At 45.0% G+C, this 72089-nt stretch overlaps 1 protein-coding gene across 1 annotated transcript; it reads right to left on the reverse strand.

The window, feature by feature from the left end:
* Window positions 1-19529: 19529 nt before the first annotated feature.
* FZD10 (frizzled class receptor 10) lies at window positions 19530-22418 on the reverse strand. Its single transcript, XM_036393291.2, has one exon. The coding sequence runs from the start codon at window positions 22416-22418 to the stop codon at window positions 20670-20672; it is 1749 nt and encodes a 582-aa protein (XP_036249184.1). The 3' UTR covers window positions 19530-20669.
* Between the last annotated feature and the right edge of the window lie 49671 nt (window positions 22419-72089).

Consider the following 72089-nt stretch of genomic DNA (forward strand, 5'->3'; position numbering starts at 1 on the left):
TTGGTTGCTCTGACTCTTCACATTTTTCCTCTTGCACCAAAATAGACTATTTGTTTATTACAGCAGGAACTAATATTTTCCCTGTAGCCAGTTAAAAGAAATACATCCTCTTTGTGGCTTTGAAAATCCCTACAGGATTATGAATGAATACTTCAAGAGTGTATTATAAATTCAGACATGTCTATTGGGCTTTCAAGTATCACAGCGGGAGCTTCTTACTGAGGCAACCTGAGGGTAAAGGCTTTCCCACCTTTCCAAAGTGACTCCTCCCACAAAATTTTCTTGGGCTGAAGTTAAAAAAACCACCACCCTACCTAGTTCAGCTTCTTAGAGCTGCTCCATTCTAAGCAGAAGTGAATATAGATATAATTTAGTACAATCACACCCCCAGACGTGCCTCTGGAGCCTGCTTGCTCTTCCTCAGCACCATGCACACTCTTTAATGCAGGTTGTGGCTCGAAACCAATGCAGTTTCCACGTGAAAGCCTGAGCAGGCTGGGTGAGGAGCTGGTTTAGCATCCCGTGCTGTCCTGGATGAGCTCTGAGCACCTGCCATTATCTCCCCCGATTCCAGCTGGCAGCTCCCGGGGCTGTGGCAGGAGCACAGAGTGGGATTAGACACAGCCCATTTCTGCATCCCCTGCTGCGAGTGCTGAACCAGCAACTTTGCCATGTTTTGATCAGATGCACTCAGCGCTGACACATAAATCAGGGACAGTGCTAAAGGGAGCGGGGAGGAATCAGCAACAAAGAGGCAAAATCAAGGGCAACTTGGAAGGGAAGAATGGGACTAAAGAGAGTTTTAAAAGCACATGGCTTTGAATCTATATGTACTTACTTCTAAGGAAGATGAGGGGTGTTGCTGCTTTCAAAAGAATTCACTTTTTTCAGGCTTTTGAATGCACATCGCCCCCAGAAAAAACCTCCAGTGGGCTGAGCTACGAGATGAAAATGAGTTCTAGCTGGAAACTGAAGGGCAGTTGATAAGAAGTCCTGTCAGGCAGTCTTTGAAATTTAAGAACAACCTACAGCAAGTGGTGTAGGTGGTTCTTGTACCACTGTGCATGCTGCTGACTTAATGGCTCAGCAGATGTGCTCGGGTGCAGCTCCCTCAGACAGAGGGAAGGGCTCAGAGACACGAACACAGCGGCCTCACGGTGTCAGCTCAAAGGACAGGACCTTGCTGAGAAAAGGCCGAAGAGGATGGGGATCTCCCAAGGGTTCAGCTGATCTCTGGAGTGCCAGAGGACAGCAGCTGGCGCACGGTGCTGCAGGGCTGCGGCAATGGAGAAAGACCCGGGGCTGGCCACTGTTCCCAGGACACACCGGGCACAGAGCAGGAACACGGGGACACTGCTGCCACTGCTCCTGCCCAGTGCCCAGACACGGGGACACTGCTGCCACTGCTCCTGCCCAGTGCCCAGCTGGGCATTCCCAGCACTCGGCAGCACCTCTGAGGAAGTCGCAGCCATTAAGGAAATCGTCTTTCAAAGAAAGCTTTGGAGCAAGAGGAATGAAGGAAACCTCCTAACAAGACATGCCTGTTCCTGCATTATGCTGCCACGCCATTTGCCACGCTGCAATTACAGCTGAATCCGAGGGTCCGTAGAATTCTGGCTGTCTAAACTCTCACTTTAAAACATAAAATCCCTTGGGTGCAGAAAAAAACCTTCATATGACAATACACAGACACACACACTTCCAAATTCTTGCACGTGTACTCAATTTTAAACATGTACAGAATTCTCTCAAGTCTCTTGAAGTACTAATTAAATATTAAATAAATAATGTACACAGGCACTTTTGCAGGACAGTGGTCTGAGACACAGCACTCCTCAATCACTGCAGAGCACAATCAAGCACTTCTCAGAGCAATTTGAGGCTGAACTTTGGGAAGGTGTAAGACCTGCAAATCAATGACACGAGTCTATGTGATTTAAAATCAGCACAACAAATGACAAGAAAACCCTGCAATTTCATCCAAGCTTGACTAGAAGGCGAAAGCCTACTCTTAGTTATTCCATTTTGCAGTGAACTTCTTGGTCTGAGTCCAAGATTTCCACATTTCCAGTGATAAAACTGAAGACCAGTTTTGTCTGATGCTCTCTGTCTGGCTTATTAAACCTGCTAATTTGTATTTATAACTATAAATATAGAGATCATAACCCAGGTCGAGCACTTTCTAAAATTCCCTGGTGTAGACTCACACAGCACAATATAACCCCTAGTTTTAGTTGGCAGAAACAAGGATGGAAGCAATAAGATCTTAAGCACTTGAAAAAACAAGATTGTTATCTCGGTTTTTCAATGCTATTAGGAGAAAAGTAGCCAGCAATATGTAGGTCATCGTCAGTAGCTGCTTTGGTAGCCTGTGAACAATTTAAAGGAAGGAAGAGGTTTCCCTTTGTGGTTGAATAAGTTACTCTATATCCATGAAGGAGCTGTGGCTCACCCCAGAGGGAGCAGCATTATCAGCAAATGAATGAACAGGGCATTCTGTGTTATGCCAGGAGCACTGTCTTTGAAAACAAGGGAGACAAGGAGAGTGGATTCAGTGTGGCTTTTATTTTCCTGTCTGCCATTGTAACGGAGCTCCTCCATTAACTCATTCTTGTCAGGCTGAATTGAAAGTGACACTTAATAACTTGCACAGCATCTGCTCCCACTCCTGCAGCAGCCACGGGGCCCTGTGGGCAGAGCTGGTGGGTGGGAGAGGCTGGAACTGGCCCTGCTGAAGCACTCGGGACAGCTGGGGGCAAGCAAGGGTGTGCTGGGGCCACCCTGCTCCTCTTCAGGTCCCCTGGAATCTCCAGGTCCCACCGATGCACTGGTGAAAATCTGCTGGGTATAAACACTCTGCTTCAGCTGAGTTCCCAGAGCTTCATTCCTCACCGACAGCACCCACTCACTTCCCCGGGCTGCACTGGGGCTGCTTCCCAGCAGAGCAGGGCTGGAGCTGAGCTGGAGGAGAAGCAAATGCTGATATTTGACAGGCGTGCACAATGACTGAGCCAGGAGTGCAGCAGCCACTGCCAGGGGAGCCCCAGGCAGCCCGGGCAGGGTGGCCGTGCCAGGCAGTGACCAGCTGGGCACTGGGGCCACTCTGCCACCCTGGGCAGGGCTGGGCTGGGCTGGCAGCTCTGGATGCTCCTGCCATCCCCTGGCCACTCCAGACTGCCACTCTGTGCCTGCTGTGCGGCACGGGATGGCACGGGATGGCACGGGATGGCACGGGATGGCACGGGACATGTCACAGCAGCTGCCATGCTCTCCTTGCACTCCTGCAGCCCAGAGCCACCCCCAGCTCTGCTTGGATGAGCTGAGCTCTGCCTGAGCAAACCAAACTGCACCACGCAAACACTTGCACTGGGGCTCTCCCCGGAGCCCTCCTGTGCCCAGGTGCCAGCAGCAGGGCCAGGGCTGATCCCTGGGTGCCCAGGTGCCAGCAGCAGGGCCAGGGCTGATCCCTGGGTGCCCAGGTGCCAGCAGCAGGGCCTGGGCGGATCCCTGGGTGCCCAGGTGCCAGCAGCAGGGCCAGGGCTGATCTCAGCTCCCTGGGTGAGCAGGTGCCAGCAGCAGGGCCAGGGCTGATCCCTGGGTGCCCAGGTGCCAGCAGCAGGGCCAGGGCTGCTCCCTGGCTGAGCTCCCTCTCGGTCCCTGCCTGAGGGGCTCTGTCACAGCCCTCAGCCCCATGGGTCAGGCTGTGTTTGCTCCCACCATCACACCTCTGTAACTCACACAGCAGAGGCTGCTGCTGCTGCCAGATGCTGTTTTGTGCTGCCCTCAGTGAGCAGGACAGCAGGTTTTGGTGCACTCACTTTGCTCCCTCTGCCAGGCAGGACAAGCTCTGCCTTCCATCTCCCCGAATGCCAGTGAACACTTCTGTCTGCAGCACTGCCACAGTGCTGGCACAGCACTGCCACACTGATGCTCTCACAAACCTTTGGCTGAGGCTTCTCATGCTATCCTGGTGCCATTTTTTGTGCTGTGGCTCATCCTCACCTGTGCCCTTTTCTGAGTGGAGTACAAGGAAGAAAACCCTCAAAAGTGGGACATATTTTCCCAGTGATAATCTTGTTTCCCTTTCCTTCCTTTTCCATCCCTCCTCTTATTTCACTGGGTTCTTTTGCAGTGGCCTAGATTTAGCATCCTTTTACAGCTGATTCTTGTGGCTGCAAAGCCCTGCTAATATCACATTGTACTAGTCAGAAAAAATTATTTAGGGCAGGGAGAGTCTTTTTGGTCTGTGTTAGCACACAGATGTCTTGAGACAGAACTGAAACTCAGAGGTGCTGCTACAATGTGAATGGTAGCAGGAGATTAAACATATTTATATCCATATCCCTGTATAGATAGCTGGAATGTGAAGGGAAACTGTTTCTTTACTCCCTTTATTTCTGATCCATAATCACCCTACTCGCTTTTATTTTTTCAGACATCACCTATTTCTTCACCTTCCCTTCTACAACCCTTTCCTCAGCCTTTCTACACCCTTAAATTCTTACTGCTGAGTTATTGGAGTATTGTTCACAGCTACTGCCTGTAGCAGAAGTACCAATGGTAATGATCCACTTGAAACAATTCTTAAAATCATTAGTGAAAAACTCTGATGCCCCAAAGCAGCCCAAAGAGGGCAATTCTCAAACATGGCAGCACAAGGCCATGCATGCATCTGCATTTCTGCTCCACCAGCCCAGCAGAAGAGGTTCCTGCTTTCCCTTGCAGCAGCCACAATTCCTGTGTTCATCACAGATCACCATCTGTGCCCTTCTGCTGATTCAGTGTTTGCATGGCTGTGCTCTCCACCAGACCTTGCAGCAATTTTGAAAGCAAAACCAATGAAAAACAAACCTTGCTTGTACCTTTTTTTCCCCTCAGTTGCTATTTTTAAACCAGAAAATGTCACAGTTCTGCTCTGGGACACAATCAAAATAAAGCAGTGATTCAGAGGAAAATAATAAAGGGGCCAAGAATAAGGGAATGAGAATTTCTGCAATCTGCTCTAACAGGACACAGAACCACAGGGTAACAGGGTGTGGAGGCCAAAAAAAAAAAAAAGAAAAAAAGAAAAAAAGCTTTGTTTGAAGAACTTGCAAGTGACTCAAGAGCTGCAGTTCCCTTCCCTCAGTGCAGGGACTGTATCATCAAAGGGCTGTTTGCATGCACAGCATTCAACAAACCAGCTTGAGAGTCTCAGGAATTTAGATAGCATCCTCTTCTGGGCTTTGAATGGGCCTGCTGGATGTGATCCTGAGCTCTGCTCCTGGTGAGCTCGAGATCCTTTCTCTGTTAGAGCAGCCTAAGTGTGAGCCTGAGTGCCTGTGTCAGGATGGATGATCTCAGCTCCTTGAGTGGCCTCCATTGTATGGGCTGATTGCATCGATTCTGTCCTGACACAGGAGCCCTGTGCAGCACTAACAAAACCAGAAGAAATAAGCACAAATATTCATCATTCCTGGCCTGGGGAGGGTTGCAGGGGACCTGTGTGAAAATGCTGAGCAGCAATGCAGAGGGGCTGGAAAGAGGCATTTGTCTGCACTGGTATCACTTCTCTGTGCTCATGATTTTGGACAAAGGAGCATTGAATCCTCAGAGCTTGAATATCTGAACACATCTGATCTGTGCCTGAAGTGGGGGCACAGGATGGGTGCTCAGCACTTTCAGAATGCTCTCAAGGAGAGAATTATTCTGTCCCCGTTCCAGAGTGTGATCAGAAAACCTCAGATAATCCCCCTGGGGACTCAGGCTGTACCAGAGGGGGTCAGTCCTGAATCACTTTCCAAGTTCTTTGCAGTGTTACAAGGAGAAAACCCTTTAAAGCCCTGGTCTCAGAAGGGCCCTGCGCTTTTCTCCCCCTGCTGCATGTGTGAAATCCATGTTTGTGCACACGGCTTTGGCAGGGTATCCCACCCGTAAGGTTCATCGTGTGTACCTTGCTGACCCTTACCAGAGGCATCTAGGAAACAGATTAATCAAAGCCATTTAAAGTGGTGGTTGCCAGCAAGGATCAGCAGCCCGTTAAGCACCCAGAACATCCAAACAGGCACTTGGAGCCTCTGCCATGTCCCGTGTGACTCCATCCCAATCTCATGGCTCAAAGGCAGCCCAGGAAGTGCCCTGCTCCCTGCACACACTGCAGGAATGGCACAGCTCCTGCCACAAACAAACCTGCTCTGCCTGGGAACAGCTGGAGCTGCCCAGAAGTGAGGCTGAGCAGTTCACAGGTCCTGCTGTGGTAACGCCAGGATTTGCTGACTTTTTCTGATTGGAACTCAGAGGCTGAACCAGTGAGGTATCTTTGCATTAATAACCTCATTTTAACTATAGGGAAAAAATGAAGTGAAGTTGGAAGTCACATGTGCTAAGCCAGGCAGTAAAAGAAGCAGTTCTTACCTATAGGAGTTGAGAAAGGGCTTGTTTCAACAGAGCTTGACTCAGAGCCTTCCAGTGCGCATCTGTGGCTCCCCAAAGGCAGGAGAAGTTTCCTCTGAATTGTCTCCTTGAATTGTTTTCTGCTCCCAGTGAATCACTGGCTCTCCCTTGCCTATGGAGCTCCTTATTTGGGGTGCTTATCCTGCCACCTTGGAGGCTGCACTGAGCACTCTCTGTCCAATTTTATACCTTGATAAATAAATTGCACCTGACTGTTCGTGCAGATCTGGGTAAGTAAACAAAATATCTTTCCTCTGCTGAAGAGGTTTGGCTGTGCAATCAGAAGTAATTCAGTACCTGTTTAGCCTCAGTGCTGGCTAACAAAAGGCAGATTCCACGCCCTCATGGAAGAAAGATCAAAGCCTTTTTTGGCATTAATGAATGTTAAGCAAAAACCCCAAATATTTAATCAAGAGGGAGCAAAACCTTAAGACTCACACAGCTGTGAGCATTTTTACAGGTTTTTGTAGTTCATATTTGAATCATATCGAAGGGTTTGTTTCCCTATACATGAGCAGGATTAAAGTCCCATGGCAAAGGGTGGGATTTTCAAAGTGTTTTTAAAACTCACAGATTCAAATGGGGCCCAGGGTGGGACAATAGGGGAACAGCTATTAGAGGCTGTCACTTCTGAAAAAGCATTTAATGTGATGGAGTGTGGCTATGACTCAGAAACACAACGAATACTTTAGAGGGAGCCAGAAAGGAAAGGATGCACCTGACTGGTTTTGTAAAGCTGGGTACAAGTGATACAATAATTCTTTCACAACCAAAGGGCAGTCAGCTGATATCCTGAACCTGAAGATTTGATTGCCCAGCTTAAAAAACACAATGCACTTGTCACACAGTCACCCTGAACAATTATAATGATGCATTATTTTCACTGCAGTTGTGCTCATGAGCCTTGGTGATGGATCAGAACCCACTTAGCAGTGACCCAGCACATAAGAAACCCTGGGGGTTCTCTGCCCAGGGAATTTATGGAAGAAGATGGGCAGGAAAACCACAAGAAAGCTGGCCACTGACACTGGCCCTCACACAAGAGGCAATCCCACTCCCCCAGGTGTCCAACTAACCCTGCTTTTGTACAGACAGCAGGGCACAACAGAGGCTTTCAGGGTATGACAGGGATTACAATGCAATCACTTAGGAGATGTCTCAGAGATGCTCCACCTGCTCACAGAGGCAATGCAAACAAAGCCAAAAGGGCTTAGCTGGAAAATAATAATTAAGTGATAAAGGTGCCATCCAAAGGAGCAGCTGTGGATATGACACCCAGCTGGTGAGTGAAGGGTGTGGGTAGCACAATCCACAGAGAGCTGGGGAGTGTTTGGAGTGGTGCAGAGGGGGCACCTTGCAAAGGGAGGACAAAGCACACGGTGCCACAACACCATCCAGGCCAGACAGGGGGAGATGTTCCCTGCAGGAACAAACTGCATGAGCAAACTGAGATAAGGTGGAATCCGCTGGTGTGGCACAAAGAGGTTCTACCTACCCAGACATACCATGAGGAACCTGCAGTTTACCCATGACAGGGCAGAAAAGAAGGATTGTAGCTGTGCTCTGTGAGCAGAAGGGGAAGCCATCACATGCAACTTGGATGTGATGGTCCGTGGAGGAAGAACAAGGCAAAAATAAAATTCAGGTTGTTCACCCAAAGGTTGGTAAGGATGAAAGAAAAAGAAGAAGTAACAAAGTTTCTAGGCAATCATCAGAAAGCAATGTGGACATTGCAACTTGGATATGAGGGGACCTTCCTTTGTAAGAGCTAAAAAGAAAAACCAACTGAAAAATTAACATTCTGGTTAAAGAAAGAAAAGATGGAAATGGAGCCAGGTGATGATTTCTGTCACCCAGCTTTAGCAAAGCAGAGCTGCATCTTCCTGTCCATCACAGGACAATTATTGATGCTGATGCAAAATCATTAATTGCAAAAGAACCTTCCATCTGCTGATGAGATGCAGTAACACAGGGCTGTGACTGAAGGCAGAGCCTTGCACTGAGCTTTAATTACAGCAGTGATGCACCAAGGGGAGACAATCATCCTGCTCACCTCTCTCAGCCCCAGCTGCATGGAGGACTGGCAGTTAAAAACCCATTCTTCATTTAACTGTGCAACTGATGCATTCAATGTGGAAATCAGTGAGCTAGGGGGAGAAAAAAGCAGAAGATTCTGTGCAATTTGTGTCTACTTTCAAAGTAAACCACATGAGAAATTCATTTAAATGTTTTGGAGTGAAATGTTCAGGTGATGAAATAGGGGAATCTCCTACAAAGCCCATGAAGCTTTTCACCAGTTGAATATGCTTTACTGTTCTCTTTACCGTTCTCTTTTTTTTTCCTCAATACAGTTGAAACCCAGTATTATTCATGTGGGCTGCATAATGCCCCATTAATTGAGAAATCACCTGGCAAATGAAATATTAATGTAGATAAAACCAACAAAAAATTACCTGCTAGAAAAATCTTGTTTAACAAATACTTGTGTGAAGTGCTCAGCTTCTTAGAACATAGATGATGTTGAGAATTTTTATTATTCATTATGAAGAATGATGAAAAGAAGAGATATTGCTCTCTTAATCCATCAAAGCCCAAAAGAAATCTATGTTTTACAGAAAAGGAATAGAAAAACATAAGTTATATTCCCTAGAATGAGGTCAATGTTCATTCTTGGAGGCCCAGAAAATGCACTTTGAAGCACAAAATGATGGGTGGGAAATGAAGCCCATTGGGGAGAGCTGTAAATCCTAAACCACCAGGTGAAAAACCCACCTCAAGGTCCTGTCCTGAGCCATGGTCTCTTCCTCACCCTCACTGAACTGGTTTCATTTTACCTCTTCTTTGGCTTCAGGATGGAAAACACCCTCTGCTTCTGCCAGCACCCCCACTCAGCACAGCTGGCCCCGGGTCCCTCACTGCAAACATGCCCAGCTCCTTTGGGTTTGCTCACCTTGCATGATGCACTTGGGGCCTGCCCTTTATCCTCCCTGCGTGGTCAGCTGGTAACAGATCAGAATATTGATTAGAGCTGGTGCTGATTAATTCAGTCATTATGTACAGAGCAGTCATTACTGGGAGGAAAGGCAGCAGAAGGTGGGAGGCTCTCTGAGCCACCATGGAAAGGCAGCACAGAAGCAGTGAGGGGGTGAAGGAAACCCAAGCTTGGGTGGAGCAGAAGGAGGGGAAGGGTGTGAGCTGAGATGATGCTGAAGCTGCAGGCAAGGGTGGCACATCCTGCACAGTTATTACAGTGCTTTAATTACCCCTCATGACTGACATTGCTCCAGCACTGCTGCCGTGGGTGGGGTGACGGGTGCAGAGGGGCATCGCTGCCCTCCTGCCCTTGTGCAATTCCATCTCAGCAATAACTGGCAAATCCTGGTGCGTCCAAAGCTGTGCTCTATCCCAAAGCTGTGCTGCATCCCAAAGCTGTGCTGTATCCCAAAGCTGTGCTGTATCCAAAGCTGTGCTGCATCCCAAAGCTGTGCTGCATCCCAAAGCTGTGCTCTATCCCAAAGCTGTGCTGCATCCCAAAGCTGTGCTGTATCCAAAGCTGTGCTCTATCCCAAAGCTGTGCTGCATCCCAAAGCTGTGCTGTATCCAAAGCTGTGGTGTATCCCAAAGCTGTGGTGTATCCAAAGCTGTGCTCTATCCCAAAGCTGTGCTGTATCCAAAGCTGTGCTGTATCCAAAGCTGTGCTCTATCCCAAACCTGTGCTGCATCCCAAAGCTGTGCTGTATCCAAAGCTGTGCTCTATCCCAAAGCTGTGCTCTATCCCAAAGCTGTGCTGTATCCAAAGCTGTGCTGTATCCAAAGCTGTGCTGTATCCAAAGCTGTGCTGTATCCAAAGCTGTGCTCTATCCCAAAGCTGTGCTCTATCCCAAAGCTGTGCTACATCCCAAAGCTGTGCTGTATCCAAAGCTGTGCTGTATCCAAAGCTGTGCTCTATCCAAATCTGTGGTGTATCCAAATCTGTGGTGTATCCAAAGCTGTGGCGTATCCAAAGCTGTGCTGTATCCAAAGCTGTGCTCTATCCCAAATCTGTGCTCTATCTGTCTATCCCAAAGCTGTGCTCCATCCCAGGCTGTGGTGTATCCCAAAGCTGTGCTCTATCCCAGGCTGTGGTCTATCCCAAAGCTGTGCTCCATCCCAAGCTGTGGTGTATCCCAAAGCTGTGCTCCATCCCAAGCTGTGCTCTATCCCAGAGCTGTGCTTTATCTACACCTTCCTGCCCCACCAGCTGGGAACAGTTCTCCCCACCCTGGTGCCTTTCAGGTCACCGTCTGTGACAAACCCCATGTTAACAAACCCCATGGTTTGAGGGGATCAGATATTACACTAACAGGAACCATATCGAGGTCTAGGGTAGCAGACTCAAACCCATGGAATTGTGAGCATTTATTTTAGTTACTGATCCGTGGTTCTGTTCTGCACCAGAGTGCCACAATGCATTTTAAGGGATTACTGTACTGACACTTTCACTGTACTCAGTTTCTTTTCCATCAGAGGTCTGGGATACACCACTAACACATTAATCATGTGTCGCTCGTCCCACGGGAACACACAAAACAAATAGAAAGCAGCCATTCCTTTCCTAACACCAACAGCTCTAATTAACATGGGGATTTGTTTTGCTGGTTGCTTTTGTTGTCTTCAAACATTACTTCTGTAAATTATCAAAATGAAAAGGAGAGATCTCCCTCCTTAAAAAAACCCAAAAACAACACCACAAAAATCCAAAACCCACCTGACTACACAGGTTCTTGAAGTGCTGCTTGTACATTTAAAGCACAAGTCTAAAAGATTAAGCCTGCCTTGATATATGATTTACTGGCTTGAAATATCAACATGCTCAATATTCACATGGTGAGAGTTTTATGCATTGCCAGATTGTGATGATAGGAAAGGATACTTCACCATTTACATTTACGACACTACTCACAGACTACAACTATTTGAGTCCTGTGTGGTTTTGAATAGATAAAATGAGAAAACAAGCCATGAAGCCCTCACTGCAGTGACCCAGGGTTACTGTGAGGCTGTGGTGTGAATTGTACACTTCTACATCAGTCACAAGCAGATTCTGTACTTGTTAAAATCAGCTGCAAAGCAGGCACTAGTGCTTCAAAAAGACTACTTTAGGGAAAATAGATAAGAGTGGAGCCCCTGCAGCTTCGGGTTTGGTTTTGGTCTGGTTGTTTAAACGTTGTGGAAGGAAGAGGTCTCATTTACTGAAAAGTTGCCTTTTGGTGCGTGCATGGAACAAGAGGTTGAGCTCCAGAGCAGGCAGGTCCTCTCTGTCAGTGCCAGAAACAATCGCACATTTCAAAGGAACCTCCTGCAAGGCCAAGGAGCTTTTTGTTATGTAAACGAGCCCAACTTGTTTGTTTTGGTTGCTGTTTTTAAATGCCAAGTTGTAGATATGTCTGCAGTGTTAAACACATCAAACAGGGGAGCAGAACATCAGTCTCCTGCATCCCGAGTTCTGCTGCAGACACGGAGAGTTTGCTTAGGGCTGCATTTCAAACAGCAGCTCTTTGATGCTCGAAACGGGGCCGAGGAGCCCCAGCAGCACAGGGAGGTGGGAACAGCAACAGAGGGGGGTCCCTTGTAGGACAGGGCCATTGACAGGGCTGCCAAACCCAGACCTGAGCTTCTGCCTCCAGGGTCACTTCCCACTGGTCCCAAAACACAGACAAACCCCAAAACTGTCACTGCCACCACTGGTATTTAAACCCTCCCTGCTCCTGGGAGCCAGTCCGTGTGAAGCTGAATTTGGAAGTTAAAAAAAGGAGTAAAGGATGTGCCTCCTTCTGCCTTAAACTTGGTTTTATCATATCCTGCAAATGAAGGCCTTTGAGGAGTTTTCAAAACTGATCAAAGAGCTATGCAATACACCCCTTCACCGTCCAGACTCTGTGGGCTCTAAGGGTGGAATTGTCAAAGAAATATGCAGAAGAACCTGTTGCCCCAGATAAGTTAATTAACAAAACCAGTAATGGCTGGAATTCTGAATTTGATTATTCTTCAGACCTTCTCTTGCCACTGCACTGTGATTTGTTTCAAAAACCATACATTGGTAACTTCAGTTTACCGAAAGTTGTCACACTGTGATACTCTTCTAATTGTGTGAGATATGTGCATAGAGCTACACAATGATTCCACTCCAAATACTGATGCAGTTACCCAGGATAACCAGGGAAGCGTGGAATCAAAACCCTGAATGCCTTTCTGTGTCTGTGAGAGCAGGGGATCAGAGCAGTGCAACGGAACCCAAACTCCTGGGCACCAGATTAGATTAATGGGCAAAAATAAATAGTTGAGTTTGTGCATCTCTAGCCTCAGAACTTAAACAATGCCAACTCCCTTGAGGCATTTTCTCCTTCCTCCTCTCCTGTGGCTCTGTTCTCAGGATCTTTAGCCTGTTTACTGCCTGTGCTCAGTTTTCCTTCTCCTCTCTTTTCTGGAGGAGCTCACAGATTGCAGTTTTGCCTCCCTCCATACAGACACAGTCAGTGTTTACTTTCTTGTGAAACTCGCTATCAAAGACAACCCTACAGCACTCAGGACTCAGAAGTCTCTTTCCCACAGTTCTCCTTGTTAGATATGCAAAGGAGGTCCTTGAAGAGCTATTACAGAGTGTGAAAAGAAACGTAAAATTTGGTGCACTCTTGATGTTCCTATCTCAGCACACAACTGCTCCCTACAGCACAAGAGCTGCAGCACAGGAGCCTCTGTTTGGTCAGAGACCTCCCAAATTCCGAGCAGCACAGTTTGCACTGTCCCTGGCTGATGGGGGGCACTCACTGCACTTGGGAATTCCTATTTGTGTGTTTCAGTGAAGATTTCAACATCTCAAGAGCAGCTCCAGAGTAGCTAAGCTGAAAGTCAGCTGAAGCCCAGCTGAAACACCCTTCCTAATGAAATCAACTGGATGATTCTTTGCTTGTGACTGATCTGCTGGTCTGCTCCATGGCCCCTGGAATGCAGAGCTCAGCTCTGGATGGCTTCACATAAAGATGTAAAAGAGACAGGGGAAAGAGCAAGCCACGTTTCAGAGAGCTCCCAAAAATCCCTGAGCTGGGAATGAAAATCCCAAATCCTCAGCACAAGGGCTGTTCCATAAACTGGCTGCACCTCTTTCTTGTCTGGAATTGCTGTGAGGACACACAATGGTGCTACTGCACCCTGCTCATGGGGCTGCATCATCCTGCAACTCAGCTGCAGAATTGCTGACAGGGAAATGGCTAAAAGCACCTAAAAGGATTTGTGTGCACAAAACAATCTAGAGTGATACTTGATCTTCCAAATCCCACAATTCAGATTTATTTGGTGCAGTGTTCTGACCTTAAACTTGCCTATACACCATGCCTATACTTGATTAAATAGCATTTTTTACCTGGTTTCAAATTGAATCCATTAATTCCAAAATAAAAAGTGTATGTAGACATGTAGCTTGGTTTTTATTCTCTCCTAGTTGTCAAAGAATAACTTATAAAAATATTACTAACATGTCTTATGTCAAACAAGAAAGGCTTATTGAAGAAACAAAAAAGGCTGCTTTAAGATTGTTGCAAAAGGATGAGAAGTCTAAGGGAACTGTCATATCTCATTGTTAAAATCAGGATCCTGAAGAACAAGGTTCTTTAATGTAATTTTAAAAAGAAAAAAAGATTACATGATTAAAACCACCCCCAACACCTGCAGTAATTAAAGGTGTTAAACCCCAACAGAAATCTGTTCTTTAAAAATCCATTTGCAAGACAAAATGTTGTCAATATCAAACAAAAATATTTTGACCACTAAAATCTGAAAAGGAAGAAATGGCGTAACTGAAAGAGTGTCAAAGGTCCAGATGTCAATGCCATGACTCTCATGTTATCAAACTAGTGCAGTGACCAGGGCCAGGTCTGGAATTTGTTTCTAGAGCACAGGGAGTCACAGTCGCTGTCGTTGTGATGCAGCTGTCAGAGCAGCGCTGCTGGAGCTGGGAGCAGCTCAGGAGATGAGGAGCCAGGCTGAGGGCAGCTGCAATGCTCCTGCCGGGGCAGCTGGGTCTAGCTGGGAAAAGCCAACTCTGAGGCACACAAAGCTCTCCTCAGGCTCAGAGCTTCGGAGTCAAAGGTGGGGGGTGTTTTCCCCCTGTGTTATCAACTGGTCAATGTTCTTTGTCCCTTTCCTGTTTTTCACTTCACACAGACATTAGTCTCAGATAAAGAAGCTATAAAATAACAAATATACAAGACAGAAGCAAACAATGTCTCTGTTCCACAAAAGAGTATTTTCAAGTTTAAGGCACCTGCTCAGAACTGGCAGTCCCTTCTTGACAGTCTCCTGTGTTCATCAGCACCTTTGGTAGCCCAGAACTTTGAATCTCTGCTTCTTTCCACAGTCTTTACCCAAAAAAGAAAGATAAAACACAAGTTTTGAAATCTCTTTTCGTTTGTGTGGAACAAAAAAAGCTCAAAGCAGCGGCAGGTCCTGGCCAGTAGCACAGAGAGCTGTGTGTGGGCAGATTAGAGACTGAGGGAGGCATCACTCGAGAGGAGGGGAAGGGGAGCAGGCTCATGCAGATGATGAAAGCCTGCTCAGCACCGGGGGAGAGGGGAAGGGGGACGGAGGTGCCGCTCAGGGAGGGGAGGAGGAGCGAGGGGCACTGCACACCCAGCTCCTCGTTAGCTCTGTGCCTGCTGCAGCTCTGAGCCCCTGAGAGAGGCACAGGCAGAGCAAGGATGGGAACTGGCTGGAGAGTCTCTGGGGAGCTGCCTCACCAGCAGGAAATGCAGATTTATTAATACTGAGCATCTTGCAAGAGCTATGTGTTCTCAAAAAGCCAAAATATGCTAAAAGAAAATACAAAAATAAGCCTTCATTCCAACATTATCGACATCCAGTATTTCTGAATTTCATTTTGAAGGGACAGGTGCTTTTGCAACATACTGGGCTTTGTCCATTCTAACACAGCAGCACATTTTGAAAATATAACTGAATTTGTTTTGTTCACTGATACCTTTTCCTATATCATGAATTTATGTCACATCAGGACTTTCAAAAGATGCTCTGAGGTGGGAAAAACAAAATCAAAATAACGACTTTTCCTGTAGGTCATGCCTTCCCTGAGATAGGAAGTTTGATTCAAAGCCTACACTGAATTTAGCTGGACACCCATTGACTTCAGCAGAGCAGATCTGTGAGAAGATCTTGAAGAATGGAAGGAAAAAACTAGTGACAACAAACTGAAGGAATTCCTCTTTAAACAATGCCCTACAAACACACACAAGGGTTGCCCCGTCCTGCCTTTGATGTACAGCTCCCCAAAGCTTCAGCTTTGCACCACAGGAAAGGCAGAGCTGGCCCCAGGAGCCACATCTGTTCTCAGAGCACTGGGACTGCCTGATCCCACCCTGCTGCCTGGCCAGGAATTCACATCTGCCCGTCCCAAATCCTGCTCCACAACCGGCAGTGACCATGGGCACTCATCTGGGATTTGTACAGCCCCTGGTGGATCAAAGCCCTCTTGTGCTGCTTCTGGAAATATCCATTCCACTTCCCACGCAGGACTTAAAGCTGTTTGAGCAGTATTTACTGCTGAAATGGGATCTACCAAAGCAGGACCTGTTTGTTTCGCTGAGCTGATCCTGTGTTTCTGCTGGATAAACGTGTGAAGGTACAGCAGGCCAGAGAACAGACACGGAACAGATCCAAGGGCAGCATGTACCATTGTCTGGACCAAAAAAACATGGAAACCAGGTTAATATTAGCACTCAGACTGATTGGAACTTGTGGCTTCCTGAAAATAAAGCTCCTGTAATGGGGATGCTGATACCTCCTGACCTGTTACAGCACAAACACTGCCACTGAAGTACAGTTCAGAGGCAGCTCCATCAAGGAGTGTTTTGTAAATGAATAATGACTTTGCTTAAAGCTAATCAACATCAAGTGTGTTAAAAAAGATGAAATAGTGCTGGAAGGCAGTGGGAGGTAGAGGAGCCTCAAAGTGCAAACAGGTGCTGATCTCCCTTCAGGGGGGATTGAGTGGCACAGACCTTACAGGGCTGTCACTTCTGATCAAAGCAAGCTCCAAGACCACATAATCACCATCACCCACCTTTTAAAGGATGCCCTGATTTATCATCTGTCACTGTTAATAACTTGGTTACTCTGTCTGCAATACTTAAAAACATTACACGAGGATAACGTTTCAATTTTTTTTTTAAGAAATGTGAAAATGTTTTAAACTGAAACACACTGGAGCTCGTCCATCTGTTGCTGGAGACCACCTGCCATCACAAGGCCACCTGAGCAGGAATGTGCCACCAGTGCAGAGCCATCCCCTGGCAGGCAGGGGTGCTCAGGGCTGGGGAGCAGGGTGTGTGTCAGACACGGCTGTTCCCGGGCTGCTCCTGCTCTCTGCAGCCAGGGATGACAGCCAGATGTGAATAATGGCTGCATAATAACAGACACATGAAATGCTGTTTGGGCAGAGCCTGATAAGGGATCTGAACATTCCTGGGCTGAGCCCCTCACATCCTCTCAGCCGCGGTGCCTGCACTCTACAGCTCCGAGTGTCCCAACATGTCAGGTCTAAACCTGCAAATGCTCAGCTTAATTGTTTTTCTGGTTATGAGAAGCATCAGCATTGCACTGAGAAACAAGAGTTTTACCATCTTAATTAGAAGTTTGTGGGGTTTTGCCCTGAATCCCATTTTCCCCCGCTGATCTCATACTCTTGCCTCATTAATCTCTCCCCAGTAAATCACACTGTTGTACCAAGCTACCTTTGCCAGAAAAAGGAACTTTCTGCCTTTCCTCTGCCTGCTCACAAGCCTGTGGCAAACATCTGGTTCTTGAATTGGTGTATGCACACACCAACAGAATGCATTTCTTTTATAACTTTTATCTGATAAATGCCACTGGACATTTCTTCCTCAACAAGTTTCCCATGGAGTGACTGGATTGTTAAAATAACCACATGCAGACACTTTTCCTAAAAGTCTGAGATAAGCAAATACCTATTGGCCCTTGGCAGTAAAGAAAAATTCTATAAAATTCAACAAATAAAAATTCAAACACGATTTCACTAAAAGATAAAATTACTGTGAAAAATAAAGAAGTTTAATATTTTTGAGATGTTGCCTTAATGACTTTTAGTATTATTATCATGTAACTAATATGCAGCCTTCTAAGACAAGAATACAAATTTGTGTTGATTATTAATAACTGTATTAAATTAATTGTTTTGAAAATAAGTAAATCACTTTCCTTTAACAGGAATAAGCTTCCAATTCCTTAAATAGCAACTTCAGTATTAAACTGTTAAGACTGTTAGGAGCTATGGGACAGCAAGAAGTGCAATTTCTGAATGAATTAATTCTTAAGATGCCATCAAAGCCAATCATTACATTCTGCTGCATTTACAGTGCACTAGTCCTGATGTAAAGGATCACCATCATTATGTACTTGAGGAATCTCATTTGCTTACCAGTAACCTCCCTAAATAACTCCTGAATAACTGCAAGAATAAATAAAATCTGAACACTTGGTTTACAGTTTAGCAAGGATCTATTTGTTACACAATGCCTCCAGCCAAGCACCATTTGTCATTCTCAGAGGAAAAGGTGCAGCTCTGCCCTGGTGGCAATGAAGGGCCCGAGCTGACAATTGAACAAACTCAGAATGGCAGCAGGAGCTCAGCCACAGCTCAACATCTATCTGCACTTCTTTCTCTTCAGAATCCTGACAGCAGGCTGTAGGAATTCATCATCAACAATGAAGCAAATAATATTCTGTGGCCCACAGAAGAGTGAGGTGTTTATTGCAGTGACTGATGCAGGCTGGAGAGAAGCCTGGGACATTCCCTGAACAAACCTGTCCTGCTGAAGCCAGCACTGGCCTTGTCAGGTGTGAACTCCCTCAGGTGACACACACCTGAAGGCTTCCTGCAACACACAGGTGATTTCAAAACTCTGTATTTCTCAGGATCTAGTGCCATTGCTCTAGCTGGAGCGTACACAGCTGCATGGGCATTAATTCAGTAGTTTCACAAGTGGATTTGTTTAGTGCAATGTCCTACTTTGGCTGCAGCACAGTGTCCTCTGATAGGATTAACTTCCAGGCCATCTCAAAGCCCTGTGTCAAACAGTGGCACAAAAGAGAAAAAAGATCTTTTCTCTTCCTCAAAAGATGAATTCTGTATCAAAACTGCTTTATCTATGTGCACTTTAGACATGAAGATTATTGATAATAGCTGCAAGATCATTTCTGCCACTCAAGTTCCTCATCACTGCTGGGAACACTTCAAATGAGTACAAAAAGGCAAGAATTTATCTGTCACACTGCACAGATAAGTTGAAAAACCAAACCACTACTAAAGAACCTTTTGTGGGCAAATTCCCAGCCACAACATGACTGTCACAAGGATCCCCACTCTCCCATTAAGATCTGTTCTCTCTGTGATGAGATCCCAGACAAAGGGATCTTTTCTGGAGCAGCTGGGTGAGAAAGGGAGGTTCTACCCCTGCTTCACCAGCTGATCACCCAGCCTGGCATCACCCGGAAAACCGCAGGGAAAACTTCAGCCTCACACTACAACACACGCCACTAAAAACTTCTTGAAAATGTCTTCACAGTCTGAGCTTCAGCAGGTAACTTCCCTCAAGCAGCATTCAAATCCTGCATTTGTATGTCCCGGTGTCCCCTAAGTCCTTCCACAGATGGCGATACTTCCAGCGGTGTTGGAAAGGGGGCAATCCCCGCAGGGTAGGGACTGAGCTGTGTTCCAGCTGGGTGAGGTGAGGCAGCGATCTTTAACATGCTGAACGTAGCCTATGCAAATTTTAAAGGGCTGTTAAGCGAGGATCACTGCTGTAATCTCAGCGCTTTGTAAACACGCTCCTGCTCTACGCGCTGCAGCTTTTTACAGCACTAAAGCCCAGTCTGTTTTCTCAGTTGCAGAGGCTCACAGAAACATGCACCTTCAAAATCCATTTATTTCATTCCACCTTGCAATTTCTTTCGAGTAAATTACTGTTCTCTCTATTTATACTTGCAGGCAAGTATAACAACAATTATTATATTCAAAGTGTGCTTTTACCAAATGATCCAGGAAACAAGTTTATTAACTGCAAAGCACATCAGAGAAAGTTTAGAACACACAAAATTATCAAACTAAAGAACATATTTTATTTTTAATAAAATAGTGGAGCATGAAAAATAATTGTATATTACAAATATATACAGCAGAGAACTGTGCACCCCCAGCACAGTAAAGAGCATCACTCTATACAAAGCTTCCCTTTGCAGAATCTAGTGCTTCTTGATCTATTCATAGTGAGAATTTGTTTAACAATAGAAAGAGTCAATAAGCCCTTTGGGTCTCTTTGAATTGATCCCCCCCTTTTTTTTTGCACAAATCAGTCCAAACGTGTATAACATTGGCTTGATTTCCATTAAAAAGCCACAAAATGTAACACTAAAGGGTTTCTGAGGACTAGACCTCTTAGTTCTTTTGTTAAGAGATTTCTTTTGTTGTCTTTATGTACAGCAAAATACTTGTTTCTCTTTTCATGTCATGGTAAGAAAAAAAAATGTATTGCACATTATTCTTATTCACAAAGTTTGTGTCTGGTGCAGGAAGTTTCTCTTTTGGTGAAAGAATATTGGTGAGCATTATAGATCGAGCCTATTTTTAGGCACTCGAAGCCCAGTGGGCTGAGAGGAGCTGAGAAGGGTTTAAGGTTAGCACGGAGGTTGTTTTCCCAGAGAGCATCCTCGCCCAGGATAGGCCTCCTCCTTCCCTGCAGGGACAATGCTCACTTGGGCACTTCTAAAATCAAAGCACTGCTCCCTAAAACTTGGCTATACCTTGTTACTCAGAGAGCTGGAGAAAATCCAGCCCAGCTACATGAAGAAGTTAAATAAGTGTTGGTTGTTGTGTTTGGTTTTGTTTTTATGTTGCTGTTTTGTTTTTAATCTGAGGGATGGATGTGATTCTTAACTACAAATTAGTAACAGAACAGACTGTTTTAATTCACAATATTTCTTTCACATAAAACCTTTCCATGAGTACATTTACCTTCAGTTTTTCACCAGGTCCTGAATTCAGCATGATACATTTTTGTGCCTTGAGATATTAAAATGTTCTGACAAAAAAAGCACCATTCATTTTTAAATTTCTGACTGCTACTGTGGACATTTGTAAGTCTGTGAGGTGAGATACAGTCTTTTCTAAAACCTGGTCACACACAGGTGGGCGGCTGTAATGTTGATTCATATTTTGCAAGGTGAGTTTTCTGTGGATGTTGAGGTTTTTTGTAGATCCCACTACTCGTAATAACACTTGCGGGTTTTCTCCTACTTCTCTTCTTCAATCTCCGACTACAAACATTTTGCCAGGATTGAAGAGTCTTGGAAGTCCAGATCCACATGCCACTAGTAATGCCCACAACTAACAACATAAAAATTTTGACCATAAAAATTTCTACTGCTGGGATAGAGTTATTCATCATGCAGTCTAAATTTTTAGTCTGATTGTTCATCTTGCATTTCTGTTGAGTTGCCACAATTTTCCAGTAATCCATGTTCAATCTCTCATAAAAATAGCAAGCTATCACGCAAGTTGCAGGCACTGTATACAAGACTGAGAAGACACCAATCCTGACCATAAGCTTCTCCAACTTGTCGGTGTTTTCTCCACCTGTTTTCATCACCCTCCTGATATGAAAAAGGGCCACGAAGCCAGAAAGAATAAAAGAAGTGCCAATGATTAGATAACAAGCCAAAGGAATGAGCACAAAGCCCGTCAAGGCGTTCACATCCATGCTGCCAACATAGCAGAGCCCTGTCAGCTCGTCCCCAGCCACCCTCCTCATCACCAGGATCATGATGGTCTTCACAGCCGGGATGGCCCAGGCTGCCAGGTGGAAGTAGCTGCTGTTGGCTTCGATTGCCTCGTGCCCCCACTTCTTCCCAGCCGCCAGAAACCAAGTCAGGGTCAGGATCACCCACCACAAGGAGCTGGCCATGCCAAAGTAATAGAGAACCAGGAACACAATGGTGCAGCCGGTGCTCTCCAGCCCCTCCTGGATGACATAGAGCTGGCCGCTGTCCCTGTCACAGGCAATGCTTTCAGCACCTGAGAAGAGGCGGATGATGTACCCCACCGAGTAGACGCAGTAGCACATGGACAGGAAGATAATGGGCCTCTCGGGGTACTTGAAACGCTGAGGATCTATGAGAAAAGTGAGCACAGTGAAAGCGCTGGAGAAGAAGCACAGAATGGACCAGATGGCAATCCAAATGACAGCAAACTGTTTGTCATCCCGGCTCCAGTAGACATCAACCCCCGGCGTGCAGAGCGGCGCGCAGGAAGCGCTCTTTTCCACATGGTGGAACTTGCCGGGGTTTTCGCAGGACGCTCTGCTCAGGCTGTCCTTGTGCTGCTGCAGATCGTGGCCGCTGCTGGGTCGCTGGGGACGAAACATGGGTGGCAGCATGCTGGAGCCCCTGGGCGGCTCATCCGACCCGTTGTTGGGGGCTTCCATGCACAGGTAATTGGGGTCGTTCTTTTTGGGCAGCTTGCTGCAGTCCAAGGAGTCCGGCCACTTAAAATTGAACTGCTCCATGATCGGGGAGCACTTCAGCCTCGCCTGCTCGCACATCACCCTGCAGGCTGGGATCGGGGTGGAAACCTGCTCCGTGCACATCGGGGCGTAGAGGGAGCACAGGAAAAATTTCAGATGGCTGTGGCACCCGTACTCCACCAAGGGGGCAAACTCGTGCAGCTGAATGGCAGCTTCCCTTTGGTTTTCGTGCCCCATCAGGTTGGGCATCCTCGTCATGTTGTAGCCGATATCCTTGCACATGGGGATCTCTATGGGCTGGCAGCGGCCGTCGCCGGGCCGCTCGATGTCCATGGAGCTGATGGCCGCGCAGCAGCCGCTGAGCCAGCAGAGCAGCAGCGCGGTGCTGCCGGCCGCCGGCCCCATCGTGGCGGCTGCGGGGCGGCCGGAGCGCGGGCCGGGGGCCGCGGGGCTCAGAGCAGCGGCCGGCCGGGCCCTGCCCGCCGCAGCATCGGCCCCGAGCGCGGCGGGGCCGCGGCGCCGGCGGAGCGGGGCAGCATCGCCCGGGCCGCCGCGGCCCCGCGGGGAGCGCCCGGGCGGCGGCCGGCGGAAGGGAAAGCGCCCCCGCTCCGCAGAAGCGCCCAACTTACTGCGGGCAGCGCGGCAACTTTCCGCTCGCCGGGCTTCCACTTTCGCGATCCGCCTGCCCGCCTCCCTTTGCTCCGCTCCTTCCTGCGGCCCGCCGCCGCCGCCCGGCCGAGCGACGTCCGCGCAGTTCGGTGCGGGCACGGCCGGGCGATCACCGCGTCCCCTCGCACATGTCCCGGGCGGCTCTGCTGCCGCCGCTGTCTCCGGGGATTCTCCGCTCCTCCGACGGGTCGCGGCTCCTCGCTCTCTTGCCGAGAGGTGGAGATTGGTTTATCCGAGCGCGGAATAAAGGAGGAGGAGGGGGAGGAAATATCTAAGCCATTGAAGAGGGGGGCCTGAGAAATCCCCCCCTGCTCGCCGCCCTCTGGTCCCGGTTTGCAATAGGTCGGCTCCGCCGCGCCGTGCCGAGCGGGGCTGGAGTGTGCGTGGTGTCTGTGCCGGCTCCGCTCCCCCGCCTCGCTGCTCCTGCGGCCGCGGCAGCTGGGGCTTGGGGGAGGCTCAATCCGAGGGGAAAATAAAGTAAAAAAAAAAAAAAAAAAAAAAAGCTAAACCCAAGAAGAAGAAAAAAAACCTGTGCAGGATCCGCCTCGCATACGACATCCACTTTGCATGAGAAAGGTGAAGCTGACACGGTGATTACTTTCCAATCACTCGGAACGCCTTGAAACCTCCTTAAGGACCCCTACAGGTTCTCCTTGATCGGCACAGATTAGAAAAAGCCCCATTTGTTTCTCTCTCCTTCTCTCTTTCCTTCCTTTCTGCTTTCCCTCCCGTTGCCCTCTGTTGAAAGTTTAACAAGATCTTTTCTGTAGAAGGCGTCAGCCTGCCCTCCCTCGCTCAGGTAGGAAGCCAGGGAGAGCGAAGGCTTCAGACTTCGTGTCTCCTAATAAGAGGGTTGAAGGTGGTGCCTCCTTGACTGCCTTTATTGGAGGGGGGGCAAAGCTTTAGCAGGGAGGATGTGGGGAGGAGGATGCATTTTATGGCGAGTGCTATAAACTCTTCGCTGCCAGGGTCATAAAATATGGTTGCTTTCAGCCTGGAGACTCAGCTTTTTTCAAATGTCGTGCTTTGTCTCGAATTCCTAAGTGAACAGGACAGGCAGGATTGCTGGAAAAGTACCTGATTATGGTTTTAATCACAGTATGGCATCACTCGAAAAGTAGCTTGCTTTTTTTTTTTTTTTTTCTTTTTTCCCCTTTCCTTAAATAAGAAATGCTAAAAGGACAGGAGACATACCCTTGGGGAAGTTACTTCATCCACTATAGAAAAGATACTTTCAGATTTTTGGAGACGGGAATCGTTCTAAAGTGAGTTGCGTTTACTCTTAAAGTTAAGCTTTGAGATTTATTTTGCTTATTGGTCTCTCCGAGCTAGAGAAGGAGGAAGTTAAATCCCCAGCCAAACTCCAGCTCGCAGTTTTACAGACGGAAAGGAGCACAGTGAGCAGAAGTCAAAGATTAGCTCTGCTCAGCTCCCCCTTCCCCGCCCCCCCTGCCCCCTTTGAGCTCGGTTTTAGCGAACATATTAATGAAGAAGGGAAATCTCTCTTTCATTTCATTCATGCTCACCCACACAAACCGGGCTCCTCTCCATCAGTGCCTGTTTCTTATCGAAAAGAACACGGATTCTCCTGGAAACTCCCAAATCCCGCAGGGTCAGAGTTAATACCCCAGCAGCTCTAGAAAGGAAACCCTTGGCTTCCTCACTTGTGATAAGGGTGAAATGGATCCAAGCAAGGACAACAAACCGGGGCTAATGTTTGTCTCTGAAAGCCCCGAAGATGTGGCCAGCTCTTGCCAAGGACTAAAAGCCATCACAAAAATGTGCCCTGAGAAGCGAGGCCCTTTCTGTGGCTTTTCAGGGCACCGGCGAGATGAGGGTTAGAAAGTACCGCTCTGAGGGACCGGCCTTTCCTCGGGCACTCGCAGATTCCTCGGGGAATGCTTCAAAAGCAGGCAGGGCTATGAGCAGAAAAAGAGCTTTATTTATTTTAGTGTGTCTGTGTGAGAGAGAGAGAGAGGGTGTGCTGGGGCATTTCCATTCTTCATTAATCTAAGCCTGTTTTCTTAGTATTTGTATTCATCCTGATTCCTCTTCTAGAGAGCTCAGCTGGGGGTAGCAGGGATGTGTGGGGAAAGCTTTTTCAAGGGACAAGTAAATTCTGCTTTAAAAAGTAGAATTTAAATAATAATAAAAAAGTAGAATTTAAATAATGCATAACAGGCACATATTCAATGTTTGTTTTATCCAACTGGATTGTTTGGGAGCTTGTTTTTCTTTCTTTTTTTTCCCCAACAAGTATTTTTGTAGAGCATATTCTATCAGCACTGACATTAACGTAATCTAGAAAAAACACATGATATAAAACATGGCCTTTTTTCTTCTGTAACACTGATAGCAACCTTTTTCTCCTAAGAGGGAGAAAAGAAACACAAATGAAAGTGAGAAAAAAGAAGGGGGGAACCTCCAACCTTTGTAGTTGTGTCTCCCTTAATTGATCTTTCATGTGCCAATTTAAATCAGCCTTGTTTCTCTAGCCATTGCTTTAGCCAGAGCATCCTGCTTTAGATCATTTATTTTACTTTCTATATTTTTAAGGACTATCTACATGTATCAGCCATTCAACGAGGCTGAGTCAGTGAGAGTAACAAACAGAACATTATTAGAGAAAAATGAGAGCGCTGAGAAATCAGCAACTGGAAGATACCTCTGTAACTAATAAATGAAAAGAACCTTTTGAAGGCTCCAGCTGAAAAGATATTTTATTTTATTTTTTTCTCCTGTGTGTGGGATTTGAGATGTGTGATTCTATGGAGCAGCCAGGCACCCCTGCTGCTAGGCCCTGGCTAGGAGTTGGCCCCCCTCTGGCAAATGTTATGGAGAATTGGGAGGAATTTTATGGCTGTCTTTTCCCTCAGCTCTTTTTTCTTTTGTCTTCTTTGAAGAATGACTTTAGACATTTTATTTACATATTTAACCATGGATGAAAGAGGAAAAAGAAAGCATTTGGGCCGTTGTGGGAATAGTGATATGTTTAAATTAATGGAAATCTTATTAGGCTTCTAAAATTTTAAGCAAAAGATTTTTAATGAAACTTTATAATTAAACATGATTTCAAATAATGTGCCAACTCACAGGAAGGATGCATTTCTCCCTCTAGCTATCCATCTCCCCACCTCCCAAAAATGTGCAGAGGAATAATCTCTATCTTAAATTCCAGCTCTTCTTCTGTCCCGTAAGGAAAAGATTTTAAAACTTGAATATTTAATAAGGCATGCGATAATTCAAACCATAACTAAATATTTTGTAGGTAAAGCAAACCATAAACGAGCCAGGAAAATAAAAAGCCCTCGTCCCTGCAATGGCAAAGTTTCATGCTGGATAATCTATTACAGTGGCAGTGGAATAAAACACTTTGATATGGCTGATGGTGAAAATCAAAGTTGCATCCATCCAATCCATGTTAGAGTCATTGGAAATTACAGAGCCAGGCAAGGTTTTCTAAAATGGGATTAAAGAAGACCCAAATAATCCATTTGAAAGAAAATGTTCTGACACTTCAGCAGAAAAGAGAAATGAAATGAGCAGCTCGGGGAGTTGAAGAGTTAATTAGTGCACTAAAGATTGTTAGTGAAATAGTCTCAATTACTTACGAAGAACAATGCTGTGTCATGATGGAACGTGCACTGATATTGACAATCCTATATTTAAGAAGTCTGTAGCTATAACTGATTTCAAGTTTAATATTTCTGACCAGCCATTTTATTACACAAAAAAGAGAGATCAGTTTAATGTTAATCCTATTCAATAATGCTATTCTCATCTATATTTTTACACATTCATTCGCTTTTTAACTCACACATTTTATTTCAGTAATGAGTTCTATTTATATATTAAAAACACAGGTATTAAGCCACATATTTTAAAAAATGTTAGCCATACAGATAACAACTGTGAAAGAAAAGGATCACACACATGAAAAGAAAGCTGATAGCTATTCCAGCAATGTTATAAGCCTGCATTTCTTACTGAATTTCCACTAGATATTAATAAAATTAAATGGCATGCAGAGAAATGTTTATTTTCTAAACCAAATGGGTTTATTTTTTCCTAGCTACAGATTCTTTGTAGCAGTTTTCCTCCAAAATTTAAGTAAACACGTCTGCCTAATAGGACAGGCACACTGAGAAATATTCCCATGCAAGTGCGAATCTGCACAAAGCACAAAAGTTTTAATTGCCTTAGAAAGCCACCACCACCACGAGTTAAAAGAATTAAAACCAAAAACAAATCATAAATGGATGAGTGGGTTGTATAGTATTGCTCTAATACAATTTAGCTGGCTATTTTAAGGGCACTTCCCTTGAAATGTGGTTTGAAATATTACCAAAGGTTCGACGGGGTGCATTAGTGTGAATTGCAAATCAGAACATTTCTTTAATCCCCTTTTCATGGCCTGGCTTCGGATCAGTGGCATCTAAGGGACTCCCCACTGCTTCTGGCTCAGGAGGAACCATTCACTGGGGCAGCTTCCCTCCTCTATTCCCACAGTCCAGAAAACAACACCACAGACAGACACCCTCCAACTAAATTAGATTAAACTCCTTCTCTTCCACAGCACATTAGCCTTTTCACTGCCCAAGATTCATTATTCAGCTACTCCTAATTTAAAGATACAGTATTTTTCTGCTCTTAGGAACAAAAACAACAGACAAAACTAAAGCCAAAGCAGAAAAAAAAGAAAATTCCTGGTCAGAAATAAACCTGATAATGCTAAAATTACATAAAGGCAGGATGAAAACAACCTTTTCACTTATACTCTAATATTACAGGAATATTATAATTTTAAAGCCCAGGTTGGAGCAGAAAGTTCCACAGACACTAAAAACAAGACCAGACTCAGTAGAAAAAGAAAATGCACTCAGATTTTCTTTTCTTATAAACACCATTTGATAACCTTCATTCACCAGCCTTTCTGCACACACTGTTTGCATATCTTGCAGCCAAATCTGGGCTTGTAAAGGCATAAACAGTGGAAAGTGCAGATGATAGCAAGGATCAATTAGTTCTCTTGTTGTCATTTCCTCCCTTATTTCCATCCATAACTTCTCCACTCCTCCTTTCCAAGGTAAAACCAGTCTTTTAAGCCCTGTGTCATGTGGGTCTGCCCCTGCACCTTGCACACAAATACAAATTCAAGCAGCCAGCCATCTCCAGGAGCAGCCAGACCCCAGCCAGCTGTCCCTGGGATGGCAGGGCTCTGCATTACTGCACTGCTGGGCACTGCTGGGCACTGCTGGGCACTGCTGTCCCTGCCCGTGGTGCCTGTGTACCCCTGGAGGTGCAGAGTCCCTCCCTGGGACCTCAGGGCTCTGCATTACTGCACTGCTGGGCACTGCTGGGCACTGCTGTCCCTGCCCGTGGTGCCTGTGTACCCCTGGAGGTGCAGAGTCCCTCCCTGGGATGCCAGGGCTCTGCATTGCTGCACTGCTGGGCACTCCTGTCCCTGCCTGTGGTGCCTGTGTACCCTCCCTGGGACCTCAGGGCTCTGCATTACTGCACTGCTGGGCACTGCTGGGCACTGCTGGGCACTCCTGTCCCTGCCCGTGGTGCCTCTGTACCCCTGGAGGTGCTGTTTTAAGGTAATTTTGATGGATTAATAATAGTATCAAATTTAACCTTTAAGAATCCTTGACACAGTTCAGATCTGAACCAAAATTCAGCAGTTGAAAGATTCCCAAATGTATATGATATTCCCCACAGGAATATGTCGTTCCCCCATTATTTACTATGATTTATTGAGGAAGTAGCAATCCCAGCACAGCTTTATGTTCTACCCCTCTGCTAGAGGGCACTGGCAGAGACAGGATATCCTGCTGGAAGGGCTCCTGGCCCGACCTGCTGATCCCTTGTACATTCTCAGGTAGCAGGAATTCCTGATACGGGTTTAATCACTGCTGTAAGTTGCCCTTGCACATTCTCCATCTGGCATTTGAATTTGAAGAGTGTGATGGCAATCACACATTCTCTGAAGGAAGCATGAAGAGTGAGAAATTGAAATGCCATAGTTTGGAATGCTATTTATTATTTCCAGATCAGGAGAAAGAGGTGCTCTGTGTATGTTGCAAGCAAGAGGCACAGGAGGGACTGAGCCAGCAGTGAAGGCAGCCATGTCACATTTCTCAAAATCAGCACAAAGGTCACAGATAAAAGTTGATTCTACCCAAAAGTGGCTGGTGTGTTTCTAGCCCAGTCTTTCCCTCACCTGATGGCACTAAACCTGAATTGTAGCTGGAGGCAGCACCCGTAATTTCAATGTCAGGCTGCAGGACAAGGGAGACAGCTCAGGCTGAGCTGGGGCCAGAGGGGCTGTTGGCTGTTTGAGCCCCACATCCACTCACAGCCTACACCCATCCCAATGGCACCAAATACAATTTCCTCTTTTACCCTCATCATACAGGACGTGACCAGGCTGTGCAGAGCAGGAGTTGGATAGAAATGTTAAAGCATTTGTCAGAGAATCCATCTGGCTCAAACCCACAAACTGCCAGTGTGGCACAGAGTGAGGCACAGAAAACTTTCCTGTACAGTGGAGTTACACCAGTAGGAAATATGGGGAGGAAGTGGTACATCTAGATCAGTCTTAGATGTTCTGAGGTCTTTTCTCCTATTTAACTTATTATTATATGGAAGTGATTAAAACACAGTGGGAGGAAAGACCTGCTCAGTCTGAAACACTTGTACCAGACAGGGAATGCACAGACAACAGCACGGTAAAGTATGATGAGATATTAGCGTTGGAAATGTCTCTGCGTCCTCCAGCCCCCTGTCTAACTTTGTGTTTTCCCTGTCTTTAAATGAGAAATATTCTGCTTGATGAAGGTGAACAGAAGAGCTGGGACACAGCTGGAATGCCCCATAGTCCATGAGAGTGATCAGAAAACTCAGACATTTGGGAAGGCACTGCCAGATTCACTGCCAGTTCAGCACACATACATTTGAGTTTGGCGATCTCCTGTTCAAGAGCACAGAACACTGTGACATGCTGCACACATTAGGCAACCATGTATACAAAATCAATTCAAAGCAGCTGTTGGAGACCAGAGATTTTAGGGGAGCTATAGGGTGAATTCCTCCATCTATACATCTTTTTTTTTGAAAGTGGGAATGCAAAGGAGGAGGGAATGAAAAATTGATACTGCTCTGTGCTCCAGATGAAAGAACAAACATAATTTTATTTTCTTTAATGACTCTACTGGATTCTGAAATTAAACCCAGCGGGTAAAAAGATCCTGTGCAGATTTCAAAAGAGATCATGTAGTCTGTCCATGTGCTAAGGCAGGCACATTTTTAAGCCCTGCCATGTTCTGTAAAACTGAAAAAGGGTTATCCCTGTAAGCATTCTGCTTTTCAAAGCCATCTCTCTCCCTCCACCTACCCCAAGACAGTGGATATTCCAAATAAATGTCATCCTAACTTTAAATGTCATTTTGTGGTTCCTCCCTCTAAGTTTAGAAGGAGAATTGCCGTATACTCTGCATTAAATATTATTAGACCTCAACATACAGACAGCACGCCCTTTTTTTTTTATCCTCTCAGCAGAACCAGACAGAAAAAGAAGCCAAAAAACCAAACAAAAAACCCCCAGCCATACAAATAACTGAATATAATCCCCAGTACAGATTTCAAACCAATTGAACTGAGAATAGCTAACCTTGGCTCTGAACTCTCTCCAGCTGCAGGTTAATGCAGTTAATTGCAGAGCACCTGGTCTAAGCCTCAGGTGTATGAATCATCCCCACACACACCTTTCAACCCTTCATTCTCCCGGGATGGCCCGGGGCAGCTGACGGGCTGCTGCAGCTTTGTTCCCACTGGTGGGAGTGCCAGCCTGCTCTCAGAGCTCCCTGCTAGAGCCAGGGTGAGGTTCTGTACACATGGGTACCTGCTGGGGGGAGTGCCAGCCTGCTCTCAGAGCTCCCTGCTAGAGCCAGGGCGAGGTTCTGTACACATGGGTACCTGCTGGGGGGAGTGCCAGCCTGCTCTCAGAGCTCCCTGCTAGAGCCAGGGCAAGGCTGTTCTGTACACATGGGTACCTGCTGGGGGGAGTGCCAGCCTGCTCTCAGAGCTCCCTGCTAGAGCCAGGGCAAGGTTCTGTACGCATGGGTACCTGCTGGGCTGGGGGAGCCTCCTCCGTCTGCCCAGCTGGGCCAGGCTGGGCCAGGCTGTGCTCAGCTGTGCCAGGCTGTGTTAGGCTATGCCAGGCTGGGCCAGACTATGCCAGGCTGTGTTAGGCTGGGCCAGGCTGTGCTCAGCTGTGCTGGGCTGGGCCAGGCCGTGCCCTCTCCCTCAGCTCTCCGGGCTCCTGCAGCCGCTGGACAATCAATGCCCAGGACAATCCCCTGGACAATCCCCTGGACAATCAATCCCCTGGACAATCCCCTGGACAATCAATCCCCTGGACAATCAATCCCCTGGACAGTCCCCTGGACAATCCCCTGGACAATCAATGCCCTGGACAGTCCCCTGGACAATCCCCTGGACAATCAATCCCCTGGACAATCCCCTGGACAATCCCCTGGACAATCAATGCCCAGGACAATCCCCTGGACAATCAATGCCCTGGACAGTCCCCTGGACAATCCCCTGGACAATCCCCTGGACAATCCCCAGGACAATCAATGCCCAGGACAATCCCCTGGACAATCAATCCCCTGGAAGTCCCCTGGACAATCCCCTGGACAATCCCCAGGACAATCAATGCCCCGGACAATCCCCTGGACAATCAATGCCCAGGAAGTCCCCTGGACAATCCCCTGGCCAATCCCCTACACTGCTTGCACAGCCCCAGCACCCAGGGGCACAGCAGCACTGCTGCCTCTCCTGGAACGGTGCCAGTGTGGATGCTCAGGGCAGCGTGTGTCCCACCTGTACAGGTGCTCTGTTTGGAGCACTGCAGCATCCCCCTGTCTGTGTACACACACTGGACATCCCTTCAAACCCAAGGCCAGCCCTCTCCAGCTCTTTTTTAACTCCCCAAGTGAGCTGCTCAGCCCTTGTCCATGGAAAGCCTGTTCTTGGATGCAGATTTGTTTATACATCAACAGCAAAAAGGCTAACTGCATTAAATGTTTACCTAAACACTGTAACATAAATGCCTAGAACATATGTCCAGCCATGTGTGTTTTATAAATAAATACCTATGTGCACATGTGTCAGGCACCAAAATGCCTACAGGGTCTTTTGGTAAGGGTGAGCTACTTGTAGATACTTGAAGTTCTTGCTAGTCTGGGATTGATTATGTCGTGCTTATTAAAGTGGTTTGCAGCTTTGGACTGGTAAATATAATTTTAAAAGGGCAGGACAGTGTTTTGAAAATAGTTGGTCACTACTTTGCACAGACAGAGCTCTGAAAGTGCAGTTTCATTTATCTCACCAAGAATTTACTGAACTACATCTCTTTACAAGGGTGTAATAAATTGTGTCACATGGCATCCGTCAACTACTGGTGATACACAGATAAAGAACATGAAACTAATGGATATACAGAAGGCTGGTGGAGAAAAGTCCTGAAGAGAAGACAAATGAGCTGTATTGAACCTGTACTTTATCCACAGAGTGAATGGCTGTTTGTACAGAAATTGTACTGTAAGGACAGTCTGGAAATTATAAAGCTGCCCTCTTTGGCAATACTGATTCCTTGTTTTTTGATGTGTGTTAGCACAGAAGATTAGGTTACTCCTTCAATTACACACAAATAGCAATCAGACATTGTGACAACAATCTTGATGTAATCTTTTCCATTGTAACATTCCATTGTACTGGTTGGCAAACTAATATCAAAGTACTCACTCCCAATGATTATTATTTCAAGCTACTTATTTTCAGTCTGCCTGATACTTTTGCTTTCTGCCTCTTGCTTCATTAAGTGCTCCCACATATAATGAGAATGTTAAAGTGTAAAATACTAAATCTCTGACTTCATAGCATTTGACATTTTCTTTGTCCAAGCACAATAAAGGAGCAGACCCAAGGGAAGTGTGAACCAAGGCCTGCAAGCCCCAGGAGCAGGAGTCTTCTGAGGAGCTGGGATGCCTTTCAGACAAAAAAGGCCAAGTCTGCTGCCATGGAAGTCACCATCAGAACTCTTGCTGCCTTACACAGAGTCAGCACTTTGTAGCTGGAGAGGCGATGTTCAAATGCGGCTTTGGAGCCCACAGCTCAAGGGTGAGTGGCAGAGCCAGAAAAGCAGGGCATGCAGCTCCCCTCCCAGGCCACAGGGGAGCTCTTAGGCACACACAAACACCTCTGTCGGTGATGCTTGGCTTAGGACAGATGCTTATCTCTGATAACCTCTAGGAAAAGTGGTGTCTCTGCCCTAATCTATGGATGAGACTTAAGGAATCAAAATAGTTTCCATGGTTACCATCAGTCACTGATGGGATCAATATTTAGACCAATACCTGAGGTCATTACCGTGGACCTTCCTCCTGTGTAACCAGCATTGGCTCATTCACTGGGTGGGACAGTTCACCCTCTGGGCAGTGACAGATGTGCATCCACGCTGATGTGACAGGAGACCCCAAGCCATGCAATTCATTACCCAAAATTGTCTACTGGAGGTCAGGCACAACTCCCCTACTGAAAATTCCCATCATCTCTGCAGGGGCCTGAACGAGGCCTGGGCACCCCTGAAGCTTTTTGAGTAATGCCAAAGTGATGCACAGTGGAGAATTTCACCATGAGAAAAAGGGTCCCTCTTAAATTCTGTCTGAAAAACAGAATCTATTAAAAAGCAACCATTCAAAGTCCATGACATAAATGAGAAGTTGCTTCAGCAATCCTAATTTTGTTCAGTTATGGGCTCTAGAATTTGCTTTTAATTTTTTAACTGTCCTTGGCTTTGGGTTTATTAAAAATTCAACTTGAAGTTCAGTTAGATGGTAGTTTATGTTATTGGAGTAAATACACATTTATCATCAGATTGGTTACTTAATTTCAGTTTTACTTTACCATTTCAAAGCAATGAAATAATACAGTTGCCATCACCTCCCCATTTCTACTTGCCCCAGGTACTCCTGCAGAATCTCTCTTTCAATTCTAGAACAAATGTTTATAAAATGCTCTGTCAAAGGTAAAGCAGAGGACAGACACATCCCTTCTTTCCTCTTATGATGAATGTTTGCTGACATAGGTCATAAACTTTATAGCATTCATTCCAAACAAAAGCCTGCTATTAAGTAGTGGGGGATATCTGTAACAGGGGAAAGAGGAATACTTGCTCTTGTTTCTATAGTTCAGTTTGATTTTATTACTATTACATTTCAGTGTTTGGGTTATTTGGGGTCCTTTAAGGGGGAAATAAAAGAAGCGTGGCCTTAATTTTGTTTTGCTTCTAATCTCTTGCCAAATGAATGAGCTGGAAGCATTTTATCCTGACAAAATATGGTCTGAGCTGTGAGAGTTCTGACTCATCTGCTGCTGTCCAGCCTCCCTTGAGAAACAGTTTTGTGCAGGCAGGGAAAGTTTTGGTCCATGGAGTCTGTGTTAATGGGTTCTATTGCTGGAGATACTTTGAGCCTGGGATCCCCTGCCCTGTGACAGGGGAGCACAGGGGAGCCCCGGGTTTATGGGTGAGCCAGGTGATCAGTCAGTGCACACAACAGGGCCCTACAGACAAGATTTAATAAGAAGAATGAATGGAGCCAGCTAAGCCCCCAGGGACAGATGAGCCTACTTCTCATTTTCTGTTTATTAAAACCATTCATATCAATTTGTCATGTGGGAGCATTTAGTTCATTCAAGCACAAGTGTAATTTAAAAGTCTTATTAATAATACTTTAAACACAGACTGTCAGATTCCTTACACACAGGTGATAAGAGAACCAGAGTGGCAGCTTAAGATGCCACAAGATGTACTAAACAATGGCTCAAAGTTCCTTTTTCTGTAAGTTCATTGAAGCCAGAGCAGTTGAGAAGGCATGAATTTAGGAAAGCACTCCAAAGGACACGAATGAACTTCTCTGAAGTTGCCTTTTCTTTCTCATTAGCTTTCTGAGATTTCTCTTTCTATTTGCTCTAATTGCCTGTGAACTGATTTCAAAATTTGTAAGAGTTCCTGGAAAACTCCAAAAGTTTGTTGGATTTTTTCCTCGGGATGAGAAGCACCTTGCAAGCTCCTGCACTTGTGGAACCCAAGGCTAACTCCTGGCCAGGTGCTCTGCTGTATTTGCACACTCACTGCAGAGGAAAGGCCTCCTCATCCATGGAGCTGTGAGAGCAGGCAGGACCAGGTCACAGCACTACACCTGTGGGCATGGCTCTGGGCAGAATGCTCCTTCTGAGACATTCCACACTGAGATTTATCCCAAAGAAGTCAGTTGCTGAGGAACTAGCCTTATCAGGCTGTGTCTACCTGCCTGTGTACTGCTGTGTGCCTGTGGGCTTTGCCCAAAGCTGCTGAAATGAGGGTCTCTGCATTTCCTTGAGCTGCCCACAGCCCAGAGCCTCTAAATGCCAGTTCAGAGTGTGACAAATGTCTGTTTGTGAACCCTGGGAGTGCAACTGCAAAGAGCAAGTTGAGGTGTAGAGTTTTCCTGGTGTGGCCTTGGCTTTGCCTTACCCTCTCCCATTCATCACCAGTAATCCAGACATTTAGCCCTGGCATAACATCCATCTTCACATATGTAATTAGTATCACACCTACAGGCTCTGTTTCTTTTAAATAATCCTTTGATGAATGCTAGAGATATTAAGCATGTTATTAGAAGGAGATGGTGCTTAGAAGAAGGGGAAAAATGCTGTGCTTCCTGACTGCTTTGTTCTTTTGAATTATTACATGGTAGAAAAAGAAAACAAAACCTTTTCTCTCTTCCAAAAGAATATACAAAATGCTGCTGCGGATCCAATTGAACTGTTTCAGGTTCCAGTAGTTACTAAAAACCCAAGGCAGAAAGGAAAGGCAACCTCAAACTCTCAAAATATTCAATAAACTCATGGCCCAGGACTAGCTCAATACACGACAGCCTATAAACATCAAGGCTGGGAATTGAAACAACCTCTTGGTATGAATGGCCAGACCAGACCTCCCTCCTTAAACTAAGCAACTACAGTACCTGGTAAAGTTTTATAGCCCTAACAAGACCTTTAACAAATTAAAGCCACTGGAACCAGGACTTTGTTCTTTCTTTTCAAGCTGCCCACCTTCCCATTCCTACCCAGAAAAGCCACTGCCCCACGGATGGTTTTAATTCAGGTCCAGAATGGTACAAAGCTTAGTGTTCATACAATAAACCTTTCAAAGGAGAATTTAGGTTTACTGGAGCTGTTTAATTGTTGTAGAAGCTCTGCTGTAATGAAGAAAGACTTCTGTCATTTTTGTATCTTTGTTATAATTGACTAAATCTATTAGAATATATTCATAGCTGAGGGAAGACTGGGATCCCTGTGACTGCACTTATATTTGCATTATTTATGTAGCAACAAGAACTAGATAAGGCAGAGAAATAAGATCCTTGATCATCATCTCCTTTGATCATCCCCCTTCCCCCACTGCATGCACAGAGCTGGCCATGGAGGTATTCTGGTTCAGAGCTGGGCTTCCACAGAGCACTTCCAGCAACACCACACCAAAGTGCTGCCTTTGGGCCTTACTGTGTGCTGATTGTGGGGGCTGTGGCAGTGCCAGGCACCACCTGAGGGTGCTGAGCCCACCCGTGCAGTGCAAACCCTCCTGGGCTGCCCTCCTGCCCAGAGCAGGGACACCAAGGGCACTGCAAGCAGAGAAGGGACACCAAGGGCACTGCAAGCAGAGCAGGGAGCAGGGACACCAAGGGCACTGCAAGCAGAGCAGGGAGCAGGGACACCAAGGGCACTGCAAGCAGGGAAGGGAGCAGGGACACCAAGGGCACTGCAAGCAGAGCAGGGAGCAGTGCCCAGCCCAAGGGCACTGCAAGCAGAGCAGGGAGCAGGGACACCAAGGGCACTGCAAGCAGGGAAGGGAGCAGTGCCCAGCCCAAGGACACTGCAAGCAGAGCAGGGAGCAGTGCCCAGCCCAAGGACACTGCAAGCAGAGCAGGGAGCAGTGCCCAGCCCGAGGGCACTCCAGGCTGCTCAGGACCTGCCCCAGGGCAGGCTCCCCTCACAGACACAGCAGCTCTCAGCAGAGTACAGCTCCTGCCTGCTCCTGCTCCCCCAGCCAGGCAGGGATTCCTGGGCAGTGCTTCCCACAGTGCTGTCAATGTTCAGGCATTTTCTATTTCCTTTCTCTAAGAACCCTCTGTTTTCTGGGGGCTTTCACTGTGTGAATTCCCAGCCAAAGAGAGATGCCCCCAGAACGCCAGCAATGATCCAAGGGAGCGCCTTTGCACACACCTCTAAGAAATACACAGCAAGGATTCTGCTTCACTCCCAGTTTAGGGTCACCTGAAAATCACAAACTGTTTTCCCAATCTCTTCATGAAAGCTCTTGGGTTTAGTACAAAGCTACCAAAAAGTAGAAAATTGCTACCAAGACTTTGCATACTTAAAGGAAAGGGAAAGCACATTCCCATCCATAATAGGATGTAAACCATGGCAGAAAGAGCAGAAAGAAAATGCTGGGAAAATCCCTTCCCATTACACGTATGAGATTTGGGTTTAGCTCTAGATGGTTTTTTGAATTCATTGTCAGGTTTGGCACGTGCCCTTCTGCTGCTTACACAGGAGCCTAAGAATCAAACAGAAATTCTGAGGATGTTGTGCTTGAAATCAGCCCCCGTTTGTTAGGGAGCTTTCATGGTCCAGGTGTAAAATCTCCAATAAACATTAGACATAGCTCAGACAGACAAAGCCACCCTGCTCTGACAAGATGTGAACCATGAGGCCACAAAGTACAAAGAAGCAGCTTCTGACATTGAGACACACATGGTATTCTTAACTGACACCCATAAAACTGAAATTAGTCAAAACACATTCTTCACCAAGGCTTGGAGCTTGGAGCACTTACTGCACACTGAATAAAAATCCCCACAAAAGAGAAAACTTCAGATGATGAGACTAAACTTTTGGTCTCCAGAGCAAAAAGAATTGAATTCATCCTATCTTTAACATCTGTACTTCTTTGTCATAAGGTACAGACAGAATCTTGTAAAATACTTTTGTACAAGTACTTGGGCTTGGTTATTTTTAGATCTGTAAAGCTGTGATTGTACAGAAAAATCCCCATAAATATCTATTCCTATATCAGGGATTGAACACCTGTTGGTAGCCAAGGCTCAGACAGTGACAGAGCAGAAAAATCCCCTCAGCCCTGCTGTGTCTTCCTCACTGCAATAACCTGAGGGCTGAGCTGAGGCTTGGCCTTGGTGCCGGTGCATGAGCTGCGAGGTGCAGGGGGTGCTCGGCCTGCCCTGAGCAGGTGGAGCTGCAGAGGCCACCGTGGATGTTCAACAGAGCTGCTGCTGGTCAGACCCTGCTGCTCACACCTCGGCACCTCCCAGCTGAGCTCCAACCTTGTGGCAGCAGCATAAGGCTTACAGCACTTAGGAAAAGCCATCCATTTTCTTTCAAGCTCCCATGACAGCAATGTGTCAGGTAGACGCTGGAGGGGTGCAGCAGTGTGCCAGTAAAAGTTTGTTTTCTTCTGCCAAGGAAAGTGCTGTTTTCAAGGCAGATTCAATTAAAGGCAGAGGATGTTACCTGGAGGAGCCACTTTGTTTACATTTCAAAGGCCCAATCCTCTTCTCAGACGGATCCTGTATCATGCAGATCCTTAATGAAAAGCATTTGTTTGGCATTATACCTCAACAGCAAAGCAGACTCTCCCAGGACAGTTAGGCTGTGTGAGAAAGCTTTTGGGACTGCCCAGACTTTGCAGGGTCACTGAGATAACGACCCTCACATCTGCACTTCGCAGTGCCCTTCTCCAGGAAAACACAAAAAATACCCAGATCTATTACAAACCTACAGGATTTATCACCCCAGCTTGATTTAGATAACTTATTTTCCCTCTAAATTCCCAAACTCCACCTGAAATAAATTACAGGACTGAACATTTTGGTAGTTCTTCTTACGCAGTGCCTTTAAGCAAAGTCCCTTGCAGACACTGACAGTGCCTGACTCTGGCCAGCAGCAGTGGCAGCTTTTTTCAGAGGGTTTGGGAAGGGTTCTCACTACACCAAGAAATGAAAACAATGGAAAAGTGACAAGGAAAATGACTGCAATCATGTTACATATTTCCTGGCTCTTGCTTCTCTTGTATGACCGTTTAAAAAAAAGCTACTGTCTGCCTCTACTGAACATTTCCCCTACTGGTGGGCAGAAATTAAACTGAAAGTCTACCTGTAAGTTACATTTGAAGAATTTTTGTGATAAGATCCAGAGAAAGCTACAAGAACTTCATGTATTTAGAGAAGCAAACTCCCCTGTAGTGTAAAATAGCTATACAATTGCTATATATATATAAAAGCTAGTGAAGCATTTTAGTACCCATCACTTGGTGTCTAGAAAATGCCTGTCATTTCTTTGCTGAGAGATCTATACAGTCAGTTCTGTTCTGGAGTACGTACCAATCCAAAACCCCTCCATCTCACTACAATCTAAAAGCCCTGCTTCCCTTGTTTTGTTGCTGGGATGCTGCTGCAGCCTGGTTTGGAGTGCTTGCTGAGCGAAACGTGGAAGATCCATCCCAAAACACCGAGTGTATTTAGAAGGAAACACCGTAATTGAGGTTTATTTCTATTCACATCTCAAAGCCCTCCAGAAGGGGTTGTCACACGCAGACACAGAGCCCATGGGGCTCAGCTGCCAGCTCCACGCTCAGTGGCTGGGCTGGCTCAGCCAGGTGATTTTGGCTGTGCCAAACAAAGCTGGAACCGCTGTATCCTCAACCAGAAGAGCTTGAATGACAAGTGACTCATATTAGGAATTCCTTCTGTTCAATCAGCTCCCCTTGATGTGAGATAAAGAGACTTGATGAAAACAGACAGAATCCAGTTCCAGTCTCCTCTTGGGAGGAGTGAAGCCCTTTTTTACATAGGGACAAATTCATTCCTGGCATAAGGCTTTTTACTGGAGTGGAATTATAGCAGGGATGAAAACAGGTCATCTTGTTTTGTACTACATGCTTCACATCAGTGATGAAATAAACTGGGTCTCAAAGGAGAGGTGATAAAGTCAGCCCTTGTGCTTTTTGTGATTTCTTTTAAACTATAAAACCTCCTAATGCTTAGTTTTTAAAATATATTCATTTGATTTATCACTGACTTATGCAACACTCTGTGCAATGACAACCAAAAGCTTTTTGTGGAAAATAGAACACACTCTGAAATCATCCAGAGCCAGCAAAGCACATGGACCATAGCTCTCACAAAGAAAGCCAAAATCACCTGGTTTAAGCAGCCAACTGGAAGGAGAAAAAAGACCAAAACAATAAAACCCAGCAAAGGCTTCTAATCATTCTTTGTATCTCCCTTTTGGTGTGCATGATTTGAGATGCTTTAATGAATCCTCATTCTCAAACAAGTGCTGGGTACCTGTTCACTGGGAATCAGGCACATCACAGCACTCACCCACAGGCGTTTACGGGAATATTCAAGGACCTCAAGCACAGCTGAATATTTATTTTATGGTTCTATCCTGGTCTGAACTGCAGTTTTTGTAACCTGAATATCTCTTTTGTAGTACTCTGAATATATTTACAGTACTCCATAGTAATGGTTGCAAATGCTGCAGTCACACTCTCATGCAGAGCCGGCTGCACTGCTTTGATCATCCCATTATTTGGGTTATTTTACGACAGTTTTAAATGGCTGAGAACTGCACAGAGATGACTCCATTGTATCATTAGCCATGAACAGCAAGTCCATGTTAACAAGCTGTAACTACCCCTGAACAATGTAAACAGGAAGCCTGGTGTTGGAAATTCACTCTGATGGTTTCCACTCTTCTTGCAGGTCACAAAGAGAGTCACAAATTAAAAAATGTCTTCACAAAGTGCCAGCTAGGAGTTTAACTGTTGCTGGACCTAAAGAATAGATGTTTTCAGCCATTCTGAAAAGTATTTTATGTCACCATTCACAACAGAATTATATGAAAAGTGCCTCAGCATTTGAATTTAGTTATTGCATAAAAAGCTCCCGGTGATATGTCTGACATAATGCACAAAAATAAATAAATATTAAAAAACCACTTCAAAATCTTTAGTACTTTCTTGAATGTGGTCATAAGCATAACAGCCTTGGTTCTGTATTTCCATGAGTTCAGAGGGAAGTGCTGTGACTGAAATGCTGCCAGGAGATTCCTCTCCACTACCCAGTTTATTCAGCACAGTGAGGATGTGGCTTAAACTCTTCTATAATAAGGATATTCTGGAAAAAACCTAAATCTCAAAAATGCTATGTGTTGGCAGGGTTTGGGTGTTTGGTTCACTTGGGCTTTTTTGTTTGCTTATTTTCTTGCTGTTCTGACTTATCCCAGCAATCTTCCCAATAAGTTCCTGGGAGCAGCACCTCAGGCAACATAAAAAACCCAATTTTCTACTGTATGTCCCAGGCAGATTATTGATATAATCTATAGTGCAGAACAAATTGTGCCAATAATCATACTTGATTTTACGTAAAAGCAACCTCTATAGAACCAAGAGAACAAATCAAGTGAAAACACAGTAATCTGAACAAATGTTTTCAGTACTAGAAGGTGTAAGGTGAGCAAATTGCTGCCCTAAGGACAAGGTGAAAATCCCCAGCTCCCCTTTCCAAAGCAAACAAACAGTAGTGAAATGTAACATGAGCTAGTTTCCACCAAGGGAGAACATTCTGCCAGCCCCCCTTTCTCCTGAGGTTGCCTTAACTTGGTTTTTGTGGGGCCTGATCCTCGATCCTCTCAGGAGCTGCCCCAGCCGTGGCTCCCAGCCGGGGTGAGCCAGGCTGAGCTCTCCTGTGCCCATCAGTGCTCACCTTGCTCAAAGGTGCTCTCACCACTCAGCCAATACCGACTGAGACGTTTCACGCATGGATCGAGTGTGGGATTTCTCAAAGGCAGCAGTTCCAACCCCAGCAAGGTGCTCAGTCTTTAAGAGCCCTCTGGAAGCTGCAGGTTTTCAGTGAGTGAAGGTGTTTCTCCCCAGGTAACCCATGTTTTAAAGCAGCAGAAATTGAGGACTTTTTAAAAAGCTGGGCATAATCGATTTCTTGACGCTCACATACAAATCAATAATGTAACTAGAAACGCGATCCAGAAAATTTAAAATGTAGTACTTTGTACCATCCAGGTTAACAGTGACCAGCTGAGACAGACTGCAAATTTGTGTGTTGAGGACTGGCTCTGGTATGGATTTATTAAGTGGGCTGAAAAACACAGCAAAGCACCACCAAAGCTTGTACCAAAGTTGTAGTTGGATTTTTTATTTGCTTTGATGAAGAAACTATTTCACTTTGATTTTAGAGTTCCTTTATAGCTTTTGAGTGGCAGGCAGCCCTTTACATTATTAATAAATGTTTTGAATTTAAAGTCTTTAAACTAAAAAGTTTTTTTGGGGAGGAGCTTTGAAAAAACCAAGAAATAAAGGAACTCATCATAACACTTATAAGATAAAGCTGCTTTTTTCACACTGAACTTTGGTTTAATGTGTCAGAGTCATGATTTTAATAACAAATTCTATCTAATGTTGAAATAAATGCCAAGCATGATGACTAGAGGAGCTCTGTCTTTATAAATCTCCCATCAAGCAAAGTGGGGAGGTGCAAGTCTGAGGAGTGTAAAGGAGGGATCACTTCATCACCTCAGAACAAAACTCAGTCCTGTAGAGAGGCCAAGCCCAGGCAGAGCAATGGAGAGGAAGAACCTGGTGCAGCCTCCAGCAGCAGTGGGAAAGCTCTTCTGGAAGTGACAGGAGCAAATCAGTGTCCAAGGATGGGAGAGGCTGCCTCTGGCCCTAGGGAATTCCTCCAGATCTACTGCTATTCTCTTTGGTTGATCTGAATCCTTTACTCATTAAATAGACAGGCTCAGTGCAGGGAAGAGTTTTCTGTTCCCCAGAGGTCAGAAGCAGCAAAAGATCTGCTTGTGCTCCAAGCCCTGAGCACAGCCCGAGCTCAGGCAGCTGTGCTGCTCCAGAGCTGAGGCCCGGTGCCCGTCCACATGAAATCCTCTCTCCAGGCACACTGACAGCACACACAGATATAAAAACCATGCATCCTCTTGTTGAGCAAGCCCCAAGGTACAGCAGAACTGTCTTCAGAGAGCAGGAAATTGGGAATGTTTGCCAGCCAATAACCAGCTGGGGGCTGCAGGAAGAGGCCACAGGAGGCAGCTCCATGGAGTGAGAGAACGTGGGGACACAGGAGGATGAGCCACTTCTGAGCCAAGGCAGGGCTGAGCCACTTCTGTCTCTAGGAGGGACCAAAAGCCCTTCCTCGTCCAATGGTGGCTTTACTCCTGCAGCTGCTAAAAGATGGGGCTGACAGCTGCTCCTGCTGCTGCAGAGATGGCTCCTGATCACTCTCCTCCCCAAACCAACTCCACACCCACCTCACCGAGCAGCTCCTTTGACTGCAGCAGAAGAAATGGAGGGAACAAATGGTGCTTGAGCAGCTGGTGTCCTCCTGCCCAGGGGGGACAATCTGTCACCTGCGTGTCTGAATCTGCCTGAAGCACCCTCTGCACCCAGACAGGGATTCACTGGAATGTCATACTGGATACCTGCATGGTGCTTGAGGGTCAGCAAGGAGAGGTTCTCAGTAACTGTATGGCAGAAAGCACAGAGCTTGTGTCACCCATCAAACCTGCAGTGGCCTTTGGAAGAGGACCCGTATTTCCCAATTGCTCCAGTCTCACAGGAAGGGAGGCATTACCCACCACACCTGGTGTGGCACCACACACTGTGAACCCTTCAGTGGAGCACAATTTCAGTGGGCAGAGATTTCTACTGGGAAAACACCTGCCAGCTGTCATCCCCATTCATGGGTTCACTGGGAAACCTCTTAGGGATGTGCAGCAAAGGTTTTAAGTCTCTTGCATGGCAGCAGAGGTGTCAGCAGCAACCAAAGGTCCCAGCCCCCTGCAAAGCCCTTCATGACAGTCAGTAGAAGTCAAGTTTCATGATTCCACTCAAGCAACACATGGCAGAAACAGCAGCATTCCTGTTCGAGCCAGGGCTGGCGTTGGACATGCAGGAAGTTCACATTGTGGTAACATAAAATCTTAATGCATGGTAATAAATACCCTGGAAATAATTTAATAATATGTTTTGTTTCATCATAAATTGACAGGAACCAGTGAATTAAACAGCCCTCTCTAGGTCTTTTCACATGATAACTCTCTTAATAACTGTGGAGTATTTCACCTTTCACAGCATAAGGGTTTTGTAAAGCACATTTTAACTTAAAAGAGCCTCAGTGTTTCTGCAGGGTTTATACAGATTGATCTGCAGTAATCTATCTAGAGTTCTTTGCCTTGATGAGAGATATTTGAAGTGGTCCTTACTGTATTCTGAAGCTTCACCCATTGCATAAAGAGCTACTTCTGAAAAAGCCCATGATGTACTGGGTAAAACATCAAGAGCAATTAGATTTAGCGAAATTATTCAGAAGAGGGCCAAGATCAAATAAACATTGCTTTTCCAGAGCAGAGGGGAGCAGTCTCTCACTTTTTGCCTAACAACAAGGTACTGACGGCGGTGCTGCAAGCAGGATGGGGCCAGGCTTTGATCTCCGCAGGGGGCTCGTGTTAACCACCACTGCGAGCTGTCTGCAGGCCCACAGGTCAAGCAGGTATTTTTAGTTCTATTTCCAAGACACAGAAACATACTTTCTCTCATTTCAACAGCAGAACTATTCATTTTGGGCTGGGGAGGGAGGGGGAACTGCAGACAGATATATTGTTGAGATAAATCAAAACAAAGGAGACATTCGATATTTAGCCATTAAGAAAATATAGAATACTTCCTGTGTGACAGAATCCCTCCCACCCATTTCAACGGCTATATCCCTCATAAAAGTTAACAGGGAAGAATTAAGGAACAACATTCCACAGCAACAGTCCTAAACACTGCAATGATGCTTCAAATTGAGCATTTTGGATGTTTCTGCAGACCATTTCAGTGGTCAGTGAAAGAAATTAAAGAGAATAATTCAAAATTTATAATACTGCCAGGATCAGAACAAGCTATTATTGAACCCAACATATACAGATAAAATAAAAACAGGAATGGAGACATTAATTCTTGGCTTTTACTGTAGCTAAGTATGATTTGAGTTCATCAAGGCAACCTTAATGACCAAGCAAGAATGAATCCCATCTCATCTCCTCTCCTGCCTTTTCCCCAAGGACACTGAGCAGGGGACACAGAGGCTCCACCTGTTTCCTCCCTTCCTCCGCTGCGAAGGTCTGGGTGAAAGGGTTCTGGTGAAAGCTCTGCTGGAAATAGCCTGTGTGTGGTTATGCCCCTGAGCCTGCAAAGCTTGCACACATGAGATTCCCACCGACTTGGATGGGAATTTTGTGCATAATCATTTCAGTGTCTGACCACAAAAACCATAATTGGAATTAAAACATCAACGGAATTGTTAAAAATCCAGAACCTTGGCACCAAGATAATACGGTTTTACTTTAGACTGAATATATGACATTTACATTTATATGCCATTGTATGTGATCCTGGGCATTTTAGTAGATTTTCATTTACTTCACAGAAAGAATACATTAAATGCTGCCCTAAATGATGTAGTAAGGATATTACAAACACATACCTTAAATCAAAGCAAATTGCCCCCCCAACACCCACTCACCCATGAAAATTATTTTTATAAGTACAGTGCAAGCCACAACTTTTTCCTCATATTTATTATAAAAGCTTTCTTTCCCTTAATGTTTGATCTGACTATAAAAGGCAAAATCTGTTTTGTTAGTAAAGCTCAACCTTTGGCAGCCAGCAAAGTGACTGAATTTCCTACAAACAATTTCAGTTACTCTTGTGTTTACCAATGTGCTCGTTTCCCACAATCCCTCTGGGAGGAGATAACGTCCCTGTGCAGATGTTCAATGTTATAATTGGGCAGCATTCAGCAGAAATGTCATCAGTGACACAACACTTTAACAATAAAAGAAAATGAAACAGACATCACAGGGGACTCCCATTTCAAAGCAAACCTTCAAGGATCTGAACAGGAAGCATATTTTCCATATTACAAGTTCTCATTTAAATTACAAAAGTACATTGGCATTTATTTCCTTAACAGATGAGTTTATCACCAGTTTAGCAATGAGTATCAATGGCAACTGAAATTACAGTTCCTTTCATACTGTGCTTCTTTTGATAAGTCCTTTCCTTTACTTACAGCCTCTTACAGATTTCTTTTCTTTTGACTGTAACATCCAACATTTTGCAAAAATATAAATTTTCATTGTACCAAACTGCTGCCATAACACCTTTTCTTTTGCAGGACAGAAGAACAACCCATTAGGTGGCCCTGTGCCGAGTGCCCCTTTCCAGTCAGCTGTAGCTGAGTGCCTGCTCTCAGGGCCTGAGAGAGACAGGAAAGGGCAGACGTGGCTGCACAATTCCTGTGTTTGCTGCTGGCTACAGAAGCTGAGGTGACAAGGGGACAAGTGCCAGGCTGCAGCCCAGGCCCAGGACCCTGTGCTGAGATGTTTTCTGTGCCTGAATGATTCTGTTCACCTGCCAGCAGCACAGACAGCCAACGACAGTTGTTCCTTTCTAGCCACTGGCACCCACTCAGAAATCTCAGGCTCCCCAGGGATGTCTCCTCTGAGTCCTCTCACTAATAACCAGCCCTGTGGAGACCTAATGTGCTGGAAAAGCTGGGAAAAGCAATCCCACAAGCTAATACTGGAGAAAAAGGTCTAGAGGTATGTCTAAAACATTATGATCCAGGTTTTGTTCTCAGATACACATTGGGTAACTCTTACTATCTTTATTCATCTAAGAATTGCGGGAAATTCAGAAACTGGGCAAAATTCAGCTATACCCCATCAGCTTCATGCAGAATACAAGTGACACTGAATTTTCTACATGCTCTCCCCGGATTTACGGAGTGGTGCTGCCTGCCCTGCTCACTGAACGTTACCAGGAGTGTATTTAGGGGGTACCACAGCAGCCTGCAGGGACACTGCCACCATGCACAGCACAATCCTGGGCCATGGGACACTGCCAGCACGCACTGACAGACTCAATATTGATGAAGCAATACCCAGTTATTGTCGGATGCCAAGCAAACCCAGTGTGTAACAACAGCTACTGTGTCTCACCTCTTATCCCCATGCACAGCAGGGCACAATGTCAGTCCCAATGTCAGCAGGTCCAGAAGGATGAGCCTCAGTTAAACTTGCCTGGAGAAGGTTTTGCATTTGGCTGCAGAACAAACAAACAAATCTAGTTCAGTGCACAAAAGAAAACTTTGAAGTAAGTTTCTTATGCAGTCTGAGGCACAATGTGCTAAAGGCTCAAATGAAGAATTGCAGGAGTCCATACCTGAGGGGGAAAGGAGGGAGCATAAATTGGAGCAAGGAATTCACACAGTACACTTCCCTTCAAAGCATCGTGTACATTTGCAAGCCTTGCAGCTGTCATTTGCATTTTTGTCATAAACATTTTGGTAACACAGTGGAAAAACCCCAGAGTATCCAGAGTGCATCCCAGCCACCAGGGTTTGCTGCACTGTGTCTGTCAGAGGGCCAGAGCCTGGTACCCTCCACGAGGCCTGGAGGGGTGTGGAGGATATTCTTACTAACTCAATGCACCCACAGCTGCCACCACTCTGGGGCACTTTCAGCTGCTGTAACAATTTTTTCCAGAATCAGAAGAATTTCCTTAGAATTTCCCTAAGTTTTCCCAGCCCTATCTGTGCTTTGCCCCTCTGGAAGTGTACAACCAAGCAAATGCTGATAAAAACTACAAATTTTTCAAATGAACAACATACATAGGAGGAAGAACTCTTTCCATCTGCAGAACTTCAGTCACCAAACTAACACCCTTTATGCTGCACTCCCGCAGAGTAACAACAGAATAAAAAAACCGCTAAAGCAAACGCCTATCCTGTCTTTTCCCAGCAGAGTTTCGACCCTTGCAAAGGAGACATTCCTGAGATTTTATGAAGTCCTGCAGGAACATGGTTTTGTTATTGATCTTATGTGGAAGTTGCACAAATGCTACCAGCCAAGGATGATGGTTTGAAAAAGCTGTGAGAGAAATGCCATTACATGCACACACATGACCTGTAATGACAGGGAAGGAATAAATATAGAGTGCTGCCACCTCCTCTGCCCTCCTCAACCCAAACCACCTGCAGACGTGGCTGCTTTCTTAAGCTCCTGCTGCTCTCACTGTGTCTTTGCCCGCCTTCTTCAATCCTTTCATCCAATTGCATTTTCCTCTGCACTAAAATCAAATACTTGTTCAAGGCTCTGTGTAGGTGAGGGCAAAATTCCATCTCTTACTTCATTTTTTCTTTGCTTCTCCAGTCTGTCTCCTGAAGGTTCCCTTAATCTTAACTCAGGCTCCGTTCCTTCTCTCCTGCTAAGCTCTTACGCTGACAGTAAGGTCAGAGTTTTGTCATGCCCTGTTCCTCTTTCCTGTCCAAATGCAATCTGCAGACTCTGCAGTGCTCTCCATACGCTGTGCCTGTATTTTCCCTTCTTTTAACCACTGGCACAATTGTCATGATGTGTGTTTTAGTGCCACTAGCCTGTTTCAGCACCACCAGTGGCATGGTTCTGGTTCCTCCTGTTCGGAGCAAACCCCACAAATTCAGTCCCATTGGTGTGTGACATTTGCGTGACAGTGGGACACAGCTGGGGGCTGAGGAGGAAATTATCCCATGTGGATCCAAAAGAAATCATACAAATCCTGAGAGGAAAGAAAAGGGGGAAAATAGGAAAATGGCAGTGGGGAAAGGTGAGAAATAGTAAATAGGAGAAATTTTGTGTGGAAGTTCTGACATCAGCAGATCCTACATCCATTACCTACTCCTAAAAGAGCTGACCCTGACACTGCAAATCTTTACATTGTGAAATAGAAAGCGATGGGAAGTGGAGAAGATAGGATAACACTTTCAGGAGAGCAGTTATGGCCAGTGTTTTTCCCTAGCTGACAGTATGAGATCCTGAGCTATACTCTGAATTTAACAGTGGAATTCCATAATCAATGAACACTTTTTAGAAGTTACATTGCAGGGCTTATATAATGAATCAGATCTCAGTGTGCTCATATACTTCAGTATCTCAACAAGAACAGAGCAGCTGGAAATAAGGAATTCAAGAGTCTGCCTGACTAATTCTTCTGTCATAATCCACAAACTAAGATTTGGCATTTAGATCCTTTCAAATAAAATATCAAGGGCAGTGAAAGGTGTTGAGAACGGCTTCAGAAATTTGTCTTAAATCCTCTACCATACTACAATGCATGTACATCTGTGCTGGCTCCAGCAGATGTTGGAAAGTTTGGTTTTGTTTTTTTTTTTAGCTGAAAAAGAGACAACCAGGCCTCTAACAGACCCTCTTTGATCTCACCTGGAAGGAAAGTTCTAATCTGGCCCTGAGAATCTCCACAGTTCAGGCTTAAAAGACAAAAGAGAGGAGAATGTGAAAAGAACAGGAAGCAGCACATAAAGCAAATGGGCTTAGAAACGCAGCCTGGTTCCCGGGAATGGCACTGAGTGGAGTTATGTCCTTGGAAGGTTGTTTTTGCAAAAAAAAGCTGTCTCAGAGATGTGCCAAACGCCCTGCTTTTGATTGGGGTGGCAGCAAATGGGACACGACAAGTAGAGCAGAGCAGAGCTGCTGCACTGCCCACAGCAAAGGAAGTCCCACTTAGGGGAGAGCAGGAAAAGGAAAGGTGATAACCCCCAAAATTGCCCACCCATAACAGAGGGTTTAGAGAAAACATTCCTGGGAAGCTGCATCTTAGAGCACTTTGAGAACATTTATCCAAACACACACAGACAATATAAAAAATCAGCGTCTCTCTGACTCTGTATTTTTGTTTTTCTGCACACACAACAGATTTTTTTACATATTTGTTGTCGTTCTTAAATCACAGTCAATGGAAAATGTAAGAAGTTAAGAGGTACGGAAAATCTGTAATAGAAAATAACAGTAGCTGCTCTGCACTGGAATCTGTCCATTAATTGGATTGTTCTGTATAGAATGTTATCAACAGAACTTGTGCTTGAGGAATGAAATTTGGGGTGGCAGGGACTGTCTTTAGGTGGGGTATTTGCCTGTAGCAATAGATTCATTCAGTTACCAGAATTTCTGTATTTACTTTTCAGTTTCCCCAAGTTCCTCTTTCCCTTTTCCTCACAGATTCAGGACCTGGCAAACACCCCCAGCTGTCCCAGAGAGGCCCTGCTGAACAGAAGGCACGAGCTCTCCAAGGCAGAATTAGCTGCTCACAAGGAACCTGTGCTGCTGTGCTGTGCACCAGCATCCTCAGGAAAGGACAGGGATGCTGACACCAGGCTGTGCTCTGTGCACAGCACAGCAATAACCAGCATTTCGTGTGCATGGTCTGAAGCCAGCAGTGCCAGCCCTGGAGGCTGCAGCCTTCCCTGGGGATGTGGTGCTGGTGGAACTCGTGTAATGCTCCAGCACAGGGCTCACCAGGCTGCACCCTCAGTCCTAGAGCATTGCTCCTCACTTCATGGATCAGGGCAGGAACTCCACCAAGTTATCTTTTTGGAAGCTTTTTAGTCCTTTCTTCCGCTTTCTTACCGAGCTGATGGCCAGGGTACGGCAGTAAATCTGCTCCTTTCAAAACTAGGTTAGCAGCCTGACTAGGAGTGATTCCTCTCCTGCAATCCTGCCTCCTCCCCCAGCACACACCCTTTTTAATTGCACATTTGCTAAAATAGTCTGAGATCCAGATCAACAAATGGTCTTTCTGGTGCCAGCACAGAACAGGAGTATGTCAGAATGCCCTGCACAAACTGGCATGCCTGTGTGTATCACTGACGGGATGCTTCCACGCCTGCTTTAAACAAACGTGTTTCCAGCGCACCTTCAGAGCACAACAAGCTGCTCAAGGTTTTACCACACAATCTTTTTTTCTTTCTTTGCTTTCTTTTTGGGTGGGGTTTTTTGGAGATTCTTTTTTTTGTGTGTGTGTGCTTTTGCTTTTGGATTGAAGTTGCTTGGGGTTTTCCACTCTTTATTAACAAAGCAAATCCTGTTTTACTTGTTTACCCTCAAGGAATTCTGCTATTACAGTGATTTTCATAATTTTAATTGTAGTGCAAATGTATGAAAAAGTCTTTCTAAAACACGAGCTGTCTTACAATGGCACAGTGGTCCATGTCTGGGACCTGTTGTATTATTACTTGTAGAGTTCTTGGATTACTCCATGCATAACAAGCACTGCCAGAACACACAGTAAGTTTCACTTCAGAGGAGTCTGCCAGCTAAATAAAATGTTCAAAAATCAAAATTAAAAACGTTGTCAGTGTTCTGAGGGGTTCTGATACTCCAGGCACTGGGAATGTCCTCCCAGCAGCTCGGTGCCTGTGGTTCCACCCTCCTGCACCCTGGACAATGGGGCTGCATGAGGAGAGCTGGAGGCACAGAATGTGGATGAACAGCATGGGAAGGTAGAGAAAAGGTTCTACAGTTTGCCAGGCTTTCCACAGCTTGCTTGTGGAAATTTTTGACACTTTTTCAGATCACAATTGAGATACTTAAGCTTATTAAAAAAAATTAAATATATATGTAACATATCAGTCTTAAATTTTTCCTTCTGGCTACACTGAAAATTTAAGTTATGGAGTCATTAACTAAAGAAAGGCATATCAGTTACATCAACATACATTGTATTTTTCTCACTAGAGGGAAAAGCTTTGTCATAAAAATATAAATCTTGCAGTTTCACATGTGAAACAGAAGGCAAATTAAACTGATAATATACACAAGGTCTGCTGTATGTATGAACTGAGAGGCATTAAATAAACAGTCTCTTGTTAGCCAAAATATTGTTTCAGTTAGTCAGATGTCAACACAAACCTTTGTACTACCCCTAAACTGACCTCCTGTAGACAGGAAGAGAAATCAAATTTGCATCAGGATAGTAAACATTAAACTAATCTTGATTTCCAGAGCTCAAATTTATATTTTTATTTTGATTTAGTGGATATCAAGTGTCAGTGCAAAGTGAATGTCAAAGAACATTAGTTTTCAAACTCCTGAAAAGATGAAGAGAGCCCCTGGAGCAGTGAGCAGCACAGATCATGTTTCCTGTTCCAAGACATTCTCGTTATAGAACTTTGATGGTAAAATAAAACTCTTTAATCTGGGGCATAATCCTGAAGATAGCATGCTAAAACTTGAAGGACACCAGCATGTTCTGATGTTTTTAACCCTGGGCTACCTTGCTTGCCAAGAAAATTTAATCTCCTGACATGTACCTTCATGAAGAGTCTGCTGCTAATGGTGTCTGGGGGACAGCAAGCAAGGCTTCCTGCAGCAGTCTGGTCCGGAGCTGCTGCTCGGGGATGGAGGAGAGCAGAGCACTGGGACTTCTCTGGGGTTTGGCAAAGATGGGAACCTGGCCTGTGGAAGTTTTCTGAAAAACCTTTCTCGAGAAGCCTCCAGTCTCTCGTATATTGAATAAACAAGTTAAGGAAATGTTTTGGATTTGTGCACCTGACATGCAGCGAGCAGCTCTGGTGGGGGTAATCACCCTGAAAGCAAGAGATGCCACTTGCCAGGTAAAGGAAGCACACATAGAAGGCTTTGCAGAGCTGGAGCCTATTAATAAAAACCTCACTTTTACAAAAACCTCCTGGGCTGTATGCAATCCTTCCTTTAAAACAAGTAAAAAATGTGAAAATTGGCTGCTAAGCAAAAAGCAAGTAATCATGGAATTAAGCAAACATGCTTTGTAGAGTGATCACAGCAAACATTTCTGTATCTAACCTCTTAAACTCTGACAGCAGTGCAGAGTGAAGCACACCTGAAAAGCCCACATGAGGGGTGAACTGGGGAAGGATGTGCGCTGGCATTGTGCTGAAGGTAGAAATAACCTGTTTGGGGTTTAAATTGGTTAAGAAGCACTGGGCCCTGCCTTTGGTAAGGTTCACTGGATCCTGCCCTGTGGGAAGGACGGGCAGTCTCAGGTCCCAGCTCCAGTCTGCACTGTCATTCCCTGTGGAGATCACCAGAGCCAGCTCTGAAGGAGGAGATGTGTGCAGGGCCTGTGGGAGCTGGAGGGATTCTCCACAGCTCATTCCACAAGAACACCAAGGAAAGTGAAGGCAGCAATCCGACCAACTGCACTTGTAAGCAGCTCATTTGAGTAAGATCTCAGTTACACAAACACAGTTTCCAACATAACCCATAAATCCATCCATGGAGTTTTCAAAAACCCAGCCTACCTGAGAGAATGGAACCAAAGCAAGTAAAGGGCTCCCATTCCACTCTAAAACTCTGGCCATGGGACTCAGTTTGGATCCACCCATTAGATCTGTACAGCAGGTCAGACTCACCAAAGGAGTTCATGTAAAAGCCCAGCTTTCAGGATTTCACCATTTTCTGGTGGGGAGGTTTCCCCTGTTGGTGATTTCTTTTGAAAGGCCATATTTCAGGTTATTCCATTCAGAGTGAGAAAGGGATGGACTTTATGGACTTGGGGAGGTAAATGTTACAATGATTACAGATGCCATCTACAACAATGAAATCGGTCGGCAAGGCGACTGCCGGAGATGCCCGAATTCCTCTGTAATTAGCACATCGGGAACATCCAAATGCCAAACCCTAGCAACCCCGAGGAGCGTGCAAAGAAGCTGAGGAACACAGCACAGATGTGACATCAACGTGACCCTGGCTTTTTACACAATATCGGGCAGCTGGAAGGCTGGTGCTCCTGGAGGGGGAGCAGTGGGGGATAGGGAGCAAGAACAGCTCAAGTTATTGCCTGGAAATTTTAGTATTTTTGTAACTGGGACTTTCTCAGGGTATTCTCACTTTTCATTTATTCTACACTCCAACAAAAAGTGGGCTTAAAATGCAGCCCATCAAGTAATGTTACTTTCTTAGCTGATTTTCTGCTTCTGTGTTGTTGTTCTAGTAAATTTAAAAGCAAGGACAACGTACACTGCATAAATCCTTGTGGAATGGCAAATTAGAGAGGATAACGAATACGAGAAGGATGTTGTACTTAAAGAAAAGTAAAAAATCAAGAAAGCAGTAAAGCTGGGGTCAGGAATTCAGTTGGCCTGATTTTCTTCGCAGGTATTTTTGTGTCTGTGTGTGTTTTGCCCTTCCACAATGGAGCTGTAATAATTTAGCCCTTTATTTGGCTCTGCAGAGCACCGAGGGATGCTCAGTAAATCAAACAGGTGTGAAGTGGTTGCAATCAGCCTAACCCTTGCTTTCCCCATACAGAGGTTTTGTACAAAGTAACTGTGGCTGAAATGGAGGTGTTTAAAATTAGATTTATTTTAGAGACTGAAGGTAAAAACCCTCAAAGGATGTGAAGTGTTTTCTGCTAAGTCTAGATGTCACTGTCAGATCTCTCTGAATTAGAGGATTTCTTGGGGAAAGTAGATACTGCTGTAAGGGTGCAGAAAAGCCAAACATGTATCTGCACCATTCACAAGGCAGCTTCTGATTCCAATCAAAGCGAGCCAGGGCTAACATAAATGGATGATATATAACAAATGGGGAAATCAAAAGGTGGCAAAGCTTCTTGCTCCTTTCCCTGGCTGTGTGCAGCTAGCCACAGGCATTGTGACACCTTAATGCCATTCAGCAGCTCGAGGTAAGTGATCTTCCTTTCCTGCAGGCTTGCTGTGCACTGTGGTTCTGTAGTTTCTTCTCCATCTTTCACATTATTGCAGTGTGGGTTTTTTTTCCAAAAAAGGCATTTGATTTCTCTTTTGGTTGATCTTGTCTCAAATTAGATTCCGAAACTGTACTTTAGCAAACCATCTATTCCAAGGTGTCTGATCAGTGCTGTGTCCTGGTCCCACCAGGAGCTGCTGATATGAATGTATCAGCAGTGTCCATTGGCAGCAATCCCTGAGCCTGTGCCAGGGGGGCTGCATTGATCCAGGACCATTTCTGAACCACTGCCTTATCAGTGCTAACTAGACACAGCTCTGTGACTTCCATTCAGCTCTGCAAATCAGAACCATAATGCAGGTTCTGATTCATTGTACGCCTAGGTCTGGAATGATTTCCTGGTTTCAGTTGTTCCTAGGTTTCTAAAAGATTTATAATTTAAATGGAAATGTTCTTACTACAGATAAGCAGGGTGATTGTCCCCTGTTTGTTATAATAGGATATAATTCCTAAATACAGGGAAGATGGAGCTCGTGTTTTATGAGGAGAGAACACTTGTTTGTGCTTGGCTGAAACTCTTATTACACATCATTAGGACTCAGTGAGGCACAGATGCTGAATGGATGTGGGAGGATATTCTTATTAAAAACGGTTTCACATGCCCCAACCACAGTAGCTGCAGCTCTGAATTGCTGGCCCTTTTTTCTGTGCTAACACCAACCCAGGGTCCGTTTCCCTGCAGGGTTGGGCAGGGTGACTCTGGGTGCCCCAGACCCTCCCTGTGTCCCCTGCACGGGAAGGGTTCTGCTTGACAGGCAGGACAAACCACTGAGCTGCTGATTGTTTATAATATTAACATATAAACAAACATTCAGACATGCAATCCGACAAAGAGATAACATAAATGGATCCTTCTAAACAGGCAGTGCTGTACCACTGCTTTCTCACAGGCAAGTTCTTGCTGACTTGTTCCCAATTCTGCCCTGGCTGTAATCCCCAGGAGCCAGCACTGAACACAGGGAGCAGTATCTGCGATTGGATCTGCTGACTAGAAAATATGTAAGGGCCGTGGTCCTTTCATCAGTTCTGACAACAAAGCTGCTAAAACAGGTTTAACCTAATTATGATAATCAACCAGACAATTTAAAAGAAAAAAGTAAGTCAGTGTGGAACAGAGTAAATGCCAGCAAAGAAAGAGGTGAAAGTTCCTGAAAGAAACTTAAAATATCTGTCTAAAAAAATCAAACCATACCAAGTTTCTCGGCTCCTAAGAATGCCTGCCAACATTTCCACTAAGTAATTAATTTTGCCATACCACATCTTCATTAAAGAATAAAAAAAACCAACAAAAATCACCAATAAGCCTCTTTTCTGTTTGTCTCTCTGCCTTTGTCTTTAGAGTCATTGATAAGGGCAGCTGAAGAGAAATAAAGTGCTATGATTTGTGGAACCCCCTCTTCCTGCTGCTTTGCTGCTACTTCTGTGGTGGAACCAACAAAAAAATTACTCCCCTACTATCTTTTTAACAAGGCCAGTGGAAAATAACCTTTGATCTAACATAATCATCACTGGAGGAACATTTGGCATATAGGCTGAATGACAACAAAATGAGCTCCATCAAAGGAAGGGCAGCAGGAAAAGGAACGTGGGAGAAGGGCAGGGAGCATCGTTATAAATACAATGACATTAAACTCCAGAGTTTAGGGCAGAAGGGCTGATACAGCCATGAGAGAACCAGCTGAATGTGATAAAAACTTCCCTTTTTAAAAGGATCGTGCTATTAGTTTCTAAAAAAATAATCTGCGAACTGGCCTATCAGCACAACATATGGATTAGGGCAGGTTTGGCTGGATTATTAAGTATCTAATTTACATCAGCTTTATCTGAAATCGTGTCCCTGACACCCCACAGGAGAGAAGAGAATTTGCAAATTCACTGATGGGAGATGGAGCTTTCACTTTTTAATTTACACTGCACATTTTCACTTCCTGGAGTCAGCCTGGCACTTCTCTCCCTAAGTGCAGTGGCTTTGGAGTGCTCGAGTGCTCTCAGATGGAATTCTCCAAGGTGTGTTTAGGTCCTATAGATAGCAAGGAATGTAAGGGAAGGAAAAATTTTATATCCATCTTTTTAGAGTTGTTTTTAAACCAGCCTTGCAGAAAGCATCCGTGCGGCAGGATCCAGCACGGGGAAATGCCTCAGCGCCAGGGAACGTCGGGATGCTCACACTGCCCCTCCGAGGCCACGCCACAGCACGAGCAAGAAGAGATGGTTTTAGCAGCCCCGGCTGCCCCCATTGCGTGCAAGGCAACAGCGAGGGAAAACTCACCTCGGGGTTCACAGGTGATCACGGGAAGCTGAAAGTAGTGTGAACACTTCTTCAATACAGCCCTGTGTCTGTTCAAAAGCGTCTTAGGCCTTTTTAGAAATCCTACCTCTCTGTTGAGCACCGACTAGACCAAGGAAATACAGTCTCCATACAAATTTCTGAAAGTAAATCCTTAATTTTGTAGCTTTCATATGTACAGACAGTGGGAAGACTGGGAGTATAGAGAAAATTAAGACAGAACTCCTGGGTGCAAAGATGAAGAACGTTTGGGTACCTGCGCTCACTCACATCAATCCCATCACTTTTGCAGATAAACTGCAAGTTTGCTGATAATTCAGTATTTTTACAGACAATGTACAAGCTTGTCAAACATCTCAAATTCACGAATGGCCACTGGAACGAGCAGAGAAATATCTGTATGCTGCAGAATTGACCTGCAAATTTGTAGCAAGTTTGATAATGCGAGGACTGCTTAAAGACCTGAAAAGAAAATGCACTTTTCCAGAGGGTCTTCTGCCACGAGAATCCAAAGGGGGGTTTGGCAGTTTTGGAAATGCAAAGCTTTGAACGTGTAACCCCCTTTTCAGCTGATTGTACAATTGGCAGAGTGATTTTGTTTACTCCCATTTCCCCAGCCGTTTTGAGGATTAATGTTTTCCAGAGAAAGATAGCCACTAGCAGATAGAAGGCTTTATTCTTCCACAGAGTTCAGTGAGCTGGGCATTTAACTTGTCTCAAAATTTACCCTTCTTAGTTACAACTTCAAAAAAAATCTTAATCTGCAGAAGAGGAATAATGGAAGTGTTCGACTTGAAAGAGGCACTGGGAAGATCTCTCCCCTGGGGAATGCTCGTGCTGCCTGACGAGACCAAAGGAATAGAAATGAACAGAGCAAAGGAGTGGAAATGCCCAGTGTTTGTGACATCCCTGACACGAGGCAGGGCACAGCACATTTCCCACGGCAGGGTGCCTGTGCTGGCTGGGACAGGGCACGGGATGGGCACACAGGCTGGACTGAGCTGGTCGCAGTTCCAAAGGCTGCTGCTCACAGGCAGAGCTGCTCTTGGGAGAAATGTTCCCTCTGCAGGGACACGAACACGGGAGCACCCGCACCTGCAGCCATTTCACCCTGACCGAGGGGCTGGAACACCGGGACACGGGTGAGCTAACACACGGATCTGAGCTCCATCGAACAAATGAATGCACAATGGGCTTCATGTGCTGCAGCTCATTTACATTTCAATATCCCACAGACATCCCCTCTGCTGATTGTGCCCAAAGGATGTGCTTTCAACTTAGTTACAATCTCTTCTATTCTGTTACACATTCAATTTCTATTAGTTTTTATATCTGCAGACTCCTATGTAACTTTCAGAATCAGGGAGGATTACCACACTGCCAGGGGGTGCTTAGCTGAAATGGAGCATATGGCTATTAATATAATTATGAATATGTTGCTTTAGGCTACATTAGATTGCCTTTGGGGTCCTGATTCTTAAGAAGAAAGGATTGAACTATAGTCACCCTCCTTTGGTGCAGAAGATGTGGAATAAATAATCACTTTTTTTACTTTTTTAAAAATTATTATTTACATGCTTCATTGAGGTAACCTTCAACAGAGCAAAAATTTAGACAGGGTCCTGACTCTTCACATTATCTGTGGCACATTTAGCTTTAAGCATTTGTTTTTGTTTGCCTTCCTTTGTTAGACAAAAGTTCATGATGCCTTTCTAAGCTTTGCAATTTTAATTCATCGTAATAAAATTCATATTTGTCTTTAGAATTGCCTGCTTTTCTTCAGTCCAGTGTCTGGATGCAATCATGCCCTTTTGTTCCCTGTTACAGCAGAGGTGAGTTACTTTCTCGAAATAACATATTTCAAACTATTGTATCTTGGGTAAGAATAAACCAAAAAGCATTGGCCAGCAAAGAGAAGCTAAATTAACATTTTATAAGCTGGGTAACTTGAATTGCTGAGGGCCGATTACATCAAGCATCAGTTGAAATCAAAGCTTCAACTTCTCTCTCCAACACACACTAACTAGCTCGAATTTAAAGCATCAGATAAATGGGGCTGGAGATTTGCATGTATGAATAAGAGCTGAGTTAGAAACAAATCTGAAGGGTTCCAATGTACTGAAGATAAGCCCCAGATTTTCACCTGACACCTCCATCGAGCTGGGGAACAGGACACAGAGTAATCAAATTGTGTCAGGGGTCTGGAAAGTGTCAAAGGCTTTTTAGGGCGAATGGAAAAGTGGTATTTGGAGGGATAGATTTACACAGAATTACAGAACTGGGTTTTCTAACTTTTGTCTCCACCGACAATCCCCCTTTCTCTTCTCAGTAAAATGAGAATAAAGGAATTTTCAGGGAAGGAGGGAGAACTGAGATTGCTTAGTACTTTAAGTCCCACAGCATGAAAAAACAAACCCTCCTTTACAAGTGAGAAAGAAAAAGAGTATGAATGAAAAGATAGATTTACTAGAATAAGAGAATGTAAGCAGATACTGAAGTTCTGGAGTGGCTCTGATTTATGAGGAATTAAAACAATCCAAAGAGAAGACGCTGTGGAACCATTTTTTATTTAAGACCTCACGTTATGATGATTACTCGATATCTTTCCTCAAACAAGAATAACAACTTAATGTGACTGAGCTTAACTGGGAGCCAGGAAGGGAAGGTGAGTGATGGAGTTGGAGTACGTAGCCACCTGAAAATGAACTGTCAGCAGATCCAGATGACAAGAGGGAGATTAAAATCAAGCCTTATCTCGTACCTGGCCCTGTCCTCAGGGGGTTGCTCCCGAGTGTGGGGTTGATCTTGTTTTACAGTTTGGCAGTGCTCAGCGTGGACTGAAACCACTGTGATATTATATAAACAACCCATTGAGCTCACACAGGGCTGAACATCCCAGGCAATAATACCCACTGAAAATACAGAAGTCATCAGCTAATTGCAAACTGCAGAGCTGCGTGTCTGAGCAGGCCCTGGGGAGTGCTAATATTAATCTGCAAGTGCAGGAAATAATTCTACACAAGGAACTCTGCTGTCTCCTAAGGCAAGCTGTTCATTTCACAGGTACCAGTTTGCAAACTGAGAATCCAGGCACTACTATTTATAAATATCTCAGGTGTAACCTCACTGCAGGAGACCTGCAGAGCACCTTAAGTAGTTTATGGCTCATCTTGCACAATATTTCACAAAGCTCACTCACATTTCTAAGGTCTCCTCCAAACTGCCACAGCCTGAGCGCCTTGTCCCACATACAGCAGATTTTCAAAGAACATTGATTCAAACCCATGATTTCCCCTTCCTCTCCCTCCTGAAACCAGAGGCACATTTTCCCTGGAAGCGACACTTTCTCATAAGATTTTATTTTGATATGTCTTTTTGTCCTGCAATGTTTCACCAGCCAGCAGCACTCTGCTCATCTGCACTTCAATGGCAGAATTCACCAGAGGTCCAGGTTTCAATAGCACATCTTGAGATGGGAACAATGAGGGAGAGGGGGAATGGCTCTGCAATAAATAAATAAATAAATAAATAAATGAAGTCCTATCATACACTTAAAGCCAAATGCCTGCTGGGACTTAGGTTCAAAAGCACATTTGGAAACTGATCCCTTGAGAAGATATGTTTGTTACGGTGTTTGGCCTCAGGATTTAAAAGGATTTGCTTTTAAGCTGTTACTTTACTGCAAGTATGTGACTGGAGGCCTCAGGTGTGAAAGTCCTTTGATAAAAGGGACCCGTGTGTGCCAGAGAGAGCGAGTGAAAAGCATTAACACTCGCAGGAGCGGGAACGGGAGAGCAGGGGAAGGTTGGGACAAAGTACATCAAGTTTAAGGCAAGCAAATGCTTGGAATGCAAGAGGGATGAGAAACCACAAAAGCCCTTGAACTTCTTGCTTTGCATACGAAAGCGATTATGGAACAAACTCTCAAGGAACTGAACACCGAAGTTGCAAAAAGGGTCATTTCCAGTTAATCAGGTGAAGCCCGTCTGGAACCGGAGCACAAAGCCCTCCATAAAATATTATGGCTGGAAGGAAGCCCAGGGGTCACGCAGGCCCTTTGCAAGATCAGCTCTGCTTAGGTCACTCCCGACAGACAAAAGTTTATCTACCTGCACTTACAGACCCTTAGCGGTGGAGACACCGCAGTTTCACCGCAGGAAATGTGTTCCAGGCCTATTCTATTTCCATCAGAAAGTGTTTCTAAATGTGTGACTTGGATGCTTTGTGCTGCAACCCACGCCTGTTGCTGCTCACGCTGTCTGTAGGGGATAAAGAGAGGAGCCTAATCCCCTTCTCTTTGCCAATCTTTCATGTGTTTGATGATCCTTTGGTGATGATCCTCATCACGCTGTGCTCCTCACACCCTGCTCGGGTTCCACAGCAAAACTGCATCTGCTCTCTTATCAGAGAATATCTGCAGCATTTGCATTTTAGAAGTCAGGTGCACCATTTTGCCCTAACCTCAAGATAATTCTACATTGTTTCCTCAACCACTCCCATGTAACACAGAAACTTTTCTTGCATGTCAAAATCTGCTCTGAGAAAAACTACAGTAAGCACAGAAATATGTAAAACTCACACTTCCCCACAATCTGCTTGGCAGTGGAACTGAGCACTGTTTATTCAGTGCATTTTTAGTGCTCCAAAATGGTTACAACTGCCAAATCTGTGGGCTGCACTTCCAGTCTGCCAGACACTGGACACATTCATGGTGATTCAGTATCAAAAGTTTATGCTGGATAGTATAGTAAATCTCTTTATTGGTTTGTTTCCACTTGAAAATCCTGAAGCACATCTGAAACTAGAAGTAGGAACATGAAGAAAAAAAATGGTAGTTCATGTTGCATCTAAATTTGACCTAGTCTGGAGTAACTACATGCAGTCCTAGAACAGAACCCTTCATTCCTCTCCTGAAATAACAAGAAATAATAGCACTACAACTTCTGAACGACTTCAGGTCATTCAACCACATATTTTTTTTTGTCAGGACCCATCAATTTCAGAATAACAAAGAATTCTCAGTTATCACGGCTACACTTATCTGTGGGTGCAACCACAAATAAGTTACAGGTGCATGGCTTCCATGAAAAATCAGGCTATTGACCTTCTGCGTGAGAATGTTCTCAGGGGCACTACTATAACAGGCTGTCAAACCATGTAGATGTCTTGCTCTGGAATGCTACATATGCATTACACTGACGGCAGGAAAAAGAACATTATATTTGTGGGACATTTCGTATTCTCTAGCAACTAATTCAGAACTGCCTTGCCAAATAAACACTGCCTATCCCGTTACACGTTGCCCTGCAATCAAGTCCAGAGCCGGAATTCTTTTTGGAAAGCGCAGGCTGGTTCAGCTTTGGGGAGCAGATGCGCTGTCCGTGTTTGAGGTCCGAGTGAAGAGCGCATCTCTCCGCCAGCCCGAGCACCGCCGTGGCTGCCGGCAGGAGCGGGTCCTGCTGCCCTCCCGCCCAGGCTCTCAGTGTTTCAGGTTCCGGCTGAATCTGGCATCTCTCACCGCCGCCGGCGCTCGCTTGGAGCTCGAGTCCCGCGTCGGTGCCGATGCTGTCCCAGGCTGTCCCAGTTTGCGGTCCCGGATTAATTTGGGGTCTCTCCCGGCCGGTGCCGCTCGCAGCCGGTGCCGATGCTGTCCCAGTTTGCGGTCCCGGATGAATTTGGGGTCTCTCCCGGCCGGTGCCGCTCGCAGCCGGTGCCGATGCTGTCCCAGTTTGCGGTATCGGATGAATCTGGGGTCTCTCCCGGCCGGTGCCGCTCGCAGCCGGTGCCGATGCTGTCCCAGTTTGCGGTCCCGGATGAATTTGGGGTCTCTCCCGGCCGGTGCCGCTCGCAGCCGGTGCCGATGCTGTCCCAGGCTGTCCCAGTTTGCGGTCCCGGATGAATTTGGGGTCTCTCCCGGCCGGTGCCGCTCGCAGCCGGTGCCGATGCTGTCCCAGGCTGTCCCGGTCCAGCCCCGCTCCCCGCTCCAAGCGTTGTGTGCAGCGCCGCCCCGTGGCCGCGGCCGCGCCCTGCAGCCGCTGGGAAGGCAAACCCCAGTTTGTTTGTCAGCAGCAAGTTGTTCCATTTATGACAGGGAACGGGAGCACATACACAAAATCTCACTGCTCAGAAACTGTTTCCCTCTGTTGAATCCCCATTAGGGTCTCGGACATTTACTGGTGTCTGGATATGGACTGTACTGGACTTCACAGGGGAAAAAAATGTAACAGGAACTTTCAGTTCAAGAGAAAGTTCTCACATCTGATCGTGGTCTGGGTCTGACTGTAATTGTGTAAAGCAGCTGCAGATCTTACTTGTCAGACAATTTAAATTCAATATTAGAGAATTAAAATAGCATTCAGCAACAGAGAAGATAGAACTCATTTAGAAAACTTTTATGTGCACTGAAAATCCTGAACCACAATTTTTTCAGACCATCCTATTTCAACAACACAACGTCACAGAGCATTTTGCAATTTCCAGACCTAGATCATTCACTATAACCAGTTTCAAATAAAAATGCGATTCAGTTGCATCTGGGATCCAAGTTGGAAAAACTGAAGTGATCCATGTAATCATACCAACAGAAATAATGACTCATTTTGCTTGAAGACAACACAGCAAACACTGATAAAAGCTGGCAAACACAGGACTGCTGTAAGATGATATCCCTGCTCTGAAACAGGGCATAACAGAGTGGATTAAGTTCTTTAAACATCAAGGAATACAGGTGGCTGACATCCCTGCTGATAGAGCAGCAACAGATCTAAAATCCTGGCAAAATTATATGATGAAAACAGAAGTAGAGAGATGAAGTGCCTGATTTTTGGCACCTTTTGACCCTAAAGCATTGCAGTATTTAATACTGTTTTTTTCAGTTTTAGCTAGCTGAGATCCTGTGCACAACAACATTAAATGCTAAAGGGGGCATCTCAACATTCTCTGTATTCCCTTTCTCCATTGATCTCTTTCCAAAGAAGGAAATTAAGCAGACATAATACAAGCGATAGAATACAGATGAAGAAAATGCTTAATCACATCAGACACAATTTTGAAATCAGCAGCCAATGTGTGCCAGGAAATATGGATTTATGTGGCATTTCAAATGCAACACAATCTTTTGCCTTTCTCTGTGTTGGGACGCTTTTAAAATTTTTATTCATTGGATAGAATTGCAAAGTACATATCTAAAATGTGATTCAAATCAAATCAGCTCACTGAAAGCACCAAAACGGGACAAGATAGTTGTGATATTTAGTTAAGGATGTTACAACACAGAAAACATAAAATATTATTCCCCTAACCCTAAATAATGATTCCCTAGGTCTCACCAAAGGTGCAGTAGCCCTGTCTGGTCACAGCTCCAGCAAAAGCACGAGGACAAGGCACAGAGATTGTGATGCTCCTCAGTCATCACCAGCTTCCATAAATTTTGGACTCAGGATCTCTAAATCCAGTAAATGTGCCTGAATTGAACAGTTCTTGGCAGTCGTTTCCTGCATGATTTTGTCCAGTCACTTTTTAACTATTAGCACTATTGGCTGACAAAATCCCAAATTCGTATAGTGCCAGGATTGCTTTTGGAAACACAATGGACATCCTCAACATCCTGTTCTGAAATGGATTTCAAGGGTTTGCCTTGGTACCTTGAAACACAATGATCCAACAATTGTTCAGGGCTGAAAGCTTTTCATGTGGTCTCTATAGCACCATTCTGGTTCTGCATAAAACAACTGAATGACCATTTAAAGGCTGTTCTACTGCACTCAGCTTGGACAGACACTGCATTAACATGCAGAACTGACACGAAGGTGAAAGTATTTCCTTTTGCTGAGAGTTTAGACCACTGGCTGTTGAGGTGATTGACAAAGAGAAAGATGAGAATTATTGCACAACCAGGCGCTCCAGAGGTGCTGCAGGTGAGGAGTGGGGACCGAAGGAGCTGCAGTTTTAAAAGCAAGGCTCACTCTGCAGCTGCGGCGCTGAAATCCCGGCTCTCCGGGGCCGAGGGGAGCGCAGGTGCCCAGCGCCGGTAGGTGTCAGCAGCCGCCTCTCCGCTCCCGGCCCTCCCATCCCCTCCAGCCTCTCACTGCGCCCCACAGGCAGCAGCTCGGGCCCCAAGGCTCAGGGCAGCTTCAGCTTCTGGGGCAGAGACACCCTCAGCTCAGCCAGTGCCAAGGGAGGAATTATCTCTGCAACTTGCATGAAAAGTGCTCCAGCCAGATATATCCTTTCCTGTTATGTTATGTGGTATTTCAGAGATCATATTCATAGATCCACGAATTCAGTCACTTTAGTTCTCTGGATTTTACATTGAGGCTGAACCCAACATAAAATAGATTGGCAGATCGAGGCAAAACGAATTCCTGTATTCTACAAGCTGTGAACATTATATCACATCACCTCAGCATCCACGGGCTGATTCACGATCCTGGCATTTCTGAACTTAGCAATTCTTCCTTGTTCAGAATGAGGCACTGCAGAAGCTGTGACAAGTGTCCAAAGTTCTGTCCATTTAATCTCATTAAATTATGGTGCACTCATTTATCTTTCAGCTGTGTTATTTAAGAAAGGCTGCATTTTCAAGCAGGAACCTGAGCAATGACATCTTGGTAGGCTGGTGGGACATGCCTGCGTTATGGCACACTTCCTCCCAGAATGAATGCAGGACAACCTTGCAGAAGGCACCATGGCTTTTCTTGGTGCCACAGCTCTGCCAGTGTTGATTGTCGTTGTCCCCGAGGTCACAGAAGGGGCCTGGCAGGAATTGCAGGCCTTGTTTACACTGGATGTCCCGTTCCCATCCTGCTCTCCATGACCAGAGCACTCCTGCAGCTCAGCCAGAGGCACTCCTGGATTACACAGGCCACTGGCACTTTACAGAAAGTTTTTGAATTTGGGCCATCTGCCATGTCCCATTAACTTCCACAAAGCCTAACTCCACCACGAGGCTTTGAAATCCCAAATCCTAACACTTGTTTCTTCTTGACCTCTTTTGATCTTTCTTTCTCCTGCCATTAGCTGTGAGTTCAGAACCACAGCCAGAACAATCATAGTTAAAATGACTGCAGTACTTCCTGAAAATGTAACAAAAAGGGGTAAAAATGGAAATGTCAATTGGCTGGCTTGAGTATTGTGCAAGCTTCTGATACCTGGGCATTTGAGCATTAGGATCTACACCTACATCCAGAACAAACAATTCTTATCAGAAATCCTGGAACAAAAAATTAAACTGGAAATTAAGCAATACTGCTGCTGAACAAGTACAGTTTGCTCAGAGAGAAAAGAAAAGCAGGATATAAGCATCAAGTTCTGTCTGGTCTTTTACACTCTATAAAATAATTTTGTGCATGTTGCTTTACAGGCAGATATTTAGAAAAAATATATATTTATTGTAACATGTTTATGTACTCAAAAGGGTCACGTTCAAAACCACAAAGTAAATGTACTTTGAGATCCCTATTGAAAGGAGACACTCTTTTGCTTTTAATTAAAATCCATTAATTAGATATTATTTTAGAGCATGTGTGCTTTAAATGACAACTCATGTTGATTTTCAGGCATGAAAATCTGAGTGAAGGTGTGCATTTACATGTGCTTAGTAGATAAAATATTTGCTATTGAAGGTAGTAAAATAAGTGAAGTATACAGGAAGTTCTGTTTGGTGAATTAAATTATTTCAAACTTAGGTGTAATATCACATTATTTATCTGAAAAAAGGTAATGCTGCGAATGAGAGCACATGCATGGAAAACTTTGCTTGTTACTGTTAAAATTCTCCATCTCCTTTGCATTGCCCCATTGTAGCTTTTTGCTTCCATTTTGCCCATTCTTGTGACTTTTTTTCCATAGGAAAACTCACTGATTACACCAAAACAGCATGGTCTTTAACACTGCCACCAGCCTGTAACATGTGAATATATTCTGGCCACGAAACAATGAACTACAGCTCCTTTTTTTTTTTCTTTTTTCCCCCAAGTCACTGATTTCTTTGTTTCTACATCCCGTAATCTTTTCACTCTTCTTTGGCATGTCCAATTTAGAGGAGCCAGCACTCTTCCTCTTCTCATTAAATATGCTCAGAACACTTTGTATAAAATAAATAAAAATACTGACTAGTTTGAAAAGTGTGTATTTTTGATGGGAAGAGGTTTAAAGCCAAGGCACTAATTAGCCAGCACAGATGCAGGAAGTTAGATTTTGATGATGTGATCAGATGTAAAAGAAGATAATACACAGTCAAAGAGAGGAAAATGATGCATTATACCCTCAAGAAAAGGATTTGATTTGTTTGGCTTTTAAAGTCAAGTGCCGAAGCCGAATGAGCTGAAGCCCAATTTTAATGCGTGGAGAGAAACATCTGTGATGGGGATGGTCCAGAATACGCAACATATGGAATGATCAGGCAAAACCCCAGCTCAGCTTCAGAGGGAAACGCACAGAGGGAAAAGCGAGTGCAGATCCTGCAGAAGATGCCGTGCAGAGGGAGGGTCAGTGGCAGGCAGCGCACAGAAGGGTTTCAGATGTCAGGAGCACACCTGGGCAACATCTGGAATCTCGCCGGGCCCTGTGCTGAAGCTGCTCTTCTGCTCTCGCAGCAGAAGCAGGCTCACTTCCTCTGAGAGCAGGGAAGGAGCAAGGCATGACTCAGCCAGCAGAGCTGTCAAGAGGCTCCTACCCTCTGCCATTCACCCTTTGCTGCCCGAGAGGGTTTCGCTGGTGATGCTTTGTCCACCGACCCACCAGGCTCATTGAAGGCCCACTAAAGGCAGCAGCACTGGCACCCAGAGTGGGTCAGACACTGCTGGACCCACCAGGCTCATTGAAGGTGCACTAAAGGCAGCAGCACTGGCACCCAGAGTGGGTCAGACACTGCTGGACCCACCAGGCTCATTGAAGGCCCACTAAAGGCAGCAGCACTGGCACCCAGAGTGGGTCAGACACTGCTGGACCCACCAGGCTCATTGAAGGCCCACTAAAGGCAGCAGCATTGGCACCCAGAGTGGGTCAGACACTGCTGGACCCACCAGGCTCATTGAAGGTGCACTAATGGCAGCAGCATTGGCACCCAGAGTGGGTCAGACACTGCTGGACCCACCAGGCTCATTGAAGGTGCACTAATGGCAGCAGCATTGGCACCCAGAGTGGGTCAGACACTGCTGGACCCACCAGGCTCATTGAAGGCCCACTAAAGGCAGCAGCACTGGCACCCAGAGTGGGTCAGACACTGCTGGCACCGGTCTGCACACTCACCAGACAGCAGTGCTCTCAATCTTCTCACTTACCCTTATTTACACAGGGACTATGTACTGAGCACTGCTCAAAGCCCTTCCATAATGACTTCGTTTTTAGCAAATATTCACCATAATTGTTCTATTCTTCTAGATTCTGTTAGGACTGAGAGATAGCCAAAGAGCCTGCAAAGACACAGGCAAAAAGCAAATATCTACTTCAGCCTTTTTTTCCTTTGCCTCCTGAGCTGCTGGACTTTGAAATTGTGAATTTCAGTTTGCTAGAATCCATCACTACATAAACTGACAAAGTGCAAGGCAACTTCATTTTTAGCAATGATTTAGGCTGCTGCCAAAGCCTTATGCTTCCCAACAAAATGAGTGACAAATGTTGCATGCATAGCTCTTTCCTAATAATACAGTGTTCAAGCTTTTATCATGAATAGAAAAGGAAGCAGATCTTTATTAGAAATCTAAAAGACTTTAAAGATAATTAAATTTGTTTACTCAACCACCCAGCTGGTTTGGCAGAAAAAGTAAACATTTCTTCGAATTTCCAAAATACTGTTTACCAATGAGAGGTTACTTCTGAAAACACCATTAAGAGGATTTTTACAAGGAGAAAAAGTGATAGGCAACATGACCAAAAGACCTTCTTAGGCTGAAGGTCAGAAATCTCAGATATTCTGCATTGGTTTTAGGCAAAGAGTTGTCAATCCAAATTCTGGTTTCTTGCATGTGGTATTTAAGCATGTGAAAAATATAGGACCATCTCCAAAAACTGTTTAATAAATATGTAAGGAGCCTTTTGGTAAAAGCAACTCTTACCTTTTCACAGAAGTTTGAAAATGTTTTTCCTTGACTTCCCTTGTACTTCTAAAAGTGGTTCTATGAGAGAAAGAAGTTAAATATTAATATCTTCTTATGTTTCTAAGGTGATTTTCAAATCAATTTAATTGTCAGATCAGAGAAAGTGAATCTCCCATCATTCTTTTCTTCTCATGATTTTTGAGGGACAGTTCTTTGGTTTCAGAAGAAAAGTCAGTGAGGCATCCCAGCTGCATGTCTAGTTGATATTAAAAAGTCTTTCAAAGCCTTGGATAAAACCCTTTCAGGACAGGCCAGTATCATTGCACCAGTTTTCCAGGTGCAGACTGACAATACCCAAACTCCTGCTATTTTTTTTAAAGTATGTATGTATATTCAGAATTTTTAAACATTACCCCTTATGTGTCCTTCTCAAGGCTGCCCGGTATCAGGCACAAACTGCATCTGGTTATTCTGATTTCCCAATTTGTGATTAGGATTTTCCCCTTGGCAAGCACACATGAATATTGCTATTTACTCCATCATGCTTTTTGGATACCAAAGTGACAAACACTGCATTTAGTAAATAGCTACCATTAGTTAATACTCCTTGTAAGATAGTGCAAAACACTTGGAATTAGGTGTCAGAGGATCTTAAACCGAGGGCTAGAGACCTGCCAGGAGCAGGGGGGAGGCTGGCACTCAGCAGTATTTACAGTTGCCATTTCCCACCACTAAGAGAGGAATGTGCTGTGGAGCTCCCCTGCACTCCTGCCTTACCCCAGGCTCCTTTTAATGCCTCCTGATTGATGAGTACACAGCTGTGAATAGAGCACGTTCAATGTGTGTGAGTCACAGGGGCTGTTCCAGGTACAGCACTAACGTGCAAATGGCACGGCAGCACTTCAGGCAGCTCTCACATGAAATATCCTTTTCAAGCCCTGAATATGGAACCAGGCAACGCTGTAATGGCTGGAGTGGAAAATCAGATCCCTGCATGTCAAAACCTAAAATAATTGCACCAGAAATAAAGGCAGACTCAGAAGGGCTATTAAGGAAAACAGAAAAGAAGCTTTCTTTTAATTACTGAAGTGAGATATCCAAATTAATACAAGACTACATCTCTGTAATTGAAAACTCTACCACATAATATAATGTGTGCTAAAATAAAAGGCAATAAAGCATTAAAGTTCATGTGACATTTTAATCAGAAAGCCAAATAAATGCATTAGTAAACAGAATTGACTTAGGCAATTATTTTAGGTTTTAAAAATTAATTTGTTTACCATTACTTCATCCTTGAACTTGCAGCATTAATATCAAGCACTGTTTTCCAGCATGTCCATGGGAATATTCTCAGGGTATTTGAAAGCAGCTGAGAGGTAAGTGCTTACGAGATACATGCTTAGGAGAAATAACTCACAGCACTGCAATACCAACTTGCACACACAGTAAACAGGAGGAGGCACACCAGCAGACTTCACAGCCTCTGTGTGGCACCCCAAGGGTTGTGCCCACGCTGTTCCTCTGACTTCCAGCTGCTGAACGGCAGAGAGCCCTCCCAGCCCTCACCTCACACACAGGGGGAGGCTCCAGCTCCTGCTCTCTGTGAGCTGATGTTGGCACGTGGGAAGCAGCAGCAGGGTTTGACCGACCCCCTTTGCTGAGCTGTCAGCTGCTGGGCACAGCTGTTTTACCCCCACAGACCCTCACTTTTGGGAGACCTCAAGATATTGCCTTAAAAGAACGGGTGGTGTTTGGCTCTGACATCGAAACATTGGATCTTTGCAGAAATGGGACAGAGCTTCTCCAAAGGGAAATCCAAGAGTAACTTCCTCTAAGTCCACTAAGCCCTCAGCTTTCCATACTAATGAAATCAAGTCAAGCTTTTGATTTACCAGAGCTTTGCACTTTGGTGTAACTACTTATACACACTTAAATCCAATATAATGGCAGTGTTTGGCCCAAATTGAACAGTTCTGATTTCTAGACAGCCTTCAGTGCTACTGTGAGAAGACTTGAGTCTTTACTTGAGTGCAGTTAATTAATAAATAATACATACATGTACACAAAAAGCAGAATGATGGATCACAAGTTTTATAGATCCTGCTCTGCAGGATGCAGTCAATAGTGAAAAATGTCATTATTTCCTGGTAATGAAAAGTTGCCTGTGGATATTTATCATTAATATGCCAACCATTTGTTTTCATCTGGAACTGCCAATTTGCAAGCTGGGACATACAAAAACCAGATTCCTGACAACTGAGACTTAAGTTTAATGAATAAAGTTGCTTAATTTTCCTAACTATAAAAAAATCATGGTCCATCTTGTGTGCCATGCAGGAGGCTATCGCTGCTCATATTTCCTAGCTCAGCTGAAAGCCTTGTATCTGAACCCAGCTTCTTTCTGTGCCCTGCACTGGTCAGTGGTGACAGGGCAGCCCCAGCACTGTTTCCATTCATGTCCAAGCAAAGCACACTAAGGTTGTATTCATCACTTTCAGTGTTCCACTGCTCACACTACTATTAGTTAATCAAGCAGTGTGCATCAACTTGCTTTGTGAAAAAACAGAACAAACCTGCTGGAAACATCCCATTCCCACACAAATCCAGACACTGCTTATACACTGATTAATTAGTTATTCATTTTGAAATACACTGTTGAGATAGTCGAGACTTCCTAACTTGTAGTAAGTATTTGAAAGAAAGTGCAAAGCTATTTTAGGACATGAAGAACAAAACATTTACTGTTCCTGTACTTTTTTTCCCTGGAGTCCCCTGTATGTCAAAAAATATTTCTTCAGACAAAGGAAAGTATTATTCTTAGAAGACATCCCTAGGAAAAGAAAATCTCGTGTTCTCAGACTTGGAGCTAAACTCCAAAAAGCCAGAATAAGCTGGAAATATCTGGTTTCATTATTTATTTAGGGGAAATTAGATCTCAAAATTCACCTACAGCCTCTTAGCACTGTTTTACAGCTGCAGAGTAGACAAGGTAAAAATAGTTCATTTTCCTTTTAAAGATGATGTTAATCCTACTCTGTGCACATCTACCCTGACTGAGCACAGGGGAAGAACAGGAGGAGACAAATGTTTCATGTGTCCTACCCTAGAACAGCAAAATATTTCAGAACAGAGAGGTCAGATAAAGAACAGATCCATTCTTTCTCTAAACAACTTCAAACCCAAGATTTACCATGACAATCAGCTTTCAAAACTTTGTTGACAAAAAATGCAGTCTCAGAAGCCAGGCCTATTTCTTAAAACCTTTGGTCAATAAGAAAAAAATCACCTTTTGTT

This window comes from Molothrus ater, chromosome 18 (assembly GCF_012460135.2).
Source record: "Molothrus ater isolate BHLD 08-10-18 breed brown headed cowbird chromosome 18, BPBGC_Mater_1.1, whole genome shotgun sequence".
Classification (NCBI taxonomy): Eukaryota; Metazoa; Chordata; class Aves; order Passeriformes; family Icteridae; genus Molothrus; species Molothrus ater.

Bases quoted from the DNA above. Each gene is read 5' to 3' on its own strand.
- FZD10 (XM_036393291.2), bottom strand. From the start codon at position 22,418: ATGGGGCCGGCGGCCGGCAGCACCGCGCTGCTGCTCTGCTGGCTCAGC.